The 72,089-nt window shown below is 40.5% G+C and overlaps 3 protein-coding genes across 4 annotated transcripts in view; all 3 read left to right on the top strand.

The window, feature by feature from the left end:
• Positions 1-15,000, top strand: part of LOC147318102 (uncharacterized) — a 16,853-nt gene extending 1,853 nt beyond the window's left edge. For both annotated transcript variants that reach the window (XM_086257751.1, XM_086257752.1), the window contains exons 2-8: positions 4,060-4,132; positions 6,404-6,460; positions 7,059-7,643; positions 7,726-7,782; positions 8,556-8,708; positions 10,730-11,899; positions 13,167-15,000. In XM_086257751.1, coding sequence (XP_086113877.1) covers positions 4,114-4,132; positions 6,404-6,460; positions 7,059-7,643; positions 7,726-7,782; positions 8,556-8,708; positions 10,730-11,899; positions 13,167-14,806 — 3,681 coding nt within the window. In that variant the 5' untranslated portion in view covers positions 4,060-4,113 and the 3' untranslated portion in view covers positions 14,807-15,000. The remainder of the gene's footprint in view (positions 1-4,059; positions 4,133-6,403; positions 6,461-7,058; positions 7,644-7,725; positions 7,783-8,555; positions 8,709-10,729; positions 11,900-13,166) is intronic.
• Positions 15,001-20,044: 5,044 nt separating this feature from the next.
• On the top strand, positions 20,045-20,917 carry LOC147318101 (uncharacterized). Its single transcript, XM_086257780.1, has one exon. It carries the CDS (start codon positions 20,082-20,084, stop codon positions 20,775-20,777), a length of 696 nt encoding a protein of 231 aa, XP_086113906.1. The 5' UTR covers positions 20,045-20,081; the 3' UTR covers positions 20,778-20,917.
• A 12,602-nt stretch (positions 20,918-33,519) lies between these two features.
• On the top strand, positions 33,520-71,871 carry LOC147318100 (uncharacterized). Its single transcript, XM_086257974.1, has 8 exons — positions 33,520-33,567; positions 49,149-49,196; positions 49,340-49,891; positions 57,349-57,405; positions 65,854-65,904; positions 66,062-66,700; positions 67,328-68,440; positions 68,546-71,871. Exons 1-8 carry the CDS (start codon positions 33,555-33,557, stop codon positions 70,195-70,197), a joined length of 4,125 nt encoding a protein of 1,374 aa, XP_086114100.1. The 5' UTR covers positions 33,520-33,554; the 3' UTR covers positions 70,198-71,871.
• The last annotated feature ends 218 nt before the right edge of the window (positions 71,872-72,089 follow it).

Raw genomic sequence — 72,089 nt, 5'->3', positions numbered from 1 at the left:
ACGCTGCTCAACATTGATTGTTTATATTAAGATAAATTAGGTTAGAAACTGTTTTTGAATAATATAGTTAAAGTGCATATAGAATCTATTTACAGCTCTTCACTTACAGCAGATCATCTCTATCTCATCCCGCTGCCAGAATCCTCCTTCTGTCACACCAACCCTTTGTCCTCCTTCACTCACTGCTCCTTTGTAGTCTTCCTCTTCTTTTCTTTCCTGGCAGCTCCATCTTCAGTGTGCTTTGTCCAGTATATCCACTATGCCCCCTTTGCATGTCAAAACTATCTCAACTTTGTCCAATAATATATATATATATATATATATATATATATATATATATATATATATATATATATATATATATATATATATATATCACACACACACCCAGCACGCCCCTGCGGGCGGTTTATCCTTCAAGCTCGGGTCCTCTACCAGAGGCCTGGGAGCTTGAGGGTCCTGCGCAGTATCTTAGCTGTTCCCAGGACTGCGCTCTTCTGGACAGAGATCTCCGATGTTATTCCCGGGATCTGCTGGAGCCACTCGCCTAGCTTGGGAGTCACCGCACCGAGTGCTCCGATTACCACGGGGACCACCGTTACCTTCACCCTCCACATCCTCTCGAGCTCTTCTCTGAGCCCTTGGTATTTCTCCAGCTTCTCGTGTTCCTTCTTCCTGATATTGCTGTCATTCGGAACCGCTACATCGATCACTACGGCCGTCTTCTTCTGTTTGTCTACCACCACTATGTCCGGTTGGTTAGCCACCACCATTTTGTCCGTCTGTATCTGGAAGTCCCACAGGATCTTAGCTCGGTCATTCTCCACCACCCTTGGGGGCATCTCCCATTTTGACCTCGGGACTTCCAGGTTATACTCGGCACAGATGTTCCTGTACACTATGCCGGCCACCTGGTTATGGCGTTCCATGTATGCCTTGCCTGCTAGCATCTTGCACCCTGCTGTTATGTGCTGGATTGTCTCTGGGGCATCTTTACACAGCCTGCACCTGGGGTCTTGCCTGGTGTGATAGACCCCAGCCTCTATGGCTCTTGTACTCAGAGCTTGTTCTTGTGCTGCCATGATTAGTGCTTTGCCATAATGGTCCATTTGATTCACCTTTTATTGTTTATTTTATTTTCACTTCCTGAATACGGGACAGACTCGACTGGGGGAAAGAAGGGGAGAAAGAAAGAGGGAAAGATGACATCCTTGTCAGATGCCCGAACCACCTCAGCTGGCTCCTTTCGATGTGGCGCAGCAGCTGCTCTACTCTGAGCCCCTCCCGGATGGCCGAACTTCTCACCCTATCTCTAAGGGAGAGGCCAGCCACCCTTCGGAGGAAGCTCATTTCCGCCGCTTGTATCCGCGATCTCGTTCTTTCGGTCACTACCCACAGCTCGTGGCCATAGGTGAGGGTAGGGACGTAGATCGACCGGTAAATTGAGAGCTTCGCTTTTACACTCAGCTCCCTCTTCACCACGACGGACCGGTGCAGCGTCCACATTACTGCAGCTGCAGCCCCAATCAGTCTGTCGATCTCCGGCTCCCTCCTCCCATCACTCGCGAACAAGACCCCGAGATACTTGAACTCCTCCACGTGGGGCAGGAACTCATCCCCGACCCAACAAACTTCTTATATTTTACTTTTTTTTTTTTTTACTCATGTTTTTAATCACAACCTGACTATTGTACTGCCCTTTAGGTTGGTATAAATCAGGTCCTCCTTTCACGTCTTCGTTGTTGTTGTTTTTATTATCATTAATTTTCTGGTTTTACCAACATTGCTGTGAACTGTGTTTAAGTCACTGGTACCAAAAAATTATAGTAAAGAGCCCCACCTAGTGGTGAATTCTGAAAACTGACTGCCTGTGCCACAGTGAGGCCAGGGTCATGAAAGTAAAATGTTCATGATTTTTGATCAATGGTCATGAGAATTTGCATAATTATGATGAAGGAACTGACCTCCCAGCCCATTGTTCCTTCAGTGGGCTGGTTTCAGTCATTATGCAAATGTACTGTTTATAAGATTGAAACCTGCAGTCAGCTGAGACTGAAGACGTCACCTGGATGAGTGTTTCTACCACAAAACGCTACGTCCAGATGAACAGAATCAACTTTTGGAGATGTTCATGACGTATACTAAATGCCATAAAAACATAAAGAAGACGACATTTTGAAAGCGTTGTAGAACAAACAATGAAAGACAGCAGCCTGTTTTATTTCTGTCTCTGGTTTTATGAGATCATAGAAGATATTTTTGTTTTTATGTTTCTGTTACGGCCTGAGCTGTATGGAGCGGACTGGACCCAAAACCTCATTTCTGCTGCTTGTGTCCGCGATCTTTCTTTGATTTTTACCCACAGCTCATGACCACAGGTGAGGGTAGGGACGTAAATCAGCCTGTAGTTAAACCGAGAGCTTTGCTCTCTTTTTACCACAATGGAGCAGTGCAGTATCTGCATCACTGCAGCTGTAGCACCAATCCGTGTATCGATCTCCCGCTCCCTCCTCCCATCACTTGTGAACTAGACCCTGAAACACTTAAACTCCTCCACCTCCTCCTCACCCGATGAAGCCAACAGAAACACATCATCTGACTAGAGACGAGGTTCTGAAACCACCAAATTGAGGCCTTCGAGGCTACGCTTAGAAATTCTGTTCATAGTCAAGTCAAGTCAAGTCAAGTTTATTTATAGAGCACATTTAAAAACAACCAAGGCTGACCAAAGTGCTGTACAGTGTTACGTTTCGGTGTGTCAGTGTTTTGTTTTTGCATGACTTATGTATTTCCTGCTTTACTTTGAAAGTCTGTGTTATCTTAGTGTGTTCAGTTTACATTTTCCCTGTCTCGTCAGTTCTAATTTGCCCCAGCTGTGTTTCCCTCCTGTGGTCCATTCCCTGATTGCTCCTTCTATGTATTTAAGCCTTGTGTTTCAGTATGTCATGGTCGCGATCTCCCCCGTGTTGTAAATAGTTTGGTGTTTTGTTGTAAATAAATAGTCTGTTGTAAATAGTTGTGAATGGGTTTGTTAATACTTTCGTCATGGGATATTTTCGTTTTGGGATTTTGGTGGAGAGCCTTCGTGGTTTTATTTTCCTTATCTTTGTTTTTCTACGTTGCACCCCGGTTGCTTAGGCCGGGGTGTAACAACAGTAAATACAGATAAAAATACAATAGAACACAATTTTGTAATAACACCTCGCTGATAAAAATAAAATAAAAATATATAAAACAAATAAATTAAACCTTTCTAAAAGCCAATGAAAAGAGGTGAGTTTTAAGAGCGGTTTTAAAAGTTTCTAGGCTTTTGGAGAGTCTGACGTGAGGAGGTAAACTGTTCCACAGTCTGGGTGCAGCCACAGCAAACGCCCTCTCTCCCTTTGTCTTTAATTTATACCTGGGAACACCATAGGAACTATACAGAGAATCTGTGACAAATTCCAGCCCTGGCAGAGTCCAACATCCATTGCGAACAAGTTTGAATTATTGCTGGCTTTGCGGACCAAGCGCTTGCAACTGTCCTATAAGGATTGAATGGGCCGTAGCAGTGGGCCAGACACCCCAAACTCCCGGAGCACACTGCACAGGACACTCTGTACTTGTTTTCAGAAAAAAAAATACTCGAGTAGAGTACAAATACCTGAAAATTCTACTGAAGTACAGCAACAAAGCATTTGGTGTTTCCCACGTTTGATTATAGCAGCTAAACTCTGGAACAGCCTTCCTCAGATTGGCTGAATCTTTGTTTGTTAAAATAACTATAGAAAAGTAATTTTTAAAAATTAGCTTTCTCGTAATCTCTCTCCTATTCTTTTTGGCTGTAAATTTTCATCTAATGAGTGCATGTTAGAATGAATGTAAGACTGTTTGTATGTGTCTGTGTGCTGGAAATATTTTAGTTGCAGTAATCCAAGCTGAAGCTTTGCAACTGTGTTTAAATAATCTGTCAATCGGTAACTCACTTTTGTGTTGTTTTGCTTTGGCCAAAAAAATGTAGTTTCTATAAACCTGACTGATGATGTCTTTGTCTCACCTAAATCTGCATTCTTCATCTAGGTGTTAGAAGCAGCTGTTCTTCAGTTGAATTACTCTGATGTGACAGTTGATATTATGGAAGCTGCAACACCTGGTGAGTTAAAGGAGGCCGTAATCATCTAGATCTTTTTTTTTTGCTCATTCTGGTGGTGAATAGATTAGAATAGCCTTTTATTGTCATTGCAAATTGTGCTCCACACAAACTGTGTATGGAGTTAAAAATTTAAATAGGACAGCAAGAGGAAATAACAGATGATATACAAACGACAGAAATATGTACAAAACAGGAGGAAGGCACATAGAGGACAGGTTGCTTGTAAAGTCCTTTGCAATGTAATGCACTGCATTCATTGTGTAAATAAAATCACACTTGCAATACTTACTGGCTTACTAGCCTGCAAAGGCAATCATAAACAAAGACTTTTTTAAAGTGTCATTTCTCTTTTTGTTCATTTCAGCTTTTTGAAGCGGAATCGTAATCTGCGTTCCCTGTTGTGTCAAACACATTTGTTTATGTTGGGTTTTTTGTTTTTTATTTTTCACATTGAGTATTTATTATTATTATTATTATTATTATTATTATTATTATTATTATTATTATCATCATAATTATTATTTTTATCATTATTATTTTTATTATCATTAATAATAATAATAATAATAATAATAATAATAATAATAATAATAATTATTATTATTATTATTATTATTATTATTATTATTATTAATGATAATAAAAATAATAATGATAAAAATAATAATTATGATGATAATAATAATAATAATAATGGATTGCATTTATAAAGCGCTTTACAACACCACTATTCATTCACTCTCACATTCACACACTGGTGGAGGCAGCTGCAGTTGTAGCCACAGCTGCCCTGGGGCAGACTGACAGAAGAGAGGCTGCCATATCGCGCCATCGGCCCCTCTGGCCAACACCGGTAGGCGGTAGGGGAAGTGTCTTGCCCAAGGACACAACGTCCAGGACAGAGAGAGCAGGGGGATCGAACCGGCGACCTTCTGGTTGCAGATGAGCTTCCCAATCCCCTGTGTAGCAATGTGAGAGTTGACCAGCAGAGATAAGAAAGGAGATGGAAACGCGATTTATAATAGAGGATGAGCACAATTGGTCTCCAACTGCTGCATCTGTAATAAAATAAAGTCAAAAAGAGAAAAGACAAACATAGATTGTTGCTGTGTGTCATGAAACATACTTGATATGGACTGAAAAGCCGCAACAAGACCCCTGAGAGCCAGTAGAAAACATAGGAAGGCCCAGGACGGAGGCGGTCGCGCTTTTCTTCCTCTCCCTTATCTTTCCTGCTCATCGAAGTATAAGAAGCAGCTACAGCTGTTCAAAATCCCACAAGGCTGGCCGACATGATAGACGATGGGCAGGGCTGTGAGCACTCAGACTGTGTTTTGAAAGCAATATGGATAAGATTTTGGAGAAGAGCAACGGGAATTGAGAGAATTGGAATAACAAAAATCTTCATGATTTGAATGTATTTATTTAAAAGGGACAGTGCAGTTTAACATAGTTCAAGTACAAAACATGAAACTGATGTAAGGCACATAAGTTTATAGCTATTGCTAATTTTGCAACAGGATTGTTGTCGAACTCTTTGTTCCTCCTTCAAGGCCATCCGCGTTGATCGAAGATTGTTGACTTTTGCTTAACCGGGTGACGGGACACTTTCTCTCGGTTGACACGAAACACACACACGCACACATACGCATGTACACTCACACAGACCTGCACTCACCCCCCCAAACGCCTTCGAAGGTTAGGTCTTCTGTGTTGTGAGATGTGATGATTCATGTGCTGAGGTGGTTTTTTTTCTGTTCTCAAACTGATCTCCCTGTTGGAGCTCAGTCTGGGGGGAGTTCTTTTTTTCTCCTTATATTTCCTCATGTTGTGCATTTTCCATGTTATACCTCTCTGACCTGTCTTCCCCATGTGATGTTTATGTAATGTATGTATGGTCGGAAGGGTCAGATGGCGCTGGCACGGCTGGCAGTCTTAACCCAATTTCCCTCGAGATGAATAAAGTATGATCAATCAACCAATCACACCTCAGCTGTTAGCCCCCCAAAGAGTACTAAAGACCTGCAGAAGGAGCTGAAATTATCAGAACTGGTTATAACAGGAAAATGTGTGTTTTAAAGGAACAAGAGAATAACTCTTTTGGTCTGTGTGACTGCTCTGTCACTCTTGCAGTCATCTGTTATTGCACATGATTTGGATGTTTGTGTTCACTTGCATGTCTACAGGTCTCCTGAAAAAGACATGTTAATCTCAATAAGGCTGGAAAAATAAAGGATAATGTGACTAAAATGGCATCTGTATTTTTTTCAGGCCCAGATGTGCAGCCGCTGACGCGCAGTTCGAGCTATGAATTCCTGCCACCACACAGTAAGAACTGAGTTTAGAATGTTGAACATACTGTAGTTATGCAGCAAGAGTACTTTGTTTTTTATTTTATTTTTATTTTTTCGGTTTACTCAGCCTCACCTGCCGGGGCCCACTTCTCAATATAAGTACATGTAGACATTGAGGTTCTCGGGAGGGGCCGTGCTGACACAGCTGCTGTCTGGCAGAGAGTCGTTGGTACTATGCCCCTCCCAAGTTTTAAATGCACTTTAGAACAGCACGCAGCAACACCACATATGAGCGAGCAGAGTTAGGTATGGGGTCTTCACACCGCTGGTCTCTGTTCATCATCTGGGACTGGGGGCCAGGAGGAGGAGCTGGCCATCTGTTTGTTGGGCTTCCCTGCTGCTGCAGGACCAGGGGCGGTCTGCTTGTTTCCACCCTAGAGTAAAGGGAACCATCTCCTGGGTCTGGGGGTGGATTGCCTTTTGTAGTAAGAAAAATACAAAGCTAAAAATCTCAGTCCAACACCCAGATTGTGCATTATCTAATGTTTAATAATCATATTTAATCTGTGGTCACTTCCCTCAATTACATGTACAGCATATAAATTGACATGTGTTTTATTTTGCCATTTCAGTGTCTGAGCTGAGGGTTATTCTGCTGGGGGGCAGATGGCCTGACAGAAAATCACTGGGAGACTTAATACTGGGCGAGGATGTGTTCAGTCAATCTAACTATTACCATCTCAGAGTGAGTGGAACAGTGGAAGGCAAGAAAATTGCTGTTATCAACACTCCAGATCTGGACTTTCCCAAAATGGACCAACTGACAGCATTTGTACAAGACTGTGCAAAAAACTCATATCCTGGACCTCATGTGTTCCTGTTAGTTCTACAACCTGAAGACTTCAATGAACAACAAAAACAGATACTCTGCAAAGTCCTTGAAAACTACAGCGAACGATCATTTGATCATTCATTGATAGTCATATTAACACCAAAAGAGAAAAGCTCAACCTGGGTGGACAGTTGCATGCAAACTGAACCAATAAAAAGCCTGATCAAGAAATGTAGGTATAGATACTTATGGCAGAGCAACCTTGAGAGTAGAGAGCTATTAACACGTCTGGGTCAAATTGTAAAGGAGCACAATGGAGAGCATGTTATCCATGAACCATTTGAAGAAACAACACAGACTTTGCCAGGAAAACTTAAAAAAACTTGTAAGTGGATAAAGAAAAAAAAACTTCACTCAAGATCACCTTTTATTGAACTGAAATAATGAGCTGTAAATTACTTTTGCAGGGACTCCTGGAGTGACTTCAACATTCCCTCTCTTAGGGAAAATCCCTTCTCTTCAGAGTAAGTAAATGCAACTGAGATGATATATACATATACAGCAGGTAAAATAAGCATTGAACATGTCACCACATTTCTTAGTAAATACATTTCTAAAGGTGCTATGTACATGAAATTGGTAGCAACCCATCCAATTCAAGAGCATTGTCATTCCCAACACATAACATACTGACGATTTTTCATGGCCTGAGACGCTCCGGACTGTCAAGACACGCTTAGAGCCGAGGCTCCAGCCATCCATTCCAGCCCCAACTATAACCTTAACCCTATCACATAGTGTTTTTCAGAGTGATTCATGATCAGAACGTGAAACACATTTACATGTATAGATTAATTCCAGCTGGCTCTCATGCCTCCAAACGCATAATATACAGATGATTGGTCACATAGCATTGGTATGTTACATGTTGAGATGAGAACGTGTTGCCAATTCACACATGCAAAGAAATCAAAACATAGATGTCTACAAATTAATGTATATGTAATATTATGAAATGACACGAAGGAAAGGTGCAAGACAGGGAGGTGCAAAAGGGCAGTGGAAGTCAAGACAACAGCTGAAATCTATCAGTAATTAGAAACCCTCCGGCTACTTGTGCAAATTAATATTATCTGACCAAATGATGACCGTAAAAAGGTGTGTCATCACCAAGGTGTCACACAAGAAACACCTCATAATGGGTAAAACCAATGAGCTCTGTCAAGACCTTCAAAACTTTATTCTTGCAAAACATACTGATGGCACTGTTTAAAGAAGATTTTCTAAACTTCTGAAGGTTCCAGCCAGCACTATTTCGGCCATTATCTGCAAGTGGAAAGAACATCATCATCAACATCCGCACAAGATTTCAGACAGAGGGAAAAGAATTATATGAGGAGTTGTCCAGGAGCCAGCGACCCCTTGCTACAGAAAGACCTGGAATCAACAGGTACAATTTTTTTTTAAAAGAAAACAAGCTGTCATCACCAACAACACACACTCGGTCACAGTTTCCTTCCACATAAAGCTTTGCAAAAACTGCATAAAAAGCGCTTGCAGGAACAAAAACATAATATTCCAGAAACACGCTTTGCCGATCCGATCAGCTGTTCATAACACTTCCTACGTTGGAATAGACGACAGCGCGAACTTTTGCATGTCCGCCATTACCTGCCCGAAACCGGAAGTGACGTCATTTTCGCGGAAATGTAGTCTTTTTTACCATCAGGGCCTCAGGGCCTGTACTGGTCTTTTTAAAAGTTATCTTTGACTTTATGACTTTGTGTGTCGTTTCTGGGATGCTGAGGACTCATATTGCACTGCTGGAAATAGTTTATTTTGATGCTTATGCTGCTTTTTTGCAAATTTGCAGTATAATATTTATTTTTGTTTTTCCTGCAGTGTATAAAAATTGGTGTATTTCAAAAATAAAACTATGAAGACACTCAAAATAAATTTCCTGTGGTAGGAAACTATTTTGTGCAACTTTTTTGTATTTACAGTTTTGAGGGATAAGCCTCTTAAATTTCTCTAACTAGAAATATATGTTAAAAAAGCAAAAACGATTTTCAATTTTTTTGTAGTTTATTACGCTTTTTTGCTATTTATGTAATTACTATGCACTTAATGAATACATATTATTAAAATCTGGGCTATAATTGTTGTATTGATGTATAGCAACTTGAAATGCTCCCAAAAATGGCACTACAGCGTGTAAAAATATAATATAAGCGCTGGCGGACTTGGTTCTATGGTAGGTCTTAAAGGGTTAATATACTGCAACAACATGGGAATAGAGCAGCTGCCAGAGAATTCAGCATTAATGAATCAATGGTACAGAAGTGGAGGAAGCAAGAAGAATGAGTTGAGTAAAGTTTGACTTATTTGACTCTTTTGTTTCGCTTAATGCACCTTATGGTCCGAAAAATACGTTTTGTTTTTTTTCCAAGAATGGTGCGTGTTGCTCATTATTTCTAAAATTAAAATGGGTATGTGGTATTGTATAACAGGTTAATTGGGCAGTAGTACATGACCTTCAGAACCTTTTTTTGAATCCTCTAGTTTTAAAGATTTTTTTCAGCAGAAAAGTAATCCAGTGACAGTTGTCAGTATTTCCACAGTTACACAGCAAACAATAACTCCTGATAAATAATTTGGCAAACTTTATTTTCCAAATTGTAAACAAATACGCTGTGGCAGCAACATGAGGGCTACTTTAATCTGTAACTCTGTTTAAGGCAGGAATCTGAATTGTCCATATAACTGACCAATTTCATTAGGTCTTCTATTCTTTTGGACCCTGCCCTCCAAACTCTCTCTCTCTCTCTCTCTCTCTCTCTCTCTCTCTCTCTCTCTCTCTCTCTCTCTCTCTCTCTCTCTCTCTCTCTCTCTCTCATAAGCTGCTAACAGGCTGCATTTATTAAAAGTATAGTTATTATTTAAGGAGGCTGAAGAGGAGCAAAACATGTGACACAATGACCAGAAAAGTGGCAGAGGGGCAGATGACAAAGATGAAGAGCTAAGCTAATAGCTACGCAAAACTGTGGAACGATCTGCCTTTAGAGATTAGACAGGCTTCTTCTCTGCCTGATTTTAGATTACACAATAATTACACAAGCTACACAGGTTAAACTATACAAAAAATCAGTGTGGTTAGCAATAGGAACAGAAGGTTATACATACTGCAATGACCAAATAAGAAGCCACAAACAGATAAGACTAAAATTCGCTTTGTTTGTCATCAGTTTCTCATTATTATAACGACAGTATCATCAGGCTGCAATGTACCAAAACTGAACAAATTGAAAGGGTAGACAATATTTTCTGGTGTGTGTGTGTGTGTGTGTGTGTGTGTGTGTGTGTGTGTGTGTGTGTGTGTGTGTGTGTGTGTGTGTGTGTGTGAACGTACAAATACGTCACACCTGATTTAACCATGTGCTTGTAACATTGCATTTCTCTCTGTTGTATCAGTCTCTGCATTCAGGATTGTACTGCTGGGCAAAAGTGAAGATAAGAAGACAAAACTCGGTAACTTGATCATTGAGCACCAAGGATTTCACTGCCAGAAACAATCACCCATCACGCACTGCGTGGCCTCCTGTGGAGAGTGGAGAGGAAAACTACTGACAGTAGTCAAAACTCCAGACTTGTTCAGTCTGTCTGAGGAGGACATGAGAAGAGAAGTAAAGAAGAGTGTGAGTCTCTGTCATCTTGGACCAAACGTTCTGCTGCTGTTGGTGAAACCTTCTGATTTCACTGAGGAGAACAGAAAAACTCTGAAGTCCATCCTGAGTCTGTTTGGTCACAATGCCTTTAAACACTCGATGGTCGTCATCACACATGAGAATGAAATGAGTTCCACTGTGAAAGAAGTCCTTATAGAATGTGGAGGAAGGCGCTACAACATGTCTGAAGATAACTATGGATCGTTAATGCAGAAGATTCAGGAAATGACAAATCAATACAATCACCTGATCAAACCATCTTTAAACCTGGTTCTGTGTGGGAGGAGAGGAGCAGGGAAGACGTCAGCAGCCAAGGCCATTTTAGGTCAGACTGAGCTTCATTCAGCCTCCAACTCATCAGAGTGTGTTAAACATCAGGGAGAGGTGTGTGGACGTTGGGTTTCCCTGGTGGAGCTGCCTGCCTTGTATGGAAAACCTCAGGAGGCAGTGATGGAGGAATCACTCAGGTGTATCTCCCTCTGTGATCCTGAGGGTGTCCATGCCTTCATCCTGGTCCTACCTGTGGCTCCCCTCACTGATGAAGACAAGGGAGAGTTAGAGACCATCCAGGATGCATTCAGCTCTCGAGTCAATGACTTCACCATGATTCTGTTCACCGTGGACTCAGATCCTACAGATCCAGCTTTTGTTAACTTTATAAAGCGAAACAAGAACATCCAGGAGCTCTATGAGAGATTTGGAGGAAGATCAGTTGTTCTCAACATGAAGGACAAACAGCAGATCCCACAGCTGTTAGATACTGTGGAAAAAAATAGAACAGACAAGGAAAGAAACTGCTGCTACACAAAAGACACATTGATATACGGCAAAATGGATGAGATATCATGTCAGCAGAAAAAATTAACTACTCTACAGGAACAGCTTCATGTGATGGAGACAAAGCTCACAGTAACTGGTAAGCACATCTGTGATTTCATTTAAGTTTGACTACTATACAGGTGAAACTCAAAAAATTAGAATATCGTGGAAAAGTTCATTTATTTCAGTAATTTAACTTAAAAGGTGAAACAAATATATGATATATTTAAAGCCTTTGTCTTATAATTTTGATGATTATTGCTTACAGCTTATTCAAAAGCTCAGAAAATTAGAATATTGTTAAAGGTACAATATTTTAGGTTTAAAGTGTCACACTATAATCAGCAAATTGATCCAAAACACCTGCAAAGGGTTCCTGAGCCTTTAAGTGGTCTCTCAGTCTGGTTCAGTAGGAATCCCGATCATGGGGAAGACTGCCGACCTGACAGTTGTGCAGAAAACCATCAGAGACACCCTCCATGAGGGAAAGCCTCGGAAGTTAATTGCAAAAGAGCTTGGATGTTCCCAAAGTGCTGTATCAAAGCACATTAATAGAAAGTTATGTGGAAGGGAAAAGTGTGGAAGAAAAAGATGCACAAGTACCGGTAGCAGGGATGACTGCAGCCTGGAGAGGATTATTGGGAAAAGGCCATTCAAAAGTGTGGGGACCTTCACAAGGAGTGGACTGAGGCTGGAGTTAGTGCATCAAGAGCCACCACACACAGGTGCACATGGGCGTCAAATTGTCGTATTCCTCTTATCAAGCAACCCCTGACCAACAAACAAAGTGAGAAGCTTCTTACCTGGCCTGAAGGAAAAAAAGAACTGATCTGTTGCTCAGTGGTCCAAAGTCCTCTGTAAGAGTCCTCTCATGAGACAGAACCATGCAGAAGAGCTGAAGGTTGCTACTGAAGTATCCTGATCTTCCACAACACCTCAGCAGTGCCACAGGCTGATCCATGCCACGCCGCATTGAGGCAGTAATTCATGCAAAAGGGGCCCAAACCAAGTACTGAGCACATATGCATGATTATACTTTTCAGAGGTCTGACATGTCTCTATTTAAAATCCTTGTTTGATTGATTTCATGTAATATTCTAATTTTCTGAGATTTTGAATTTGGGCTTTTCCATAAGCTGAAAGCCACGATCAACAAAATTATAGCAAATAAAGGCTTGAAATATCTCGTTTTGCACATAATGAGTCAATATCATATATTTGTTTCACCATTTAAGTTGAAATAAATGAACTTTTGCACAATATTCTAATTTTTTGAGTTTCACCTGTATAGTGTTCTCTCACAGTGCGTAATTATTATCAAGTAAATTTGGCATTATTTAATTCTCTACATGCTTCTTTTACAGGTGATCCTGAGGAGCAGAATATACAGTCTCTCAGGATTGTGCTGATTGGGAAGACTGGCAGTGGAAAGAGCTCTTCAGGAAACACAATACTAGGAAGAAAAGAATTTAAAGCTGCATCAAGTCACACATCAGTCACACAGTGTTGTCAAAAAGCACATGGTGAGGTGGACGGTCGTCCTGTTGCTGTGGTCGACACTCCTGGACTGTTTGACACAACTCTGTCAAATGAGAACGTTCAAGAGGAGTTGGTAAAATGCATCAGTCTTCTGGCTCCAGGTCCACATGTCTTCCTGTTGGTGTTACAGATTGGTCGACTCACAGAAGAGGAGAAAGAGACTTTAAGGCTCATCAAGGAAGTCTTTGGCAAGAATTCAGAAATGTTCACCATTGTTCTTTTTACAAGAGGAGATGCACTGCAAAATGATGAAACGTCCATTGAAGAGTACATTGAAAAGGGATCTAATGCTTCCTTTAGAAAACTTATTTCTGACTGTGGAGGAAGATACCATGTGTTTAATAACTATGATAAGCAAAATCAAAAACAAGTCAGTGACCTGATGACAAAGATTGACGCCATGGTGAAGGACAACAGAGACAGCTACTTCACCAATGAGATGCTGCAAGAGGCTGAAGCTGCAATACAGAAAGAAATGAAGAGAATCCTGAAAGAAAAGGAAGAAGAGATGAAGAAACAGAAGGAGGAGCTTGAAAATACGTATGAGGAGAAAATTCAGTCTATGAAAAAAAGAATGGAAGAACAGAGAGCAGAAATTGAACAAGAGAGAGAACTCAGGGTCAGACAGCTTAATGAAAAGGAGGAAAACATACGAAAGGAGCGAGAGCAGAGGAAGAGAGAACAAGAAATTAGAAATGATGAAGAAAAGAAAAGAAAAATGCAGGAAGAACGTCAACAACAGGAGTGGGAAAAAGAACGAGAAGCTCTGGAGAAAAAGATCAAGTCAGAATCAGAGGAAAAGGAAACAATTGACAGAAAACTGGAACAGAGTAGAAAAGAGATGGAAGAAAAACGAGAGGCCTGGGAGAAGGAAAAAAACAAATGGTGGGAAAAGCGACACCAAGAAGACGACAAGAGACGTCAGGAGGAGCGAGAAAAACTAAAAAAGCTCCAGGAAGAGTATGAAGAGGAAAAAAGAAAATATGACCATCAACGAAAGGAAGAAGACCGAAAGAGAAGTGCACAAGAAGAGAAGGAACGAAAAGAACTGGAGGATAACTATAAGCAAAAAATGGAAGACATGAAAAAGAGTTATGAGGAGGAGGCAAGAAAACAAGCTGAAGAGTTCAATGAGTTCAAAGAAAAATACACCAAAGACCTTCAAGCTCTGAAGTTAAAACATGAGACAGAACTGAAGGATTTAATGCAGCAGAAAGAGAAAGAACACAGCGAACAGTACAGGGTCTTAGAAGAACTGTCAAAACGCAAAGAAACCACACTCAGAGATGATTTGGAGAAAAAAGATGAAGAACTAAAAGGAGAAAAGGATGACAAAAAGAAAATTGTAGATGATAAAAAGGCAAGAGAAGAAGAAATAAAAAAACTGAAGGAACAACAACAAAAAGAAATAGATGATTTTTATAACCTACATGTCATGAAGATCAAGAAGTGCACAATCTGTTGATCGTCCATCCTAATGTTAACAACAAATATTTTATTTATTCAGCACCCACCAGTATCTATAGCTCTCTGTAACTCAGTAACAGTAAGTCATGTAGTTGTATTTACATCCTTTTTTCTCCAGTGTATTTGGAAATTTTTGTTTATTGGAGTAACTAAAAAAAAAAAACTTTAATTAAAAGAAAGCTTTGTATATAACATTTGTCTTTCATTGTATACCACTTTAATGTTACAGTTTTAAGTGTCTTTTAAAAACGTTACTTTTTTTTAGTTATTGGAGAAACTATATGAACTAACATTAACAGTCACATGACCTTTTTCTTGTTTTGAATTGTTTTAGGGAAATTTAAACAAAGTTTGTGAGGCAAGCTGCCTCGACCGGATGGGACAAAAGACATTTTGTGGAAGAGAACCAGAGATTAATGATATTTTGTAGTTGTAGTAATAATGATGATAATAATAATGATAGTAATAATAATAATAGGTTAATAAGAACTGATAATTAAATGCATAGTGAGAGAAAAAGATGACAGAAGAAGAAATACTCATTGCATCATGGGAATCCCGCAGCAGCCTACACCTATTGCAGCATAACTAAGGGAGGATTCAGGGCCACCTGGTACAGCCCTAACTATATGCTTTAGCAAAAAGGAAAGTTTGAAGCCTAATCTAGGAATCCTCTAGGATCAACAAGTAAGCCTGCAGTCTGAGTGAAGCGCTCTCAGACCTGTCATGTCAAAAACTAGAGTGGAAGAATGAATTTTACTCTGTCAGTTATGAGAATGTAAAAAGTGCGTCTTCTTTGACATTCTCATCCTCTTTAGCTGATAATGATTTCAGCATGTTATCCACAAGCTCAACATAATTTTCTGCTGTGTGATTTCCAAGAAAGTTCTGGAAAACCTACACAATGCTTCCAAAAAATGCTGCTTATTCAGTTTGCTTCAATTTCTTTTTGAACTTACCAAGTGTCAGTTAATGGATTTCAACAAAAACAAACTAACACCTTTTGTTATATTTTGGTTTCACTTTTCTAGACATCAGACTTATTTCTTAAGTGCTGAAATTCATAACTGTTTTTGTCCAGTCATTCTAGTTGTTCAATATTTGGAACATCTTGACTAAAAGCAGGACTTGCTTTTAGTCAAACAAAGAAAAAAAAGAAATTTTCAGATTTGAAATCAGCGAGTTAATTTTGTTAATCAGTGAAACTGTGACGCTTCCAGACTATTTTAGACCAAATGTCTAAAATAGTGTTCGCCCGAAGGAAATCCCTAATTTCCTTCAGGATTAATAAAGTATTCTGATTCTGATTCTGAAATGACTCCTGACAGTTTTAGTTTTTATTCCTTCAGTTGCAGACTTGTTGTTATTTGAAGAATTTGAGAATAATGATTAAATATGGTAAATGGTCTGTATTTGTATAGCGCTTTACTTAGTCCCTATGGACCCCAAAGCGTTTTACACTACATTCAGTCATTCACACAGTAGCGGTTTTTGATACAGGCGACATGGGCGGTTGTCTGGGGCGGCATCACGGGCATCGGCAACCCCACCCCAAAAAACCCCCCAAAAAAACCAATTGCTCGTACTCATGCTGCCCCGACATCAGCCAGCGCATATTGGGAATGGCAGAGGCACCGATCGGTTTTCTATCGCCCATTTGCTGGGAGTAAGGGCGCCCTCCGTTTGCGAGCTGCGCCTGCTGCTTGCTGGCTGGAGCAGCATCTAATAACCAACTCACAAAATAAAACAAAATAAAAACAAACACGAAAACACCAGACATCATGATACAGACTTTGCATTTGCACTGATGGGTTCTTTTTTTCTATTCTAATTCTATAAAGTGAGCGCGAGAGCCCTCGGTGTGCGTGCGCGCTGCTGAAGTCAAAGTAAACTTTATTGTCATCTCGCTACAGACAGTCCAGCATATAGAGACGAGACGACGAGGCTCCAGTTACAGCAGTGCAAGTAAACAAACAATAAAAATAAGAAGAGTAAGAAAGTAAATCTACACTTTAGGACTCGGGGTAAAGGATCAATAACAATTTAAAATTTATAATTTACAGTGTGATGATTTAAAGTCTCACACAACCCGTCGAAAGGGGAGGGGCCGGCTGCTTCCAAATAGAGCACATTTCATTCATAATGATGTAAATCCAAGCCCATCATGTATTCATGATTTGAATCCTGGGTTGTGCGAAATCCCAGAAATAAACCTTAGACAAAGTGAATCTGTGAACTAAGGTGTAGGTGTGTTAGGTTATGTTGTGGTGATCCTCGGGTTGGGGGATGATTGTTCATACTGGAGTGCAAAATTAAAACCAGTGGAAGATGGACAAGAAAAGTTCAAAGCCATCAGGTGCTCAGTTTAGAAAAAAGAGAAAAGAAGAGAAACGAGCAAAAAATGCAGGTAAGCAGATGTGTGATTGGATGATGGCAGGTCATCCTGAACCAATCAGAATCAGAATACTTTATTAATCCCTAAGGAAATAATGTGTTACAGTTGCTCCAAAAAGAAATGGTAAAAATAGCAACAGTAACAGACTAAACTCCAAACAATACATTATGTTACAGATTCTAATATTAATTGTCAGTTGTTGATTTGTCCTGTTCTCATTGTATGACGAATTATGATGGCTGTCTGGTAGCTGTTTGCATACTATGCACACTCTCTCTCTCTTCATATGTGTGTGTGTGTGTGTGTGTTTCTCTGCTGAAATTCAGTGTGGTTCCGACAACAGTTTTATGTTGTACATTTATGTTAATGTAAAATCCTTAATATGTTTTATGTGTGTGGGTGGGTGGGCGCCAGAGGGAGTGTTCGCCCAGGGCGCCAAACAGGCTAGGACCGCCACTGCCTCCACGCACACATTCACACACCCATTCACACACTGGTGATGGCAGCTACATTGTAGCCACAGCCACCCTGGGGAGCACTGACAGAGGCGAGGCTGCCGGACACTGGCGCCACCGGGCCCTCTGACCACCACAACGGGTAACGGGTGAAGTGTCCTTCCCAAGGACACAACGACCGAGACTGCCGGAGCCAGGGCTCGAACCAGCAACCTTCTGATTACAAGACGAACTCGCTACTCTTGATTGCCCAGCATTTAAATAAACAAAATGGTCTAAATACAAACTTCATATAAGGTTAGCTTTTAGGATCACATCTTAATGCCAATAGGACAATGAAGTGTTTTACAATTATCTTCTATAATTGTTGCTGGCAACAGGAAAAAAAACAACTCAAAATAAACAAACAAATAACACTCATTAATATACTTGAATAAAGACCACTGATCAGTGGTCATGACAATTTGCTTATAAATGAGCAAGGAACTGACCTCTTCTATACAGACAGAATAATCGCACAGGAAAGTTATTAGTTATTATTGATATGAAAACAACACTTTTAAAATAAAAAAAAGTATTGGCCAAGACAACATTGGTTTGGAAAAAGTTTGAAAGAGAAGAGCAATAGCAGTAACACACTGCCCAAGGTGTACTTGCAGCAAATGGAAATGTATACTTTCAGACACAGATACTCATCCCAATTTCCCTTTTACACATTTGCTGCATCAATATTAGTCAAATTTTCTTGAAATCGTAAAATCCCAACTTTAAACATTTGATAACAAAATATAGGTCTGTGATATTTGCAGATCATTGCATTGAGTTTTTATTCACATTCTACTCATTGTTTTAAGTTTTTTGAAATTGGGATTGTCTCATATAGTTAGTGTAAGTTAAGCAACCTTTGCCTTCTAATAACTGCTGCACATCACAAACCACTTTCCAACCCTCCCCCATTAATCTCATATATGTTGTCATTAATGTTTCTTCCTTGTGTGGCAGCACGAGGTGGGAATGGAATAAATATTCTTCACAGTTTAAAATGCCACCCTGGGAATTTCACCCAGAGAATACTGGATTGAGAGGATACTAATCATCAAGAAGGTACTTAGGTTCGTTATACTCAGTACAGATATGTGGTTCAACAATTCTAAAAAGTATTCAGAGCCTAGTGATGTGCGAATCATGAACGAATCTTTCAATACTCGAGAATCACTTTACTGACTCGTGAATCATGCATCACAAGCCCAACTGACTCACTGACTCATCCCTGTTGCTGTTAGCAAACTAATTTCATTAGTAGAAATATATCCAGCTTATAATTAAAATTGTGGGGGAAAAAACAACAGCCAGTTTCTTAACAGAAACATTTCTGCTCTGAACTGGAAGAGAAAACCCTGAGTAGAAGCTCACATCAAGACAACAGTTCCTCAGTTCACAGTAGCATCGCTCTGCTAACATGCTAACACCACATTTGAGTTACTCACCCCCTCCCTTCCCGTGCTGAGTCGTAGCATAAACGAATCACTCACTAGCTGTGTCCGAATTCAGGGGAAGGATGCTTCAATGCCATATTTGGAGGCAATTACGTCACGGCGACGCAACGAAGGCTGTCCGAATTCAAAGAGTGCTCAAAATGTGGCGACATATGCGTCCTACTTTGCCCCGAATTTTAAGGATGGGTCCGATGTATCCTTCGTGTCCTACTATATCCCAGGATTCATTGCGGGTCATAGAGGAGATTTGTTTCTGATAACGATGGTGGTCGAAGCAGGAGAGGAAAACACTTTCAAATGTAAGTATATGAAAATCTGGTTGTACAAAAGTTAAATTGTTATAGCGGTCGTGTTGTTAAGCTTTGGGCATCTGCATAGACATGTTTCTTTTATATTTAAATAACCGTAAACCAGCTTGTATCGCGGGTCCCGTAGTTTTTATGTATTGCCGCTTACATACAGCTAATTTTGATTTTTTTCGAATTAAAACGAGGAGGAAACGATCACCTCTTCACTGGGGTGAAGAATTGGGCCGCTACCGCGTGGAGGTACAAGAATAAATGAGTTTACACATCATATTCATATGAGTGTGGTTCTAAAACAAAACAAAACAAACAAACAAACAAACAAAATCAACAAGCTTAGTTACCAAATTTTCTTCACATTACTATTATGTCTTTGGTATTTACATTTATCAAAGTTAATACTAATATTTAATACTAATAGTTTCTTAAGATGAATATCTGAAATAAGTTAAACAGAAGGAGAGGGAGGGGGGAGGATGAGAGAACAATCCTCTCACCCTCCCTCTCCTGTTTCTACTTCAATCATGAAACTGATCAATGATCAGCTGATCATTGGACCGCAAAGGATTCTGGGAAGTAGCTAGCCGGTCGTCACGGCAAAGCTACGAGAGCGTCTCTCAGCATGGGCCCGAAAAAAGTTCTGTCAGCCAAGGAAGGAGACGATATTAAGAAGTCGCTGGAGTTTATGACAGAGGAGATTTCTACTGTCAAACTGCAGCAGAAAGCCATCCTGGACCTGGTCGAGGAAGTTAAGGCTCTCCGCATCCAGAACGCCGAGAAGGATCGGCGGCTGGCGTACCTGGAGAACAGAGTGGCGGATTTGGAGCAGTACACCCGGATGAACGATGTTATCATCACGGGGCTTCGCATCAAACCCCGGTCATACGCCCGGGCGGTCGCCACTGACAATGTAGGAGGGCCAGGAGAGGAAGATGTCAACTCCACGGAGCATCAAGTGGTTACCTTTCTACGGTCCAAAGGTGTGGAAGTGGATTATAACAACATTGAGGCTTGCCACCCTCTACCCCGAAAAAATGACAGTAACAAACCAGCCATCATTGTGAGATTTGCAAACAGAAAACAGAAAACAGCACTGTTAAAACAAGGAAGGAAACTGAAAGGATCCGATGTCTTCATGAACGAACATCTGATAAAAAGAAATGCGGACATTGCCAGGAAAGCACGTTACTTGAAGAAACAGGGAAAAATTCAAAATACATGGACCACCAACTGCAAAGTATTCATTAAACTCAATGGAACACCGGAACAAGCCAAAGTGTTGGTCATCAGAAATATGGAAGAGCTGGACAAATACTGAGGTCAACTTACTCTGGAGGTATGAATACACATGTGACGTGACACACAACACAACACATGGCACAGTCCAAAAGAACTTCATCTGCATCCGGCAACAATATCAACATGACTCATTGGAATTCTCTTTATGATAATCTGGAACTGAGAACATTTCGATACACAGACCATAATGTTCTAGACTTAGAAAAGGATATAGACCCGGAAAATAATTTCTTCTACAACATCAGCTGTAACTGCTGCTACTTCACTGATGAACAGTTTAAGCACACCATCAACACGGAAAATAAATTATCAATAATCCATTTTAATAGCAGAAGTCTGTATGCCAACTTCAACAATATAAAGGAATATCTAAATGAGTTGACAAATCCATTTGGAATTATTGCCATTTCTGAAACATGGATCAATGCGGAGAAAGGAACGGACTTTGGACTGGAGGGATATGAAGTGAATTTTGTAAATAGAAGGAACAAGAGTGGAGGGGGAGTAGCTGTGTATGTGGATAAAAACCTAAACTACAAGGTGGTAGAAAGTATGACAACTGTAATTGATAATTTACTAGAATGTATAACAATTGAAATTTATAAGGAAAAAGAAAAAAATTTAATAATTAGCTGTATATATAGAACACCTGGCTCTAGTATTCAAGTATTTAATGACTTCATAGAGGAAATATTCTCTAAAACAAATCAAAAAGTTATGTTTATCTGTGGTGAGTTTAATATTGACCTGTTGGAAACGCGGACTGAGAACGGCCCTTCCTGGGATCTTCCTTTCTAATGTACGCTCACTCTGGAATAAGATAGACGAACTGGCCCTGATGAGAAGCATGAACAGAGACTTTGCCTCCTCCTGTGTCTTATGTTTTACGGAGTCGTGGCTCAGTGAGGACATCCCGGACTGCGCGCTCAAGCTGGAGGGCTTTCATCTGCTGCGCGCGGACCGGCAGGCCGCTCTCTCCGGTAAAACCAAAGGTGGAGGTGTCTGCTTCTACATCAATAGTGGCTGGTGCACAGATGTAACAGTGATTGCTCAGCACTGCTCTCCCTCTCTGGAATATCTTTTTATTCACTGCAAACCGTTTTATTCTCCGCGGGAGTTCGCTTCATTCATCCTGGCCGCTGTTTACATCCCGCCAGACGCGGATGCGCGAGCAGCTCAGTGCGCACTCGCAGAGCAGATTCTCCACACGGAGCGGACATACCCGGACTCTCTCATCATTGCTCTTGGGGACTTTAACAAAGCCAATCTGAGCCATGAGCTTCCGAAATACAAGCAGTATATTAAATGCCCGACCAGAGAGGAGAGGACATTGGACCACTGCTACAGCACGATCAGCGGGGCCTATCGCGCGGTGCCGCGCGCTCACTCGGACTTTCTGATCACATCATGATCCACCTAATCCCTGCGTACAGACAGAGGCTGAAGCTCTCCAAACCTGTCGTGAGGACCAAAAAACTGTGGAGCAACGAGGCTGTGGAGGAGCTTCGCACGTGTTTGGAGACCACAGACTGGGACACATTGAAGGCTGCTTCTAACAGCTTGGACGAGTTTACGGACACTGTCACCTCCTATATCCACTTCTGTGAGGACAGCATTGTGCCATCACGCACCAGGGTGAGTTATAACAATGACAAACCCTGGTTTACTCCTAAACTCAAAAAGCTGTGGCTGGAAAAGAGAAAGGCGTTCAGAAGCGGTGACAGGGACTGCTACAGAGAGGCCAAGTACAGGTTCACTAAAGAAGTGGACATTGCCAAACATCAGCACTCTGAGAAGATGCAGCAGCAGATCTCAGAGAATGACTCGGCCTCTGTGTGGAAAGGTTTTAGGAATATTACAAACTACAAGCCTAAAACCCCCCACTCCACTGATGACTTGCTCTTGGCCAACACCCTCAACGACTTCTACTGTCGTTTTGACGAGCCATCGGGCAGCCTTCACACCTCCAACGACCCCAACAATAGAGGCACTTTGGACACTCATTCCCCCACCTCTCCCCCCTCCATAGAGCCATCACCACCTTCAAACTGTTCACCTACAACACCCCCCTCCTCACCCCACACAAAAGAGGATTTCACACCACCTCCTCCGACCACAACTCTTCATATTCATGAAGCAGATGTGAGGAAGCAGTTTAAGAATCTGAATGCTCGGAAAGCTCCCGGCCCAGACGGTGTGTCTCCTGCCACCCTCAGACACTGTGCAAACGAGCTGGCCCCAGTGTTTTCTGGCATCTTCAACTCCTCACTGCAGGCATGTCATGTGCCTGCCTGCTTCAAGTCCTCTACCATAATCCCTGTCCCCAAGAAACCTAGGATCACTGGACTAAATGACTACAGACCCGTGGCTCTGACATCTGTGGTCATGAAGTCATTTGAGCGCCTAGTTCTCTCCCATCTCAAGACCCTCACGGCCCCCCTCCTGGACCCCCTGCAGTTTGCATATAGAGCCAACAGGTCTGTAGACGACGCCATCAACATGGCCCTACACTTCATCCTGCAGCATCTGGACTCCCCAGGAACCTACGCCAGGATCCTGTTTGTGGACTTCAGCTCTGCCTTCAACACCATCCTTCCAGACCATCTCCGAGGCAAGCTTTCCCAGATGAATGTGCCTGATCCCATCTGCCGGTGGATCACTGACTTCCTGACGGACAGGAAGCAGCACGTGAGGCTGGGGAAGAATGTCTCGGACTCCCGGACCATCAGCACCGGCTCCCCTCAGGGCTGTGTTCTTTCTCCTCTGCTCTTCTCCCTGTACACCAACTGCTGCACCTCCACCCACCAGTCTGTCAAGCTAATCAAGTTCGCAGATGACACCACCGTCATTGGGCTCATCTCTGACGGGGACGAGTCTGCCTACAGGAGGGAGGTTGAACGTCTGGTGTCCTGGTGCAGCCACAACAACCTGGTGCTGAATGCCCAGAAGACAGTGGAGATTATTGTGGACTTCAGGAAGCACACAGCCCCACTCCCCCCCATCATCCTGACTGACACCCCCATCACCTCTGTGGACTCGTTCCGCTTCCTGGGTACCACCATCACCCAGGACCTGAAGTGGGAGCCCACCATCACCTCCGTCATCAAGAAAGCCCAGCAGAGGATGTACTTCCTGAGGCAGCTGAAGAAATTCAACCTGCCAACACGGACGATGATGCAATTCTACACTGCAATCATCGAGTCCATCCTCACCTCCTCCATCACCGTGTGGTACGCTGGAGCCACTATCAGGGACAAACAGAGACTGCAGCGTGTTGTGCGCTCTGCTGAGAAGGTGATTGGCTGCAGACTCCCATCTCTGCAGGACCTGTACACCTCCAGGACACTGCGGCGTGCAGCTCGGATCTCAGCTGACCCTTCTCACCCTGGACACAGTCTGTTTGACCTGCTCCCCTCAGGCAGGAGGCTCCGGTCCATTCGCACCAGAACCTCTCGCCACAAGAACAGTTTCTTCCCCTCTGCTGTTGGACACATGAACAATAACCACATGACTGTCCCCGCCACTCACACATGACCCTACGCTGTGTCACTGCATCATTTCATGTCTGGCACTGATCACCACCTGCACTCATGTATATATCCTTCTACGTAGCACTCTTAATTCTTATTCTCATGTATATCTCATGCACATATCTTTCTTTCTACATAGCACTTTAATTCTTATTGTTTGCACTGAAGCACCGCAGCAAATTCCTAATGTTGTAAACCTCAACATCTGGCAATAAACCCATTCTGATTCTGATTCTGATTCTGATTGAATCCAAAAAAGCATAAAATGACCGACGAATTCCTAAACACTATGTACAGTTTGAGTTTACATCCTAAAATAACCAGGCCTAGCAGAATTACACCACATTGTGCCACCTTACTTGACAATATTTTCACTAACAATATGGAAAACAACATTGTGAGCGGAATATTAATTAATGACATCAGTGATCACCTACCAGTTTTTGCAGTTTATGACACTAATTATAAGAAAAATCAGCATGAAGAACAACTGAGATACAGACGTGTAAGGACAGAAGAAACTATGACTGCATTTAAGAACGATCTATTAAATCAGGACTGGGACAATGTGTACAAAGAAGCTGATATTGATATTGCATATGGCATATTTTTAAGAATATTCATGGAGTTGTACGATAAAAACTGTCCAACAATAAAATACAACAGAAAGCACAAATATTCAGATAGACCATGGCTCACTAAGGGTTTACAAAATGCATGTAAAAAGAAAAATACACTCTATAGGGAATACCTAAAACAAAGAACAAAAGAAGCTGAAAATAAATATAAAAAATACAAAAATAAGTTGACCAATATTATACGTGTATGTAGAAAGGAGTATTATAGTAAAATATTGAACAACAATAAACATAATATGAAAGGAATATGGGATGTTTTAAACGGTATCATTAAAAATAATTCTGGACAACAAAGTTATCCACAATACTTTATCGATAATGGCAATATTATGGAAAACACTGCTGATAAGGTCAACAGCTTTAATCATTATTTTGTAAATATTGGACCAAAACTGGCAGAACAAATTCCTGAGTCACTGCCATCAGTAGACTGTAGTGAAAACCTGATTGATAGGAACCCTAACTCAATGTTCCTCACATCAGTGGAGGAAAAAGAAATAATTGACATTGTACACATGTGTAAATATAAAACATCCACTGATTGTAATGATATTGACATGAAAATCGTCAAGAAGGTCATTGAAGGAATTGTAGGACCTCTAACATATATTTGCAACTTATCATTTCAGACGGGAAAAGTGCCAAACAAAATGAAAATAGCTAAAGTTGTGCCGCTGTATAAAACCGGGGATAGACGCCACTTCACAAATTACAGGCCTGTTTCTTTACTACCACAATTCTCCAAAATCCTAGAAAACCTGTTTAATAAACGATTAGACAAATTCTTAGATAAATATAAATTACTCTCTGACAGTCAATATGGATTCAGATCAAAAAGATCAACATCTCTGGCATTAATCGAATCAATTGAGGAGATTACGAATGCTATAGATCAGAAACAGTATGCAGCTGGAGTATTTCTGGATCTCAAGAAAGCATTCGACACAATCAATCATGACATATTAATTAATAAACTGGAACGGTATGGGATCAGGGGGGTTGTACTGCAATGGGTGAAAAATTATTTAAGTGACCGGAAACAATTTGTGAAGCTGGGTGTCCATTCCTCATCATGCTTGGACATTGCTTGTGGTGTTCCACAAGGCTCTGTACTGGGTCCAAAATTATTTATTATTTATATAAATGATATTTGTAAGGCATCTGATATATTAAAATTAGTATTATTTGCAGATGACACAAATATTTTTTGTTCTGGGGGGAATCTAAAGGAGCTGCTGGATACAATTACTTCAGAAATGTGCAAAATTAAAAAATGGTTTAACAGGAACAAACTATCGCTAAATCTAAGTAAAACTAAAATTATCTTATTTGGGAATTCCCTTAGAAATGCACAAGTGCAGATTCATGTAGATGGTGTGGAAATTGAAAGAGTACTTGAACATAAGTTTCTTGGTGTGATTATAGATGATAAATTAAACTGGAAGTCTCATAAATCATATACATAACAAAATTTCAAGAAGTGTCTCAATCTTGAGTAAAGTAAAACACATTCTGGACCACAAATCACTCCACATTCTCTATTGTTCCCTGATTGCACCGTATTTGAATTACTGTGCAGAGGTTTGGGGCAATACTTACAAATGTTCGCTATCATCAATCTTTATATTGCAAAAAAGGGCCATAAGGATAATCCATAAAACTGGTTACAGAGATCATACAAATCCACTATTCTTAAAATCAAAAATTCTAAAATTCACAGATCTGGTTCATTTTCTCACAGCACAAATTATATATAAAGCAATAAATAACCTGCTTCCTGACAATATTCTAAAAATGTTTTCTAAAAGGGAACGGGGTTACAATTTGAGGGGGGAATTAAATTTAAAACATCCTCGTATCCGTACAACATTAAAAAGTTTTTGCATCTCTGTGTGTGGAGTGAAGCTGTGGAACAGACTAAGTAAAGATATGAAGCAATGTCCAAGCATGGCGCAGTTTAAAAAGCGGTTTAAGGATATGGTTTTTACAGGGTACAGGGAAAAGGTAGAGATTTGATAGGGTGTTCTTGTCTAATATTTTCATGTGTGTGCGCATGCACGGGTTTGTTGGTATGGGTATATATGTATGTGTATGTATATGTATGTATGTATGTATGTATGTATGTATATATATGTGTATATGTGTATATATATATATATATATATATATATATATATATATGTGTGTATGTGTGTGTATGTATGTGTGTATATATATGTATATATATATATATATATACATATATATACACACATACACATATATATATATATATATTTAATATATATATATATATATATATATACACATATATATATATATACACATATACACATATATACACATACATACACACATATATATATATATATGTGTGTATGTGTGTGTATGTATGTGTGTATATATATGTATATATATATATATATATATATATATATATATATATACATATATATACACACATACACATATATATATATATATATTTAATATATATATATATTTAATATATATATTAAATATATATAAAATTGTAGGTTGTGTATCCTTCAGGTGTTAATAGGGTTATTGAAAATGTGTATATGTGCGTATGTGTGTATATACGTAGGTATGGATAGATAGAAACATATATGTGTATATAGTAAAAAAAAATAATAATAATAATACTAATTACACATAACATATAATGTAATTACAAGGAGGTATTTCTGTAGTCTATTGATACTAGATAGTGGAAAAGGGGTGGGATTAAATAAGCTTATGCTTCTTCCTGCTCCTTTTTGAACATGGACGTTATTTGGAGTTGTGGTTGCTCGTTTTCCTTTTGTTTGCTTTGTTCATTTGTCTCTTTTAATTCTATTTTTTTTTATACTTTTTCAACATGTTCAAAATAAAGATTCAATCAATCAATCAATCGTCTCTCTTGTTTATCGCTCACTTTGCGCCAGAAAGAGGAAACCAGCGGATGTCGCGCTAAACAACAGCAGCACGTTTAAGCTTGATCAGCTGTTGTTAGAATTTATTTAATATTAATTTCTAGTATCAACTGATGTTTGCTGGAGCCACAGCTGTAAAGCTGCTGGTCATGATATGGTTTGGTTATCTGGTGAGAGGGAAACATGAAGATGAAACCAGGAGATGTCCTTACTGGATCATCAGAGCTGAACAGGTGATGGAGAAACAGGTTTACCTTTTAGGTGACATGGATGAGTTGAAGTTATGAACTGTTTCTGAGAGACAAATAACACCAGGATCCTTTTTTATGTAGCTGACAGCTGGTAACTGTGCAGGGGCGGGTCTAGCAAAGTTTTACCAGGGGTCCATGTAGGGCATTAAAAGGGAAAGGGGGGCACAAGGAAATACTTTCTTATTCTCATTTAAAATGTCTCGCTTTTAACAAATAATTATCTGAGTCTTACAACAAACGATTGATAGATTGATGCATATATACCATCAGAACAGTGTACATCACTGTCATAACAGTGTTTGTTTTCGTTCAAAGGCTTTATGGTTTTTCCTATAATACCTGGGGGGCCGGTCTCTAGTCAAAATGCCCGGGCCAATTTTTTGTCCCAGTCCAGCCCTGACTCAGAAAGAAACTGGAAAAAAAGTAAGATTGAACTACTTTAATTAAAATCAGATGAATACAAAAACAAATGCTCGATGCTCTGATAATGCTCTTCTGTTCCACTCATTATGATTCAGCTCTTTGCTTTCCTGTAAACTTCAGAGGTTTATTTTTATAAGATATACTGAGAAGAGTGTGGGATTTAATTAACTTACATATTACATGACTTTATGTGTAAATGTAATCCTACACAAGGCGAAACTGTAAACCTCTGAGAAAATGATCCACCTGGTAGTTAGTTACATTTATCAGCCACGGCTTTTAATGCAAATAATATAAATGTTTAACAGGATTCTTTGTATAATACAGACTGACAGACACGGAGTTTCACAGAAACCCTGTGAGCATCCTCCTTGTTTGGTTAATGTTTGATTCAGTTTAATAAGTTCTTACTAACAAATCCACCATCACGGGGAAATCTGATCATATTATTGGTTACAGGAAACAGTGACGGCTGTTTCCAGCAGACTGCAGACCGACTGCAGCACTTCTTCCTCCTGTTATCACCTCTGATCGTCTCTGCTGTAGCTCTCACTGTGTCGCCTTCACTCTGACTCGACTCTCCTTCTTCAACCTGGAAAGAAAATTATGCAGCAACAATCTCAGGTGAGTAAACCAACGCTCAGCACCACTGTGTTCCAAACTCATGATTCAATATTCCTGCTCTGGTCTTTCTTTATTCTTGGCTGGAATAAACAGCAAAAGTGGTGATGAATTAACCAATGATTAGATTTATTTGTTTTTGCAAATAAAGCAGTCAACTTTAGGAGAATCTTCATCAATATTTAATATTTAATGATCTCACCATGTAGGTTTTGTTTCCATAATTTATTTTCCTAACTTATCATCCATGTTGGCGTTGCTCCTTCGTGCACACAGTGTCTGCTGCCCTCTTTCCCAGGAAACCTTCAAAAAGGAGGTTTTTTGTTCGTTATTTGATGTTTCTTCTATTATTTGGTGTAAATAATACAGTGTTAACTTTATAATGTTCAGTTTTTGTAGCTTTGGAAATATGTAACATTGCTGTATATATAATGTTTATTACTGACATAATTAGAGTTTTTTATTTTGCTGTTATTTGGGTTTTTATGCACAGAGAGGTCAGAATATTAGAAACAGAAACAGGATTAATTTTGAGTACATGCATACACCAACAGCTGGTTAAGATCCGGACTAAATGAATAACATAATCAAACAATTAATACATTAAAAAACATTAAAACCACCAAGCAGGCACATCATTTGATTATTTAGAGGAGATCATTTAAAGCAGAAGATGCGCGTGAAGCTGTCCCTTCTGTGCTTAAATTCAGGTTAAAGAAACACCGGACATGGTAAAGTCTGTGTCCACGTTTAGAGATAAATTTGGGAGTTATAACTGAGGACGTCTGTTCAGCATTAACTACTGAAAACACGAAATATCATTTCATTATTATTTCTAAGACAATAGAAAAAACGGCACTGATAACGTTGCGCTGAGTAAACCCACTTCCTGCCTCCCTCAGCATGAGTTATTACTGAGGGCTGTAACTGTAACCAGCATGCAGGTCATGCTTTCCATGTCAGCTGAAGAACAACGACTCACAATGTTTGCTGTAAGGTCACCTTTGCACAGGTGAGTCAGGAAGTGGAACAAACACCTGTGAAGAGCTTAAACTTGGAGTCCTAAAAATGTGTGTGTGTGTGTGGGGGGGGGGGGGGGGGGGGTGTTCTAACTTTAAGGCAAGGCAAATTTATTTGTATAGCACAATTCAACAACAAGGTGATTCAAAGTGCTTTACAGAGACATTAGAAACAAGAACAAATAAAAAGCAGAATTTAAAATTGATTAAAACAAGCAAACAAACTAACTAAAGACACACATTCATTCACACCTGTTCGCGCGATCTGAACCCTTATCGTAAGGGGAGCTACCAGTCCTTCTGTGGACGAGCTACTTTCTATTTTAAATTCCCTGAATTTAAAATACTCTCTAGACCCAGCTGGGGAGCTACCCAGAGCTCTAAACCCACTTAACAAACAAACAAACAAACAAAACAGTATATAAAATCAAAACAGATTAAGTACTAACCACACATTAATATCCTCGCGTGTGCTGAATGCTCAGGTGTGATCGTGTCCTTGAACCACACACCGACACGTCATGTTTCAGGAGACACGCGAGAGCCTCACACAGAAGAAACACACAACAGTGACGACACACCGACCTCTGGTGAGTGCTGCCGCCCAGGACGGGAACAGACTCTTGGTTTGGACGTGCTCATGTTTAAGCACTTCCTGTTTGGAAACCTTTCCTTGTGGTTAATGCCTCAGCGAATCAGAACTCCAGAGTCCAAGATGAAAGTGAGCATATGAGGGAAAAACACTCCAGTGATGAAGAATCCAGGCAGGAAACAGGGCCAAGCATTAACTGCTGCACCCTCTGCCCACTACACCTGCACCACAGTGTGATGCTGAATGTGATGCAGGACAAAACAGAAGCTCATAGGATGTTAATGCCACATTTATTTTTATGTTATATCATTTTTATCTTTTATCATCTTTTTACTTTCTTGTTTCAGTAGAAGTTGTACTTGATGCTGAGCTAAGTTTATATCTGTTTTCTCCACATTTTTATAAAATCACTGTAAAGAATATCTGTTTATGGTGAGAGTGTTTAAAACAAATTTGTACTTTTTTTTCATTTTTTAAATTAACGATGAAACATCAGGAATGAACACATGTTTGGGACAAAGTGTACAGTCAGCAGAAATCACAGAACCATCGAGAAGATCAGACAAATATGTTTTAAGTCTTTTTTTCCTGCACATCAACATTTAGTGACTGTGTTTTTCATGCATTGACATACTCAGTGAAATCTGTCCCTACAGGGCAGGATGACTCATCTGCAGACCTAATATTACGGCACCTTGTGTGTTTGCTACAGGAGAAATAACCTGTGTGAAACACTCCTGTGATGAGGAAAGACGAACATCAGATCAATAATTCAGATAAACTTTCATTTATTTACTTGTGATTCTTTTTTAAAAACACACACACACATTACCATCTTATACAACATTTTAAACTCTGTCATCTCAAAAATGCTGCAATTTTCACAAATTTAAATAAAAAACATTAAAAATTATACTCAGTGAAGTGAAAATCTTCTGTCACAGAGCTTTCTGGGTATTGTAAAATTTATTGGTTCGACTTGTTTGCACTTTTAAAAATTAAAAATTATTTTTAGAACAACAGTGGCAGTATTGCTCCGTATTTCTGTAGTACTGCTTGTTGACCACCAGATGGCGGTGGTTTAAAGGGCTTCTGTTTCTGCCACACCTGTTTCACCTGTGAAAACTGCGTGACCACGGAAATATCTCCAGATGTAAATGAGCTGCATTTAAGACAGAAAGCTCCTTAAAAATAAAAAGTTTTCTCTTTTTCAGCCACGAACTTCTGACTTTTCAAGGTCAAACAAAAATAGATTCACAGATACTTCTATGCAAAACGAAGCAGAACATCAAATTTGTGACTGTTTTTTATAATTAATTAATTAAAATATAATTCATTGTGGCGGAGGTGTGGTCCGGGGCGCGGCTGCAGGGGAGGAGTGGGGCAGTGAGCTCAACGGGGCGGTGCTGGTAAGAACAGCTGATCGTGATTTTGGGACTGATGGTGGTTTTTCCTTCACTTTATATAGTGAGGCGGAGAGGAGCGAAGGAGGAGGAGCTGGGGAAACCGACCGCTGTCAAACGGTGTTCAGCTGTCATTGTATGCATTTCACAATAAACGTGCATCTGAGGCTAAAGACGTGTGTGTGTGTGTGTATCTGTGCCTGACGTGTGTCACATTCATGTAATTAAATGTAATAAATTACATCTTTAAAACTTAGCTGCCCAGCTCTTTATTTCTTTACTTTTACCTGCAGTGACTCTGTTACTCTGTAATGTTTGTCTAAATTAAATTAATAACCGTCAGCTGGTTTTATTAATTTGATCTGTATTTTCTAAACAGCCAGAAATTCCTCTGTTATGTCTCCCGCTGAGGGACAGTGCAGCTGAAACATCTGGTGAGTCCATCAGGCTTCATGTCACAGATGTTAAATACAAATTACTGCAGTTATATTTCTGTCTGTTTCACAGACACATGTGATGCTGAATCTCCAAACAGCAGCAGCTATGACCAAAGGCTTCCTGACAGTGAGTTCGACTGAACTGAGAGAAAGTTCATGTGAGAAAAAGTGTGGAGTCGTCTTTCTGCGACACGAGTCAGACTCCACACCTCGAGTTTAAACCTGCAGGATGATGATGATAAAGGAAAAATGATACTGGAGGCAAACAGAGAGAAGTGTTAGCCTCAGCACTCAGAGGCTCACGTACGCATTTCCAACAAGACAATCTGATATAGTTTAAACTTTAAAGCAACGCAGCAACAGGGAGACTGAGACAAACACACAATGATTCTGTGCTGAAGCAGCTAAGACGACTTCATCATCACAGAATAAATAAATCAGGTTTTTTTTTATTTTTCAAATTGAAGTTGAAATGAAACTGAAAAGTATTCAAGAACAAAAATGAATGATTCATCATTTTATTCTTTTCCTTCATGTGTTTCAGCTGTCATGTTCAGGCTGGTTGAAGCTTGTCAGCTTTATGTTTCTTATCTGAAATCTCAACATATTGTTTTCCTGCTGAGTGCAACGATGAGTATCAAACATGTTGGTTTATGCTTATTTTTGTGTTTTATGTGGGAGAAATTCTATGTAAGAAGTTTCTGTGGGACATCAGTAATATTATCCAGGATCTTTACATTAAAACATGTCAGTAAACCATGTCTGTCCTTCTGTGGCTCATATCTCAGTGTTACATTAAACACTCAGAGTTATCATCTCTACTCTCTGTGAAATGCACTCAGAATAAGGTGCAGCGTCAAATCACACAATTCATGAACAAATGAAGTAAATGAATTTCTGTCTGTTTGCAGATGACGAGCGTCACTGCAGCCACAGATATGAAGTGATGCCGCATCACAGTGAGTAAAACTGAATTTTTCTTTTTCTTTCATTGTTGCAGTTTATTCATAGCTGCACAGTGAATCTGCTGAACTACAAACACAAATCCAAACACTGTACTTACACGAACTCAGCTCTAAAGTTCTGCATAGTGAAAAAATCACTTTAGTTTTGGGTCAAATTAAAGTAAATTTTATGTGCTGTATGTTCTGTAATAAATACTTATAAACAACGTTCCCTCTAAGCTGCACGCGTGCGCAATTGCACGCAAAAAACAAACAAACCTGAACTGAAATTAAAATAAACAACGTTAACAATTCTGTTCTGCAGTGTGAGTCAGTGACTGGCTGCTCCCGTATGGGATAACAACGATGCCACCTTATCCCATAGTCCAGCCAATGATGCGATTCACACTTGTATATACGCAGCTAATCAACGTCGTTGACAGGCTATGACAGCGTCCTTATGCACCGGTGTTTTAGCAAAGTGGCTGATGTGGAGTGAAGCCACGTTAATGACAACGTGTCCAACCATTGGAGACGTGAGCAGGACAGACAATAGCTTCTTCTTCTTCTTCTTCTTGGTTGGCAACCAGTGTTAAGGCGCATTACCGCCCCCTGGCTCACAGCTCAGTGGACATTTAGATGAGAAAATATATATTTGACACATTTAAGGAAAATACTAATAAAATAAAATAAAAATAAATAAAATAAATGTTCCCTTTAGAATTTTTTTTGCTCTTTTTTGCTCTGTAAAATAGTTGTTTTTCTTTTTCAATCACTCATCCTAGCAGTAGGATTTACATGGAAAGAGAAACAATTTAAGTTTGAGTGAAAATGTACATTTTTTGCACTCTCTGGTCAACTGACTCAGTGACTCAAATGACTCAAGACACCCGATTCACTTTGGTGAGTGACTCATTAAAACTCGAATCGGTAAAAAGAATCGAATTTACCATCACTACAAAGCACTCTCCGCCTGTGAGCAAAAACAACACCCCCCCCCCCCCCTCCCTCCCCGTGCCTCTTGCCTTTGCTATTGGTGGAAACATGTACAATGTGGACCAATCAAAAAATGATATGGCAACATGGCATTTAGCTGTTTAGGACGGGGGAAGTTTTAGGAGTGACGGCGTGTTTGAGATGTGAGAGATTTGAGACGTTTAGCACAAATCTTGTGTAGTTAGTGTGTAGTCAGTGTGTAGTCAGTGTGTAGTTAGTGTGTAGTCAGTGTGTAGTCAGTGTGTAGTTAGTGTGTAGTCAGTGTGTAGTCAGTGTGTAGTTAGTGTGTAGTCAGTGTGTAGTTAGTGTGTAGTTAGTGTGTAGTTAGTGTGTAGTCAGTGTGTAGTCAGTGTGTAGTTAGTGTGTAGTCAGTGTGTAGTCAGTGTGTAGTTAGTGTGTAGTCAGTGTGTAGTCAGTGTGTAGTTAGTGTGTAGTTAGTGTGTAGTCAGTGTGTAGTCAGTGTGTAGTGAGTGTGTAGTTAGTGTGTAGTCAGTGTGTAGTTAGTGTGTAGTTAGTGTGTAGTGAGAGTGTAGTTAGTGTGTAGTCAGTGTGTAGTCAGTGTGTAGTTAGTGTGTAGTGAGTGTGTAGTCAGTGTGTAGTTAGTGTGTAGTCAGTGTGTAGTCAGTGTGTAGTTAGTGTGTAGTCAGTGTGTAGTCAGTGTGTAGTTAGTGTGTAGTTAGTGTGTAGTCAGTGTGTAGTTAGTGTGTAGTCAGTGTGTAATCAGTGTGTAGTCAGTGTGTAGTTAGTGTGTAGTTAGTGTGTAGTCAGTGTGTAGTCAGTGTGTAGTTAGTGTGTAGTCAGTGTGTAGTCAGTGTGTAGTTAGTGTGTAGTCAGTGTGTAGTTAGTGTGTAGTCAGTGTGTAGTCAGTGTGTAGTTAGTGTGTAGTCAGTGTGTAGTCAGTGTGTAGTCAGTGTGTAGTTAGTGTGTAGTCAGTGTGTAGTCAGTGTGTAGTTAGTGTGTAGTCAGTGTGTAGTCAGTGTGTAGTGAGTGTGTAGTTAGTGTGTAGTCAGTGTGTAGTTAGTGTGTAGTTAGTGTGTAGTGAGTGTGTAGTGAGTGTGTAGTTAGTGTGTAGTCAGTGTGTAGTGAGTGTGCAGTCAGTGTGTAGTCGGTGTGTAGTCAGTGTGTAGTTAGTGTGTAGTCAGTGTGTAGTTAGTGTGTAGTTAGTGTGTAGTGAGAGTGTAGTCAGTGTGTAGTCAGTGTGTAGTCAGTGTGTAGTTAGTGTGTAGTCAGTGTGTAGTTAGTGTGTAGTTAGTGTGTAGTGAGAGTGTAGTCAGTGTGTAGTCAGTGTGTAGTTAGTGTGTAGTTAGTGTGTAGTGAGAGTGTAGTCAGTGTGTAGTCAGTGTGTAGTTAGTGTGTAGTGAGAGTGTAGTCAGTGTGTAGTCAGTGTGTAGTTAGTGTGTAGTCAGTGTGTAGTCAGTGTGTAGTTAGTGTGTAGTTAGTGTGTAGTGAGTGTGTAGTTAGTGTGTAGTTAGTGTGTAGTGAGAGTGTAGTGAGTGTGTAGTTAGTGTGTAGTTAGTGTGTAGTGAGAGTGTAGTGAGTGTGTAGTTAGTGTGTAGTTAGTGTGTAGTGAGAGTGTAGTGAGTGTGTAGTTAGTGTGTAGTTAGTGTGTAGTCAGTGTGTAGTGAGAGTGTAGTGAGTGTGTAGTTAGTGTGTAGTTAGTGTGTAGTGAGAGTGTAGTGAGTGTGTAGTTAGTGTGTAGTTAGTGTGTAGTTAGTGTGTAGTGAGAGTGTAGTGAGTGTGTAGTTAGTGTGTAGTTAGTGTGTAGTGAGAGTGTAGTGAGTGTGTAGTTAGTGTGTAGTTAGTGTGTAGTGAGAGTGTAGTGAGTGTGTAGTTAGTGTGTAGTTAGTGTGTAGTGAGAGTGTAGTGAGTGTGTAGTTAGTGTGTAGTTAGTGTGTAGTGAGAGTGTAGTGAGTGTGTAGTTAGTGTGTAGTTAGTGTGTAGTGAGAGTGTAGTGAGTGTGTAGTTAGTGTGTAGTTAGTGTGTAGTGAGAGTGTAGTCAGTGTGTAGTCAGTGTGTAGTTAGTGTGTAGTGAGTGTGTAGTTAGTGTGTAGTCAGTGTGTAGTTAGTGTGTAGTGAGAGTGTAGTCAGTGTGTAGTCAGTGTGTAGTTAGTGTGTAGTCAGTGTGTAGTCAGTGTGTAGTTAGTGTGTAGTCAGTGTGTAGTCAGTGTGTAGTCAGTGTGTAGTGAGTGTGTAGTTAGTGTGTAGTTAGTGTGTAGTTAGTGTGTAGTGAGAGTGTAGTCAGTGTGTAGTCAGTGTGTAGTCAGTGTGTAGTTAGTGTGTAGTCAGTGTGTAGTTAGTGTGTAGTTAGTGTGTAGTGAGAGTGTAGTCAGTGTGTAGTCAGTGTGTAGTCAGTGTGTAGTTAGTGTGTAGTGAGAGTGTAGTCAGTGTGTAGTCAGTGTGTAGTTAGTGTGTAGTGAGAGTGTAGTCAGTGTGTAGTCAGTGTGTAGTTAGTGTGTAGTCAGTGTGTAGTCAGTGTGTAGTTAGTGTGTAGTTAGTGTGTAGTGAGAGTGTAGTCAGTGTGTAGTTAGTGTGTAGTTAGTGTGTAGTGAGAGTGTAGTCAGTGTGTAGTCAGTGTGTAGTTAGTGTGTAGTTAGTGTGTGAGTGTGTAGTGAGTGTGTAGTCAGTGTGTAGTTAGTGTGTAGTCAGTGTGTAGTGAGTGTGTAGTCAGTGTGTAGTTAGTGTGTAGTCAGTGTGTAGTGAGTGTGTAGTTAGTGTGTAGTTAGTGTGTAGTCAGTGTGTAGTTAGTGTGTAGTCAGTGTGTAGTGAGTGTGTAGTTAGTGTGTAGTCAGTGTGTAGTCAGTGTGTAGTTAGTGTGTAGTCAGTGTGTAGTGAGTGTGTAGTTAGTGTGTAGTTAGTGTGTAGTGAGTGTGTAGTCAGTGTGTAGTTAGTGTGTAGTCAGTGTGTAGTTAGTGTGTAGTCAGTGTGTAGTGAGTGTGTAGTCAGTGTGTAGTCAGTGTGTAGTTAGTGTGTAGTCAGTGTGTAGTCAGTGTGTAGTTAGTGTGTAGTTAGTGTGTAGTGAGAGTGTAGTCAGTGTGTAGTTAGTGTGTAGTTAGTGTGTAGTGAGAGTGTAGTCAGTGTGTAGTCAGTGTGTAGTTAGTGTGTAGTTAGTGTGTAGTGAGTGTGTAGTGAGTGTGTAGTCAGTGTGTAGTTAGTGTGTAGTCAGTGTGTAGTGAGTGTGTAGTCAGTGTGTAGTTAGTGTGTAGTCAGTGTGTAGTGAGTGTGTAGTTAGTGTGTAGTTAGTGTGTAGTTAGTGTGTAGTCAGTGTGTAGTTAGTGTGTAGTCAGTGTGTAGTGAGTGTGTAGTTAGTGTGTAGTGAGAGTGTAGTCAGTGTGTAGTTAGTGTGTAGTTAGTGTGTAGTGAGAGTGTAGTCAGTGTGTAGTTAGTGTGTAGTCAGTGTGTAGTTAGTGTGTAGTCAGTGTGTAGTGAGTGTGTAGTCAGTGTGTAGTCAGTGTGTAGTTAGTGTGTAGTCAGTGTGTAGTTAGTGTGTAGTTAGTGTGTAGTTAGTGTGTAGTTAGTGTGTAGTGAGTGTGTAGTCAGTGTGTAGTTAGTGTGTAGTCAGTGTGTAGTTAGTGTGTAGTCAGTGTGTAGTGAGTGTGTAGTCAGTGTGTAGTCAGTGTGTAGTTAGTGTGTAGTCAGTGTGTAGTCAGTGTGTAGTTAGTGTGTAGTTAGTGTGTAGTGAGAGTGTAGTCAGTGTGTAGTTAGTGTGTAGTGAGAGTGTAGTCAGTGTGTAGTCAGTGTGTAGTTAGTGTGTAGTTAGTGTGTAGTGAGTGTGTAGTGAGTGTGTAGTCAGTGTGTAGTTAGTGTGTAGTTAGTGTGTAGTGAGAGTGTAGTCAGTGTGTAGTTAGTGTGTAGTTAGTGTGTAGTGAGAGTGTAGTCAGTGTGTAGTTAGTGTGTAGTCAGTGTGTAGTTAGTGTGTAGTCAGTGTGTAGTGAGTGTGTAGTTAGTGTGTAGTCAGTGTGTAGTCAGTGTGTAGTTAGTGTGTAGTTAGTGTGTAGTGAGTGTGTAGTGAGTGTGTAGTCAGTGTGTAGTTAGTGTGTAGTTAGTGTGTAGTGAGAGTGTAGTCAGTGTGTAGTTAGTGTGTAGTTAGTGTGTAGTGAGTGTGTAGTCAGTGTGTAGTTAGTGTGTAGTCAGTGTGTAGTTAGTGTGTAGTCAGTGTGTAGTGAGTGTGTAGTCAGTGTGTAGTCAGTGTGTAGTTAGTGTGTAGTCAGTGTGTAGTCAGTGTGTAGTTAGTGTGTAGTTAGTGTGTAGTGAGAGTGTAGTCAGTGTGTAGTTAGTGTGTAGTTAGTGTGTAGTGAGAGTGTAGTCAGTGTGTAGTCAGTGTGTAGTTAGTGTGTAGTTAGTGTGTAGTGAGTGTGTAGTCAGTGTGTAGTCAGTGTGTAGTTAGTGTGTAGTCAGTGTGTAGTTAGTGTGTAGTTAGTGTGTAGTGAGAGTGTAGTCAGTGTGTAGTTAGTGTGTAGTTAGTGTGTAGTGAGAGTGTAGTCAGTGTGTAGTCAGTGTGTAGTTAGTGTGTAGTTAGTGTGTAGTGAGTGTGTAGTCAGTGTGTAGTTAGTGTGTAGTCAGTGTGTAGTTAGTGTGTAGTCAGTGTGTAGTGAGTGTGTAGTCAGTGTGTAGTCAGTGTGTAGTTAGTGTGTAGTCAGTGTGTAGTCAGTGTGTAGTTAGTGTGTAGTTAGTGTGTAGTGAGAGTGTAGTCAGTGTGTAGTTAGTGTGTAGTTAGTGTGTAGTGAGAGTGTAGTCAGTGTGTAGTCAGTGTGTAGTTAGTGTGTAGTTAGTGTGTAGTGAGTGTGTAGTGAGTGTGTAGTCAGTGTGTAGTTAGTGTGTAGTTAGTGTGTAGTGAGAGTGTAGTCAGTGTGTAGTTAGTGTGTAGTTAGTGTGTAGTGAGAGTGTAGTCAGTGTGTAGTTAGTGTGTAGTCAGTGTGTAGTTAGTGTGTAGTCAGTGTGTAGTGAGTGTGTAGTCAGTGTGTAGTCAGTGTGTAGTTAGTGTGTAGTCAGTGTGTAGTCAGTGTGTAGTTAGTGTGTAGTTAGTGTGTAGTGAGTGTGTAGTGAGTGTGTAGTCAGTGTGTAGTTAGTGTGTAGTTAGTGTGTAGTGAGAGTGTAGTCAGTGTGTAGTTAGTGTGTAGTTAGTGTGTAGTGAGTGTGTAGTCAGTGTGTAGTTAGTGTGTAGTCAGTGTGTAGTGAGTGTGTAGTCAGTGTGTAGTCAGTGTGTAGTTAGTGTGTAGTCAGTGTGTAGTCAGTGTGTAGTTAGTGTGTAGTTAGTGTGTAGTGAGAGTGTAGTCAGTGTGTAGTTAGTGTGTAGTTAGTGTGTAGTGAGAGTGTAGTCAGTGTGTAGTCAGTGTGTAGTTAGTGTGTAGTTAGTGTGTAGTGAGTGTGTAGTCAGTGTGTAGTCAGTGTGTAGTTAGTGTGTAGTTAGTGTGTAGTGAGAGTGTAGTCAGTGTGTAGTTAGTGTGTAGTTAGTGTGTAGTGAGAGTGTAGTCAGTGTGTAGTCAGTGTGTAGTTAGTGTGTAGTTAGTGTGTAGTGAGTGTGTAGTGAGAGTGTAGTCAGTGTGTAGTTAGTGTGTAGTCAGTGTGTAGTTAGTGTGTAGTCAGTGTGTAGTGAGTGTGTAGTCAGTGTGTAGTCAGTGTGTAGTTAGTGTGTAGTCAGTGTGTAGTCAGTGTGTAGTTAGTGTGTAGTTAGTGTGTAGTGAGTGTGTAGTGAGTGTGTAGTCAGTGTGTAGTTAGTGTGTAGTTAGTGTGTAGTGAGAGTGTAGTCAGTGTGTAGTTAGTGTGTAGTTAGTGTGTAGTGAGTGTGTAGTCAGTGTGTAGTTAGTGTGTAGTCAGTGTGTAGTTAGTGTGTAGTCAGTGTGTAGTGAGTGTGTAGTCAGTGTGTAGTCAGTGTGTAGTTAGTGTGTAGTCAGTGTGTAGTCAGTGTGTAGTTAGTGTGTAGTTAGTGTGTAGTGAGAGTGTAGTCAGTGTGTAGTTAGTGTGTAGTTAGTGTGTAGTGAGAGTGTAGTCAGTGTGTAGTCAGTGTGTAGTTAGTGTGTAGTGAGTGTGTAGTCAGTGTGTAGTCAGTGTGTAGTTAGTGTGTAGTTAGTGTGTAGTGAGAGTGTAGTCAGTGTGTAGTTAGTGTGTAGTTAGTGTGTAGTGAGAGTGTAGTCAGTGTGTAGTCAGTGTGTAGTTAGTGTGTAGTTAGTGTGTAGTGAGTGTGTAGTGAGTGTGTAGTCAGTGTGTAGTTAGTGTGTAGTCAGTGTGTAGTGAGTGTGTAGTCAGTGTGTAGTTAGTGTGTAGTCAGTGTGTAGTGAGTGTGTAGTTAGTGTGTAGTTAGTGTGTAGTTAGTGTGTAGTCAGTGTGTAGTTAGTGTGTAGTCAGTGTGTAGTGAGTGTGTAGTTAGTGTGTAGTCAGTGTGTAGTCAGTGTGTAGTTAGTGTGTAGTCAGTGTGTAGTGAGTGTGTAGTTAGTGTGTAGTTAGTGTGTAGTCAGTGTGTAGTTAGTGTGTAGTCAGTGTGTAGTTAGTGTGTAGTCAGTGTGTAGTCAGTGTGTAGTTAGTGTGTAGTCAGTGTGTAGTTAGTGTGTAGTTAGTGTGTAGTGAGAGTGTAGTCAGTGTGTAGTCAGTGTGTAGTTAGTGTGTAGTGAGAGTGTAGTCAGTGTGTAGTCAGTGTGTAGTTAGTGTGTAGTCAGTGTGTAGTCAGTGTGTAGTTAGTGTGTAGTTAGTGTGTAGTGAGAGTGTAGTCAGTGTGTAGTTAGTGTGTAGTTAGTGTGTAGTGAGAGTGTAGTCAGTGTGTAGTTAGTGTGTAGTCAGTGTGTAGTCAGTGTGTAGTTAGTGTGTAGTTAGTGTGTAGTGAGAGTGTAGTCAGTGTGTAGTTAGTGTGTAGTTAGTGTGTAGTGAGAGTGTAGTCAGTGTGTAGTCAGTGTGTAGTTAGTGTGTAGTTAGTGTGTAGTTAGTGTGTAGTGAGAGTGTAGTCAGTGTGTAGTCAGTGTGTAGTCAGTGTGTAGTTAGTGTGTAGTCAGTGTGTAGTGAGTGTGTAGTCAGTGTGTAGTTAGTGTGTAGTCAGTGTGTAGTGAGTGTGTAGTTAGTGTGTAGTTAGTGTGTAGTGAGAGTGTAGTCAGTGTGTAGTCAGTGTGTAGTCAGTGTGTAGTCAGTGTGTAGTTAGTGTGTAGTGAGAGTGTAGTCAGTGTGTAGTCAGTGTGTAGTTAGTGTGTAGTCAGCGTGTAGTCAGTGTGTAGTTAGTGTGTAGTTAGTGTGTAGTTAGTGTGTAGTGAGAGTGTAGTCAGTGTGTAGTTAGTGTGTAGTTAGTGTGTAGTGAGAGTGTAGTCAGTGTGTAGTCAGTGTGTAGTTAGTGTGTAGTGAGTGTGTAGTCAGTGTGTAGTTAGTGTGTAGTTAGTGTGTAGTGAGAGTGTAGTCAGTGTGTAGTCAGTGTGTAGTTAGTGTGTAGTCAGCGTGTAGTCAGTGTGTAGTTAGTGTGTAGTTAGTGTGTAGTTAGTGTGTAGTGAGAGTGTAGTCAGTGTGTAGTCAGTGTGTAGTCAGTGTGTAGTTAGTGTGTAGTGAGTGTGTAGTCAGTGTGTAGTTAGTGTGTAGTTAGTGTGTAGTGAGAGTGTAGTCAGTGTGTAGTCAGTGTGTAGTTAGTGTGTAGTCAGTGTGTAGTTAGTGTGTAGTTAGTGTGTAGTTAGTGTGTAGTCAGTGTGTAGTTAGTGTGTAGTTAGTGTGTAGTTAGTGTGTAGTCAGTGTGTAGTTAGTGTGTAGTTAGTGTGTAGTCAGTGTGTAGTCAGTGTGTAGTTAGTGTGTAGTCAGTAGTGTAGTCAGTGTGTAGTTAGTGTGTAGTCAGTAGTGTAGTGAATAGTTGTGTTGTGTGTCAGAACAATGAGGCGCCTGCTGAGTGTTACAGGTGTTACAGCAGTGACACATCTGCTGCTGTCAGGCCTGCAGGTATCAGGCTGTTGTTCTCCTTCATCTCATAGTGGACAGAAATTATTTTGTGGAGCGGCACAAATAATTTGTGTGGCATCAGATTTGATGCAGAACAGCTGATTGTTCTGTAAATAGTGTTAAGGTTCAAAAATTGAGGAAGGAGAGTACAAACCACCATTGGTCCAGAAGCTCTTGGTCAAACAATTGATTTTAATGAACACACGTGTGGGAAGAACACTCTGTACGCAGACAGCAAGTGGTCTTCGACTTAATCAGAGCATACACAGATTTTTATAGCATCAGGGTTTGATTTACTGACGCCCCTTCATGCGTCACAGACAGGATATAGACATACGTCAAATCAACACCACAATAACTTTTAACACAGTTTTTAAAAGAGCATTGTCTTCCATCTTCATAGCAGGTGCATCCTGTCACTGCCGGATGCTCGCTTGTCATCTTGACACCTCAGCAGCAGTTCTGCGACAAACTGCTTTTTGCAACATCAGCAAAACATAATTAAACTTTCCCCTCTAAATGATTCTCTCTAACTGAGTGTATGTGTGTCTGTGTCTGTGTGCTAACCACAATCGCACCCTGTTTCACCTCGCGACTAGCTCCTGACCTCTAACCAGACAGAGAGACAGAAACCACTCTCGTATAAGCTTTGGTTTTCTCGGTCCCTCTCTTGTGGTCGTCCATCAGGCCTCGGACCTCCCTGTGGTCGCCGAGATCTTCTGCAAAGGAAGCAAAACACCTTTTCCTGCACCTCCCTAACTTATCCTATTTGGGACTCTTTAATCAACAGCATGATCCTAATTATGCTCTTAGCTTATTGACTTGTATTTATATATTCTTCAACGCTACTCATCATTCTAAAACTCTTTAAGCCCTGCTTTCACGTCCGGTTGCTCGCTCTATTTTCCTATCTGATCATCAACATCCTGTACACAAACTGTCCACCTTTTTAACAAAAAATCATTAGAACCAGCCTATTCTACTAAAAGCTCCAAAAGAAAAACAACCACTTTAATCAATTAAGTTTAAGCATATAAGCAATTACTCCTGTATACATTTCATCATAGCTAAATGCTGCCTAAAAACAACTCCTGTGTGTTAACACTAACTTCATTTTAACCTCACAATAGCTTGAAATGTTTATTTAAAAAACGTCTTGGCTGCATTTTTAGGTAAAGACTGAGGCAAAACTCAGTTACTTTTTTGAAGAAGTAACTATATAATTAATTGCCCAACATTGGTCATTATATACAGTATTTTGCAGACAGAGAGTTACAGACTCTCTCCCAGACCACAGACTCAGACTCATAATCAGGGGCGTTTTTAGAATCAAGGCACCCCCAAAGATTTCTTCCTGTTTTGACAATATTTGCTGTTTGTATGACACACTATTTAAAATATAAAAAGCATACAGCACTTGGTTGAGACGTAATATTTTAACAACAAAAGTATAGATATCCCCCACCACAAAATGGTTTGTTCCAGCTCTCCCCTGCTCTGGCTCCATCGCCCTGTCTGCCAGAGCGATGGTGGCTGAGACGCAGCGGAGCTGAGGTGTGAGTGTCTGACTTAAAACAGGACATGTTAGCTGCATTTAACCTTCAGTTACTCTTTATATAGTTGGTAGGAGTCAGACCATGTTTCTATTTAGCTGAAAAACATCACACCAGGTAACCTGCAGTGTTGAAAACGTGTTTTCCGACAATGTTTGCTACCCTACAATCCGTCCTAGTCTGTAGTAAAACCAGCGACATTTGTATACAGCCTATTTAAAATCTAAAACTTAAAATTGTTTTAGCCTACTGTTGTTACCACTGTCCTGTGTGAAATGGAACGGGAGAAGCTGCTTATTTTGTCATAGGTGCATGTGCCGATGTTGTGCCCTTAAACGGGAAATAGTGAGGAGAGGTGAAATAAGAACATAAGAACGGCACAGACACGCAGCTCTCACTCGTCTGTATTGAGTGAAGGAGGAGGCGCGCGAACCCACCTACTGGAGCCCTGAGGCATTACCAATGGATCAACGCACAATCAACCCAGACAAAACTTTCACTACTTATCTCCCTCTATATTCCCCCTGCATGTTCTATTCACAAACACAGTCAAAACAACAAATAACACAATAATAAAGGAATCACACGAAAAGTAAGGAACAGAGATGTACAACTTCAAAACTAATTTGATGATCCACCACACCGATCTCCAAAAGTTGATTCTGTTCATCTGGACGTAGCGTTTTGTGGGAGAAACGTTTCATCATCATCAGGTGACTTCTTCAGTCTCAGCTGACTGCAGGTTTCCCCAAATCTTATAAACAGTACATTTACATAATGACTGAAACCAGCCCACTGAAGGAACAATGGGCTGGGAGGTCAGTTCCTTAATCATAATTATGCAAATTCTCATGACCATTGATCAACAACCACTGACCAATAGCCATGAGTCCCATTCACAGAGAGTTGGGGAATGGCTGCAATCACAGCATTGTAAGATGGTGACAGATGGACCCTCAGGCCCCTCCTCCATTCAGAGATGGTCTTTCCCTTTTCACGTAAATGGCCTCCTTGACTCCGCCCTCAAACCAGCGTTCCTCCCTGTCCAGGATGTTACATCCTCATCCTTGAAGGAGTGTCCACTGGCCTGTAGGTGTAGATAGACTGCAGAGTCCTGGCCTGACGAGGTGGCTCTGCTGTGTTGTAGCCAGAGGTTGTTTGGTTTCCCCGATGTATAAATCCTGCCAATCCTCCTGCACTTAACAGCGTACACTATGTTACTCTGTTTGTGTCGGGGGACCCGATACTTGGGGTGGAACAATTTTTGGCGCAGCGTGTTTTGGGGTTTAAAAGCCACAGAGACCCGCTGTTTAGAAAAAATGTGTCTCAACTGCTTCGATACTCCTGACACGTACAGGATCACTACAGGTTTTCACTTAGGCAGCGGTTGTCCTTCTCTCCTGGATCGGCTGGAGCTTTCTTTAGGAGCCTTTCCAGCTTTGACAAAAGTCCAGCTGTGATAACCACATTTACTCAGAGCCTTCTTGATGTTCGTCTGCCTCCTTGGCCGCTGTGTCAGTGGGGATGGTGTACGCTCTGTGTTAACACAGAGCGTACCATCGCGCTGTCTCTGTGGCCTTTAAACCCCAAAACATGCTGCGCCAAAAATTGGTCCACCCCAAGGATCGGGTCCTGTTTATAAGATTTGGGGAGACCTGCAGTCAGCTGAGACTGAAGAAGTCACCTGATGATGATGAAACGTTTCTCCCACAAAACGCTACGTCCAGATGAACAGAATCAACTTTTGGAGATTTATTTTCCTGGATGATTGAGAATGCATCAAGACCACCACATTGATATTAAACCCAAGGTACTAACTAGCTAAGTGACTGGATGCCCATTAACCTTATAACTCCTGTTGTGTGTGTGTGTGTGTGTGTGTGTGTGTGTGTGTGTGTGTGTGTGTGTGTGTGTTTATAATGGATATAAGGAAGGTTTTTTTCAAAAAAAAAGGAGCCACATGAGGTACAAGTGTAAGAACAAATGATCCGTCAATCAAGAATAATGTTGGATCAGTGTTTCAATGTTTATATCTTTTATTAGATGTTCGTGTGGTTTGGTTATTTGCCTTTTGGTTGAAAGTACACTGAGAGAGAGGAGTTTTATTCATATTAATGTAATTTTTCATCTAATTGAATACAATCTATTTGTGTATGATTGTCAGTCCAAATAGGGAGAGAGGAAAGAGGGAATGTGAGGAGAAAGTACAAGGTCAGGAAGAACCAGGTAAGGAAACAGACAGGGAGCAGTGACAGGCAGAAACTGTTAACCTGCTTGAGAGAGTTGAACACCAAAAGTGATTTGCCAACCTCAAGGTGAGGCGACGCAGGTTAAAATAAAACAAAAAATCTGCCATAGAGCCACAGTAGTAGCTGGAGTAAAGATCTTTTCATACATAGTATACATTGCACCCTAGGTAAAGTTATATTATACACACACATTAAAAGCGAATCTCTGTCCAAAAAATGCACTCAGTTTACTTTTTACTCACTGTGAGCATCATTCATTATTCTCCCCAGTAATTAAGGTTAGGATGTATATTTCTTTTATTCCAATCCATTCTTGGTTTGCAGCATTTAAATAACCTTGATCAGATTTGATGGTTTTGTTACAGACTTTTCAAAAAAGTGTTTTTTCTTTCACAAATGTGGGGATTAAATTGTGTTAAAATGCACAAAGCAGTGATGTCATGTTTTGTGACGAGGACCCAGGCACAGAGAGACTTGATGAATTTAAGAATCTTATGATTTAATAAAGAAATTTGCAGACTTGCACAGAGATGGTAAAATTATGATGACTGATGACGAAGACAGCAGACGATGAGGACAGGGAGGAACAGAGGTTTAAATGCACCAAGGAGACAGACAGAGACAACTCCGGACAACTGGAGACATTTAAGGATGCAGGGACTGACAGAGACGGGGAAGACGTCTCATCGTTACGAGTAAAGTTTATCTTGCCTGGATGGGCAGCTCTCTGGGTGCTCAGCACCCCCAAAGCTCTGATCCTAGAATCGCCCCTGCTCATAATGCAAGTCAGAGCTTTATAAAAACAGAACAAAACAAAGTTGTACCACTTTGTTTTGTTCTGTTTTTAAAAACACATGTTTTCAAAATTGGAGTTCAAGTTATTTTTCCTTCCAATAGTGTTAACATGCTACACAGGTCATGACACTATGTTTGCACTGAAGCACCGCAGCAATTTCCTAATGTTGTAAACCTGCTCAACATTTGGCAATAAACCCCATTCTGATTCTGATTCTGATTCTGAACAAGATTTCTTTTAAATTTCCATTGTAAGTGGACTAAAGCAGTTAATTAAAAGCAGTCTAACATAAATGCTGTAATTTGATTATTTTAATAAACATGTGACTTGGATGGATTCGATGCTGGCGTGACCACAGTTCACACGTCTGCTGTCGCTCAGTGATCCAGGGACGCTCAGGGAGTTTGTGTGTTCGCTCAGACACATGAAAGATTAGAGGGAACATTGATTATAAATCCTCATCTTTTTGAATTTGTTTTACATTTTTAATCACTAATTTAATTCTTTCTTTATGTAGAATGAATATTTAATGTGGAAATGTTGAGCTTTCATTAAATGGGCAGTTATTACAAGTACACTCAACAAAAATATAAACGCAACACCTTTGTTTTTGCTCCCATTCCCCATGGGATGGACGTAGAGACCTAAAATTCATTCCAGATACACAATATAACCATCCCTCCCAAACAGTGGTCACAAATCAGTCCAAATGTGTGGTAGTGGGCACATCTGCTATATTGAGATAATCCATCCCACCTCACAGGTGTGCCACATCAGGATGCTGATCTGACATCATGAGTAGTGCACAGGTGTACCTCAGACTGCCCACAACAAAAGGCCACCCTGGAATGTGCAGTTTTGTCTCACAGCAAAATGCCACAGATGCCACAAGCAATGAGGGAGCGTGCAATTGGCATGCTGACAGCAGGAATGTCAACCAGATCTGTCGCCCGTGCATTGAACGTTCATTTCTCAACCATAAGCCGTCTCCACAGGCGTTTCAGAGAATATGGCAGCACATCCAACCGGCCTCACAACCGCAGACCTCGTGTAACCACACCAGCCCAGGACCTCCACATCCAGCAGGTTCACCTCCAAGATCGTCTGAGACCAGCCACCCAGACAGCTGCTGGAACAATTGGTTTGCACAACCAAACAATTTCTGCACAAACTGTCAGAAACCGTCTCAGGGACGCTCAACTGCATGCCCGTCGTCCTCATCGGGGTCTTGACCTGACTCCAGCTCGTCGCCGTAACAGACTTGTGTGGGCAAATGCTCACATTCGATGGCGTCTGGCACGTTGGAGAGGTGTGCGCTTCACGGATGAATCATGGTTCACATTGTTCAGGGCAGATGGCAGCTGAGAATGTCCCAGTTCTTGCATGGCCAGCATACTCACCGGACATGTCACCCATTGAGCATGTTCGGGATGTGCTTGACCGGCGTATACGACAGCGTGTACCAGTTCCCACGAATATCCAACAACCTCGCACAGCCATTGAAGTGGAGTGGACCAACATTCCACAGGCCACAATTGACAATCTGATAGACTCCATGCGACGATGTGTTGCACTGCATGAGGCAAATGGTGGTCACACCAGATACTGACCGGTTCTGGGTCCCCAGACCCCCAATAGCGCAAAAAACTGCACATTCCAGGGTGGCCTTTTGTTGTGGGCAGTCTGAGGTACACCTGTGCACTACTCATGATGTCAGATCAGCATCCTGATGTGGCACACCTGTGAGGTGGGATGGATTATCTCAATATGGCAGATGTGCCCACTACCACACATTTGGACTGATTTGTGACCACTGTTTGGGAGGGATGGTTATATTGTGTATCTGGAATGAATTTTAGGTCTCTACGTCCATCCCATGGGGAATGGGAGCAGTAACAAAGGTGTTGTGTTTATATTTTTGTTGAGTGTATCTTTGTGCTCTAATGGGTGTGTGTGTGTGTGTGTGTGTGTGTGTGTGTGTGTGTGTGTGTGTGTGTGTGTGTGTGTGTGTGTGTGTGTGTGTGTCTACCCGGTGAATGTGAGCACATCCAGTACAAACATGTTTTCTGATGATGGCGCTCTGAGGTGATCTTTGTGTTTTCACAGATGATCTGCAGCTGCTGAACAGCAGCGACGATCTGCAGCCTCCAGACAGTGAGTCAGACTGAAGTCTGAGTTTCTATAAGAACAGTCAGTGCAGTCAGCTGAAACAGTCACAGACAAATAGACAATAAATCTTTACCTGAATCTTCTACACTTCGTTGTATTCATTGCTTTCTTTACGGGTTTCTTTGCAGTGTCTGAGATCAGGGTCGTTCTGCTGGGGAACATTCAGTCTGAGAGGACCGCTGTGGTGAACTTCATACTGGAGGTTCCTGTGTTTAGCCCCGAGGAAGAGCCAGACTATCAGCCGGTCAGAGGACTTCTGAGGGACAAAGAAATCATCCTAATCAACACTCCAGATCTGCTGCTTCCAAACATCTCTGAAGATGATCTGAGAGAACATGTAGAAAACTGTGTGAGGCTCACAGCTCCTGGACCTCATGTGTTCCTTCTGGTCCTGCAGCCTGAAACCTTCACAGAGGATCACAAGCAGAGACTCTGCAAAGTCCTGAAACTCTTCGAAAAACGAGTGTTTGATCATTCGCTGCTTCTGCTGTCAGCATCCAAAGAGAGGGGCTCGAGTTTCATGGAAAAGCTCGGGCTCCATCGTCCCTTAAAAGATTTGATCAAAATGTGCAGTTACAGATATTTGTGGAGGAAAAACCTCGAACCTCGAGAGCTCTTCACACGCCTGGTTCAGATTTTTAAGGAGAACAATGGAGAGTGTGTGAGATATAAAGCACATAGCTAGGAAACGTTTACTGAAGCGTCCGATCTCAAAATGCAGAGTATAACTGCACTGTTTAAGTCACAGAGGACTGCATGCCTTTTAAAACCAGACCAAAAGTTTGTTTGGTGAGTGTGAACCAACAGCAAGGGGTAAAAGCAGCTTTTTGTTTTTTAAAGGCACCAAAATAGTAGAAATAAAAGATGTATAAGAATTCTTGGTTATCTGGATGTTTGTGTTTGTTGTTCTTTAGTCTGTTTGTCCGGGTGTTGTTGGTTCGGTCTCTCTTCCCTGAAGCGTGCATTGTCTCTGTTTCTGTTTGAGGCGTCAGCACACACAGTGACTCACTGACAGGACGCTCGCTATTGTGCTTCACCTGGAGCTGAGAGCACAGTCGGGCCAGCTTCAGCTTCCTCAGGAAGAACAGTCGCTGCTGTGCTTCCTCACCAGCTGTGATATGTTCACTGACCATGTGAGATTGTTGGTAATGTGAACACCCAGATATTTGATGTTCTTCATAGTCTCCACCTCTTCACCATTTATGGGAAGTGAGGATTTTTATCATCACTGGTGATCAGTCCCACTGTAGTGGTGTCATCAGGACCAGGGTTCATGAGTTTTTGGTGCCGGTTCTGACGGGTGATGGTCTGTGAATAGTGGATAGTCCCAGGGTCCTAAGTTTGTGTCCCAGTTTATGAGTGATCATAGTGATAAAGATGCAGCTGAAATGAACAAAAAGCTCAGCCCCTCAGGTGAATACAGTCAAAGCTCATGACGTGACAGCAGCAAAGACAAATTGGAGCTGTATTTCTGTTAAAACCAATGAAGATATGTTTATGATTTTATGACTTGATTGTTTTGTTTACCATCATTCAACGTTGGTATTTTGTGAATCATGTCAAAATCAGTTCTTGTGCAGGCAGATACAAATTGACAACCAATAAATAATCATGACGACAAGTTGACACAATGATAAATATCTGATAACATATTAGGACATGTCAGTTACAAACGTCATCTCAAAATTCTCTTCTATCACAACGAAATATAGATGTTATCTAATGGTAATGTTTACATTTTAATCTAATTCTTTTTACGATCACAGCACTCCTCCCCCTGTCCTCCTACTCCCTGATTTTTAATTTTCATTTACTTTTTTTTTTTTACCTTTTTTTGTGTCTGACTGAGACATGGCAGCAAAATAAGGATTATGTCCACTTGAATGAAATCTGCCCGCTGGCTGCTCTGTCATTGGAACTCCGTGTCTTTCGGGTGGAGGACTTGCTGGGACAGCCTCACATGCAGACTGATGAACCCAGACTCCTTTTACTCATTTCAGTCACAGATGACTAAGGTCGGTTCTCTGAACACCTTTTACTGTATTTTAATCTATCGACCTCCTGGACCTGCTGGGGTCTTTTTAACTGAATTTAACAACCTTCTGACATCGATCATTAAACTGTAGAAGGTTGTAATATTGGGAGACTTAAACCTTCATATTGCTGCTGAGCTCAGTGTTATCACTGAGTCTTTTAACTTTAAGCAGCAGTTTCTGGCCCCACACATACAAAGGGCCACACACTGATCTTGTTTTCTCCCTGGATTTAAATATACATGATGTATGTGTGGAAGATGTCCATGTGAGTGACCATAGCTGCATATTTTTTAATTTGTCATTTTACGTGGATCCTTCACCTCCTAAACTGATGATTCAAAGGCGGATTATAACCCAGGATGCTGCTAGAAGGTTCTCTGCCATGTTCGACCGTTGCATGGCTCATAATGACGTGGATTCACTAATTTTGTCTTTTAACAATCAATGTAAATCTATTTTAGATACAGCGGCACCTCTGAAACTAAATGTTGTCCATTGTTCAAAGTTCTGTCCCTGGATAAATAAAGATATTCGAAATTTTAGGAGATATTGTCGCAAATTCGAACGTTTATGGAAGGCTTTCAAGCTTGAGGTTCACAGGGTACATCTCAAGGAATCAATTTCCTCACTTAACAACATGATAAAAAATGCCAGAAGCGAATATTTTGGCAATCAAAGTGTTGTTTGATACAATTAGAATGTTGTCTCTCCTGATATTCCTCATGTACCAATCTACACCAAATCTGATTGTAATGAATTTTTTAACTATTTTGTTAATAAAGTCGCTGCCATCACGTCAGATATTTCTCCATCATCCTCTCAGTATCACACCGACACATTGCTTACCTCTGATATCTGCTCCTCTTTTACTCCTGTTACCTTACAAGACATCAGTGGGTTTGTAGCATAAACCTATTCGCTGGAACGTTAAGGACAATTTGCTACACAGTAAGAAGCAAGACACAAGTCACCAAAGTTCTTCATGTTACTCATGCATGAGGGAGACCTGCCTGGAGCCAAGTGTCGTTCCACCACTTGACCTCCGTCAGACTCTCAGCCAGGTTCCCCATAGCACTCCTTTTATTGTGGTTACATGAATATGCATAGGTTCATTAACATATAACATCTTACATAGGTATACATGTGAACAAAGAATACTGTGTGTGTGTGTGTGTGTGTGTGTGTGTGTGTGTGTGTGTGTGTGTGTGTCAGAGTGTGACGACTTCCCTCAACCTGCTGGTCTGGAAAATCCAACAGTTCATCTATATGTAAAAAAGCACTCAGACTAAAACTGACATAGCTGCGTTAATCCTACCGTAAAACAATAAAACAAGGTACGACCTCTCCCATGCTCCCAGGATGTAGGTGTGCATTCCTGGAATGCTAAAGATCACACCTCCTATCACTACACAATTGATTATACATCTCTAAGCATATATGGTTAAATATTTCCTAATACAAATGACAATAATAAAATCTAAACCCATCACTCTGCTTGGTCATATGAAACTGACTTCAAGCCACCTTCATGTACTTCCTCCATCATTTTTCTTTAGTGTGTTTGACTCTATTGGCCCCTTTATTCTGAAAATAATTAATACTTCTCTTTATACTGGCTCAGTTCCCAGCTATTGTAAACAAGCTATTGTTGAACCAATATTAAAGAAACCAAATTTGGACCCATCTCTTCCAAACCGTTACAGGCCAGTATGGTAAATGGCCTGTATTTGTATAGCGCTTTACTTGGTCCCTATGGACGCCAACGCAATTTACACTGCATTCAGTCATCCACACATTTACACACTAGTGATGGCAGCTACATTGTAGCCACAGCCCTCTGACCACCACCAGATCATCTCTATCATCTCTATGCTGATGACACTCAGTTGTACTGTTCTTTCAAAACTTCTGAGTTTTATAAATTGTCGTGTTTAAATAATTGTCTGTCAGAAATCAAACAATGGTTAAATGACAACTTCCTTCAGTTAAATGCAGATAAATAGTGTGTGAATGTGTGTGTGAATGGGTGGATGACTGGATATGTAAAGCGCTTTGGGGTCCTTAGGGACTAGTAAAGCACTATATAAATACAGGCCATTTACCATTTACCATAAAACAGAAACCTTGATTGTTGCACCTGATCACATGCTCTCAGAAATTAGGCAGCATATCAGTTTTTTAGACCCTTCATTTCAGTCGAGTCTCAGAAACGTAGGTGTTATATTTGACAGTTCAATGTCTCTGGAGAAACAACTTGTCCGGAGCTGTTTTTATCATCTAAGAAACATTTCTAAACTCAGACTGCTGGTGTCAAAGGCAGAACTTGAGATGATTCATGCTTTTTCATGAAGCTCCCCAGTATATCTCTGACCTGTTGAAACCTCATGCCTCTTCCGAGCACTTAGGTCTTCAGGTCAGAGGTTACTGGTGGTCCCACATACTGGGTTTAAAACACGTGGGGATCGGGCTTTTCAGGCAGCAAGGCTGTGGAACTCCCTGCCGTTGTCTTTACGCTGTCTAAACTCCATGGACTCCTTTAAAAAGCAGCTGAAGACATTTTTATACAAACAAACTTTTAATTAATTGTTTTTTTCATTGTTTTATATTATTTTATTTATATGTCTGGTTTTATTGTGAAGCACTTTGTGATTTTTATCTGTGAAATGTGCTATATAAATATATTTTACTTACTTACTTTTTATTTTGTTGTAGTAATGTAAGGTGACCTTGAGGGTCTTTAAATGTGTCTATAAATAAAATGTGTTATAATAATAATAATAATAATAATAACAATATTATACACATGCATAAAGACAGTAATGATTTTAGATGGTAGTCTTCTTCTTTAATATTAATTAATATTAATTAATCAACACTTCACCGAGTTCTTTTGATTCCTCAGAGGCATCCGATGGAAGACAAAACACTGCTCAGTAGACCATTTCACACTTTATCTTCTTATAAAAGTCTTCTAGAAGGGAGATGCGTCCTGCATGACACGCTGCCGCGAATCTCGAAATGACAGTTTTATTACAGGCTGTCCCCACTCTACTCTAAACAACAGTATTACAAAAGCATACAGTAGTCACGTTGCATAGCGTACTCATAGGTTATTGTCTCTTAGCTGCAACACATCTTTTCTCAGCTCCGGCGAGGCTGCGACCTTGCCCGACTTCCTTCTAGTAAATTTCCACTGACAGATGGTTTCCTGTTATCAACTTCTACAGACAAGCGTGGGCGAGGGTCTCCTACATTTCTATCACTAAAGGACGCGTAGTAATGCTTTTAATATCAGGGGCCACGTCCATTCAATACTACACTATATAATTATATGGCGCTTTAATTAATATAAAGCATAGCGTTGAGGCACTTCAAATAATTTCTTAACACTGAATTTGTTTTGACTTTAACAAATATTTCATGGGAAATAAATCAACTAATTATTTGATATTTTCATTATTATTTGTCTGCTCATTACCTCAAACGTGACAGACAGACTGTAAGAAGATGGTTTTGATAAAGATTTCCTTTGTAGAGAGCAGCAGATAGAAGAGGCAGAGATTTGTCTCCAGTTTGCCCAGAATATGTTTTATTATTGAATGTGAACCTAACGTAAGTATTCTCTGTAAACACCACATGGAGACAGACTCACTCTGAGACTCAGTCTGCAGGAGGCTGCAGGTCAGACTGTTAAGTCTCCTCCACTAATCACACTTAAATTTAAATAGATCACAACTTCTGTGACAAAATATAAATGAAATAAAACTCACACAAGTTCCATTTTAAAAAACTACCTCGTTCACACTGTTACATCTTTAAGGGAGGAGGGGGGCGCAGCAGTCTCCACCTTTTGGGGTGGAACATTTTAAACGCTTTCGCTTTTATTCGGTTGGGCGTTTTGCAGCAAAACAAACTCGGGTGATGATGAAATATTTTCAGATCCTGTAATAATCTGCTGCTGAGCTGCTCATTAAACCACACGAAGCTTCGGTGTTGACATTACTGACTGATCAACCAGCGATCACTGATGAATTACTGATCGTCGTTAGGTGAGTCAAATTTATATCGACACACTGATGTCACGGTAATTTGGCTGACGGCGCTGGAAACAGCTTCCTGTTCGTTCAGACACACACGGTCAACTTTAAATAACTCGGGAAAAGTATTTTAACCGTTTGAAGCAGAATACAGGAAAAAGCCCGAAAACAACGGATTTGTACAGTTTAATGTAAAATTTGATCCTCTGATTGTCAGTTTGTTTTAAAATGAGACGTCTCCAGTTTCTTTTTACAACAATAATAAGTGTTTTTTATTTAGGAAGAAAAACGTACATAACAGAAAGTTACATTTACATGGTTTTTGTCTTATTATCAATAATGCCCCCAAAAGTCTTTCCACGTTATACTGTGGATGCGTTATAGTACATACATTCTTATATATTTTATTTCAATTAAATATTTATTCATGCAACTTGATGTTTAGGCCAAAATAAAAATGCCAGTAAAAATTCATTTAAATGAATACATTATTTTGAATGTTTGGTCCAAATGTTTAGTTACATTGATTAAGTTAAATTTTATTTTCTTTTTCTTTTATAATTGTCTCAAGATGCTTTCTCATACAGAGAAAAATCCCTCAAATCATATGACCCCCTATGAGCAGCACTTTGGTGACAGTGGGAAGGAAAAACTCCCTTTTAACAGGAAGAAACCTCCGGCAGAACCAGGCTCAGGGAGGGGCGGGGCCATCTGCTGTGATTGGTTGGGGTGAGAGAAGGAAGACAGGATAAAGACATGCTGTGGAAGAGAGACAGAGGTTAATAACAGATATGATTCAGTGCAGAGAGGTCTGTGAACACATAGTGAGTGAAGAAGAAACACCCAGTGCATCATGGGAATCCCCCGGCAGCCTACGTCTATTGCAGCATAACTAAGGGAGGATTCAGGGTCACCTGGTCCAGCCCTAACTATATGCTTTAGCAAAAAGGAAAGTTTGAAGCCTAATCTTGAAAGTAGAGATAGTGTCTGTCTCCTGAATCCAAACTGGAAGCTGGTTCCACAGAAGAGGGGCCTGAAAACTGAAGGCTCTGCCTCCCATTCTACTTTTAAATACTCTAGGAACAACAAGTAGGCCTGCAGAGCGAGAGCGGAGTGCTCTAATAGGGTGATATGGTACTACAAGGTCATTAAGATAAGATGGGGCCTGATTATTGATAATGCATTAAAACAATAAGATGGCCAATGAAAGAACTTGTTGTAACATCTCCAGAAAGGTAACATATTAAGATATTTCTGGCTGGTATTAAAGATAAATAGCACTATCTAATTCCATGCTTTTTTAACCTTTCAGCCACTACTTCTTATTGCCTTAAGTTTGAAACTCTTCTTGCCTTTTGTGCAAACAAATCATGTCTGTTTATTAAGCCTCCATCTTAATAGTTGAAGTGTGGTTTCTTTTAGGTAACTTGAACATGTTAAACAATTACTACTGCAGTCACAATAACATAACTACCACGTTTGTCCTAAACCAGGGTTCATCATTAGCTACTGTTGGGCCCCTCTGACATAAACCAAACGTTTACTGAGAAGAATCAGAATCACGATCCGAATATTTAACTAATCCCTAATTATGTAGTTACAGTTGCTCCAAGATAATAAGAACAGTAACAGACTGTCCATCCATCTTCTTCTGCTTATCTGGGGGCGGGTCGCAGGGGCAGGAGCCAAAGCAGGGAAGCCCAGACCTCCCTCTCCCAAGCTACCTCCTCCAGCTTCTATCTGTGTTAGTCAAAATTATTACAACTTTTTGACTAACAATTTTCGATCTGCATTTTTAGTAATTTTAATTTTGTAATAATTAAAGATCTGTCACACATGCCTACATAGTTGTCCCTTCACCAATTCTCTATTCAGCACTATGCACTAAAAGCACAATGAGCAGCATGGTCCTTAGAACTGTGAATTATTAATTATAATTATCAGTAAGACACTCATGATAATATTTTTCTCCTATAATTTTCAATTGTCTACTGTACCAGCTGGTTAGTACCTACCTGTATTATGAACTGGTGCCTTATTTTCTCTGATTTTATCTTCTTGCAGTTGTTTGTGTAGTAACTCATATTTCCCACAGTGTGACCTCGGCAACTACAGTAACTGGTGAGTTCAATCAGAATTTATAACTAATGCTAATAAATGACTGCATCTCCCTTTCTGTAGATAAAAGTGTGTGGTGTCATAATATCTCTGTTTTTGTGAAAGAAAATAATCTAAAGCATAATAATAAGCCACTTAATTTATGTTTGAGTCTTTTTATGGGATGAACAGCACAACGTGTTTATTAAGTAACATGATACCTAATAAAATTATTTGTTTCGACAATGTTTTTTACTACAATAATTTAAATACCTTAAGAAATGTGCTTTATTATTCTTTACTAACATCCAAAAAATCATTTGAGTCCATCATCTTGATGCATTCTCAGTCATCCAGGAAAGTAAATCTCCAAAAGTTGATTCTGTTCGTCTGGACGTAGCGTTTTGTGGGAGAAATGTTTCGTCACTCATCCAAGTGACTTCTTCAGTCTCAGCTGACTGCAGGTTTCAATCTTATAAACAGGACATTTGCATAATGACTGAAACCAGCCCACTGAAGGAACAATGGGCTGGGAGGTCAGTTCCTTAATCTCAATTATGCAAATTCTCATGACCATTGATCAACAACCACTGACCAAAACCCACTAGAGAGTGATATTATACCCCTTATGTCAAACTGAGTGATTTATGGCCCCCAATAAATGATTCATGAGCTCAGGAAGTAATAAAGTAATAAAGGAAGTAATAAAAATATGATATTCATAAAAATATGATATTCATCAAAAAATATGCTAGTTCATAGCACATTGCTTTTTTCCCCCCTAAAAACAACTAATTGATTATTAAGAAAGTTTCTTATATATCAAATAGCATTCTTTTATTTTTTTAAACCATTAAAAAGTTTTTACTTTTTATGCTCAAAAAACGCCATCTGGTGGCGGGTCAGTGTGTGTGCGCGCGCGCCCGTGTCTCCGGACCGTGCTCTCTCGGGCTCCGTGCTTATGTGTTTAAAAATCTGTTAAACCATATTAAAATTGTTTAGTTAAACTTGTGCTTTTGTAACGTTCAGTATGGCCGGAAATACAGGCTACATGCCTTGGGGCAAAACTTTATTTCGATTTATATGCATTTCTAGATTTAGAATAAAACTCATAGTCAGAAAAAAACTCTCGTGATCCCCTAACCCTAACCCTCCTTAACCATTGAAAACTCCTTAAAAAACCCTCGGCGTTTTCTCCAAAACCCTAGAATAACTTGTTAGGTACCCCTCTATTCCCAAAACCTTATATTCAAAAACAGGGGAAAAATCCTTAGTCTTTTTTCTTCAAAACCATCCCTCTTACTAGCTACCTCTAAAATTCTACGCAGAGTCTAAGTTCTACCTCGCTCTTAATCGCACCGACCCGCAACCGCTTCCAGAGCACAATTTGTCCTGCTTGTTCGCTCCCCGCTCAGCTCCTGAAAGCTGCTTACCTCGTTTGAAAATTTCCGCCAGAGACCAACTCCGCCTAATGTCGCCCCCCTGCCAATCACATAACAATGGCACGGCTCCCTTCGCACCCCGGTTAGCCAATCGGCTGTAGGTCCGATTTTTATGATCTCCCGCTGAGGTTAAGACTGCCGCCGTGCTCCCAGAAGACCCCTGCCTTCAGCCATATCAACAACTGGCGCCGCTCAGACTGCTTGCGAGTTCGCATAGGGAGCGGCCGATTTCAACAGCAACTTGCGTCTCTTTCCTTATCCGCATATCATTCGGTAAGTGTTAATCTTCCTCTCTAACTACATTTTTGCATTTTCCTTTTTACCATTCTGTCAATCCTTTCATTTAAAAAAAAATCATTCGCTTCCGCTTATCCTTTTTCAGGCTCGCGCGGTGCGCTGGAGCCTATCCCACGTACAGTACACTTTAAAATATACACTCAACAAAAATATAAACGCAACACCTTTGTTACTGCTCCCATTCCCCATGGGATGGACGTAGAGACCTAAAATTCATTCCAGATACACAATATAACCATCCCTCCCAAACAGTGGTCACAAATCAGTCCAAATGTGTGGTAGTGGGCACATCTGCTATATTGAGATAATCCATCCCACCTCACAGGTGTGCCACATCAGGATGCTGATCTGACATCATGAGTAGTGCACAGGTGTACCTCAGACTGCCCACAACAAAAGGCCACCCTGGAATGTGCAGTTTTTTGCGCTATTGGGGGTCTGGGGACCCAGAACCGGTCAGTATCTGGTGTGACCACCATTTGCCTCATGCAGTGCAACACATCGTCGCATGGAGTCTATCAGATTGTCAATTGTGGCCTGTGGAATGTTGGTCCACTCCACTTCAATGGCTGTGCGAGGTTGTTGGATATTCGTGGGAACTGGTACACGCTGTCGTATACGCCGGTCAAGCACATCCCGAACATGCTCAATGGGTGACATGTCCGGTGAGTATGCTGGCCATGCAAGAACTGGGACATTCTCAGCTGCCATCTGCCCTGAACAATGTGAACCATGATTCATCCGTGAAGCGCACACCTCTCCAACGTGCCAGACGCCATCGAATGTGAGCATTTGCCCACACAAGTCTGTTACGGCGACGAGCTGGAGTCAGGTCAAGACCCCGATGAGGACGACGGGCATGCAGTTGAGCGTCCCTGAGACGGTTTCTGACAGTTTGTGCAGAAATTGTTTGGTTGTGCAAACCAATTGTTCCAGCAGCTGTCTGGGTGGCTGGTCTCAGACGATCTTGGAGGTGAACCTGCTGGATGTGGAGGTCCTGGGCTGGTGTGGTTACACGAGGTCTGCGGTTGTGAGGCCGGTTGGATGTGCTGCCATATTCTCTGAAACGCCTGTGGAGACGGCTTATGGTTGAGAAATGAACGTTCAATGCACGGGCGACAGATCTGGTTGACATTCCTGCTGTCAGCATGCCAATTGCACGCTCCCTCATTGCTTGTGGCATCTGTGGCATTTTGCTGTGAGACAAAACTGCACATTCCAGGGTGGCCTTTTGTTGTGGGCAGTCTGAGGTACACCTGTGCACTACTCATGATGTCAGATCAGCATCCTGATGTGGCACACCTGTGAGGTGGGATGGATTATCTCAATATAGCAGATGTGCCCACTACCACACATTTGGACTGATTTGTGACCACTGTTTGGGAGGGATGGTTATATTGTGTATCTGGAATGAATTTTAGGTCTCTACGTCCATCCCATGGGGAATGGGAGCAGTAACAAAGGTGTTGCGTTTATATTTTTGTTGAGTGTATATAAGCTCGACTTTTAACACCCGTAAAAGTTTATACATTACATGTCTACATCACCTATCATGGCCTCATCAGGTATCTCATATCATCTTGTTATTGTTATGTTATGCTCCTTTGATATTTTGCTAGTTTGCGTGTTTTAAAACTCTTTTTGTTTTTCTTTATATTTTTAGACCCAGATGTGTTAACCTGATCCCTGCGAAACACCAGCTCTGCGTGGATTTTGACCGCGAGTGACCGGATGTTGTTTCCGACCTGAGGTTGCCTGAAATGCCGTGAGGCTCGTTTGAAAGATTGCGCCCGAGACCAACTCCGCCTCCAAGGCATGCCTACCTTTAGCTGCCACCAGTGAGATATCAGAGCCGGGCTCCACATATCCAATCAGGAGCACGAGCAAGACAGCTTTTGCAGACTCTCCAGAAATATACAAGTCCTTACCAACTGCTCTGCAACAAAGTGTTTCTGGTCCCCTCACTAACATCGCTTTTTGAGATATTTTTTATGAACCACCAAAAAAGCAATTTTACCCCACAGACTGGGTCTGAGGGCAGCAGCGGGGACAAATGATTGTAATGAAGCGACGGACATTTTATGGCTGGTCTTAGATAATCGTGAGTTATTATGTCTTATGGTGAAAAGTACATAGTTTTGCAAGAGGCATACAAGCACTGTGGAAAAAGTAATCATAAAACTGTTTTTGTGAACACCCTACGTTATGCTTTAAAAAATGTGATACATGTAATGTGATCATCAAAGAACATGATTTTTAAAAAAAAAAAAACTTTTATTCTTATGCTTTTAAAGTATGTCAGATTATCTTAAAACACTTATTTGTATGTTATAATGTTTTTCTTACACCATGTGTAATTTTTATAGACACCTTATTCATTGTATCAATGTGTAATTATGTATCTTTGATAAATAAATAAAATATTTAATCTTGTATTTGTGTACTTTCTGGTGATTCAATAAAAAATTAGTCACATATCGCTCTGATAAACACAGATGGCTGAAAGAAATGTTTGATGGAACAAAGGAAACAAGTGTCTTGCTGCTAAACTTTTAAGTGACCATGGTTTAAATGAGAAAGTCTGTATGTAAAACATGAAAAACTCCATATCAGTGATATCTACAAAGGTGTACTCATTTCTTTGTAATGGTACTTTACTGTTCCAATGAAACAAAAAGAAAATCTCATTTTTAAAGTACATTTTTCGGCCATCCTGACCTATTTTCAGGGGCAAGACTGTTGATGTTAGACTGTGTTTTAAATCAGGTTGTGATCTTAAACTAACTATCACAGCACTGATTTTACTGATTTCAGTTGTAATCTCAATTAGAATCCCAATTTGGCTTTTCTCCAGTCAGTGTTATGGTGAAATTTAACTTGTTCTTTTGTGTAATTGCACATGGCCCAGCAAAGGACCCCTTAGTAAGCTGTACAGCATAAGTTTTCAATACACTTTTGTCAGAAAACTTCACAGTATGAGAAGTTACAGCACAGTTTCTCCAAACGTGTGGTTCTTTTTCAGCCAGCGTGCTTTTAGAGCATCTACATTAGCTCATGTAGTAAAAGTACAATCAGTAAGTGTACTTTAACATTTGAGATTCCGAGTCACTCTTGCTTAGCTCATGTGAACGATATCATGAACCTTTTTTTGTATAATGCATCAAACGTGTTCAAATCAGTTTATTTTCAATTTATTTTAACTAATCTAGAGACAAGCAACTCCTTTTTAGCTTCTGTTATGCATTTACCTCTCACACCTTAATCTAGATGTTAGTGTTCTCAGAGTTAACATGTCTCATGTTACCATGTTGTATTTCTAATACCCAGCCTCAGTGTTCGCCCTGTTGACCCTCAAATCCAAACACCAATGATCTAGATATTCACAAAATTCATAAGGAGATTCTTAAGGTCTTAAGTTTTGTTGTTTTTATGTTTTACAAAAAAAAAAAAACTTCACATTTTTTATATTTTTAAACGAAAGTGACATGCAAGGATATTTTTCTTTAGTGATGTTGCTTCAGCAATCTCAAATACTAATTATTCTGGGAATTTTTATGGCCAAACTATGTGATTTTCCAAATGTGTGTGTGTGTGTGTGTGTGTGTGTGTGTGTGTGTGTGCGTGCGTGTGTGTGTGTGTGTGTGTGTGTGTGTGTGTGTGGGGAGTAAAATGACCTTCTTCTCATGATGTTGTCACCGTGAATCATTCAGGATTAACAACACAAATTGTATCGATAGCAGAAACAGTCTTATAACTTATAATTCTCACACGTTACCGCTAGTTTTACAAACGCAGTCTTCTTCAGCTCTGTTTATGTAGCTTTTATGAAACTGATTTTCCATAGTACAAGTAGAATTTAATTTTTCTTTGCTCTCCAGTATAAATGCAATAATTTGCAGGCTTTTTACTGAAACTCTCACAATGCAACACTCAATGCTCAGAGCTTCATATATCAACAGCTCTGAAAATATCTTCTTTTTTAAAGTAATGTAGGACAGGATCTCTCACTCTCCGTGTCTCAAAAAAAACCCCAACCAAACTGGCAATCACCACTAAACAAATGGAAGTAGTTTATGGCTTTTTTATCAGCTGCATTTCTTTCATTTATGTATTGATCACATTGTTTAGTGGTAATGCTTTTAGGTCACTGTTTTAGCATGTCTGCCTCACACTCCATTTAAACAGTTTGACAGATAGTGGGGTCTGGTAAGGAAGTTGGGGGGAAGCAGACAACTCCACAGGAAGAGTCTTTTTGTCTTTTCTCCACTGTAAAAGATAGCAAGGCAGTGTGAAACTTTCTTTGTGGGAAAGACAAAACTGAGAGCCATGCTAGGCTCAGTGAGAGACTCTGCTCACCCTCTGCCCCAGCGATGGCAGTCCCTCACCAAGCTCGATTTCTGTTCTTTGTCTTGATTAAAGAATGTTAGCTACCGCTCATCGCTTGTCTGCAGGCTTTATTAAATGGAAAACTTCCACAACAACCTCTAAACAGTGGTTTATGGCTTTTTGTCACCTGCAACACCATGTAACACTTGGATGTTAGATTCTTTTACCAGTCAGTGTTGTTAGCCCCAACCCCCAGGCTCCAGGTGTCTGAGCTCTAACCCTGGCTGCCAAATGTCCCCCTGAGGCCTTTGTGCCTTTTACCACCAGACTAAGTTTGTAGTCCTATCTACTAATATTATTTTATTTTTTTATTATAGCACAAGGTTCAGTTAGGTTACTACTTTGACTTCCTCAATTTGAGCACATTTCTGACCCGATACTTTATCAAACTTTTACTTGAGTGTTTTTGACACTAGCAGCTGTACTTCTACTTAAGTGAAAATTGCCTGCAATTTTGCCACCTCAGTTGCCACTTTTCTGGAGTTTGTACAGTTTTTATATTGAAACGTTCAACGTTTTACGTGTTATCCTTGATCACAGTTCTAAACAAGTTAACTTTCTTCACTTCAAAGTAACCCAAAAAAGAAACTATACGTCCAGTTCTCTTTACTCCAAACCTGGTTTAAGGCTATGCTGTTGTTGTGATATGGCCATACAAATAATATTAAGTTTAATTAATCTTAAAAAAAAAAAAAATGGCTGCTACATGGCTACCTGTTCAGAGAATTTGCAGACTTTTATGGAAACTGTCACAATGTAACACTCTCACTGTCAAAACAGGGTTGATCCATGTTTCTATGAACACTGATTAATATATCAACAGCTCTGAAAATCCTTTTTTTTTTTAAAGTAAAGCAGAAGAGGATCTATGGGCAGAAATCTGTGCCATCAGAAACTGAATTTGAATAAGTTAAATTTGAATTTGAATTGCTCAGATTGAATCTGAATTGTAACTTGAATAAATGCTTTTGAAAACTGAATTTGAATTAGTCTAAATTGAAATTGAATTTTATATTTTGAAAATGAATTGATTTGCTTTGAAACTGCATTTTATCCTTTAAAAATTCAGCTCTCGAATAATTTCAGTTTCACTTCTACAATTCAATTTCAGTTCCAAAATTCAGTTTTTTGGAACTTACATCCGGTTCCGGTTCAAGCGCAGATTAATAGAACTACGTTTTACTAGCGGACCGAAAGTGTTACCGACAGGAATCTACAGCGTCTTGAGCTGAATTAAGACTTCAGAAGTCATTCGTCATGTCGAATGACCAGCGGATAAACTCTCAGGTTGGTAATAAATGTATTTTATGATGAGAGACAAACCTTAGATACTGATCCGTATGCGTAGGTTTACGGTACACGTCAGCTTTTAGATGTCCCCCATTACTGATGGAAATCTACTGATTTCCATTTGTCTCTCATCATCCACTGGAGCACAAACTGGGAGTGAATGTGGTTACCCCAGCTGGACTTTTGTCAAAGCTGGAAAGGCTCCTAAAGAAAGTTCCAGCCGATCCAGGAGAGAAGGACAACCGCTGCCTAAGCAAAAACCTGTAGCAATCCCGTACGTGTCAGGGGTATCGGAGCAGTTGAGACGCATTTTTTCAAAACACTGTGTCTCTGTGGCTTTTAACCCCAAAACACGCTGCACCAAAAATTGTTCCACCCCAAGGATCGGGTCCTCCGACACAAACAGAGTAACATAGTGTACGCTGTTAAGTGCAGGAGGAGTGCCAGGTTTTATACATCGGGGAAACCAAACAACCTCTGGCGGAGAGGATGTCACAACACAGAAGAGCCACCTCATCAGGCCAGGACTCTGCAGTCTATGCACACCTACAGGCCAGTGGACACTCTTTCAATGATGAGGATGTAACATCCTGGACAGGGAGGAACGCTGGTTTGAGGGCGGAGTCAAGGAGGCCGTGAAAAGGGAAAGACCATCTCTGAATCGAGGAGGGGCCTAAGGGTCCATCTGTCACCATCTTACAATGCTGTGATTGCAGTCATTCCCCAGCTCTCTGTGAATGGTACTCATGGACATTGATCAGTGGGTTTTGGTCAGTGGTTGTTGATCAGTGGTCATGAGAATTTGCATAATTGAGATTAAGGAACTGACCTCCCAGCCCATTGTTCCTTCAGTGGGCTGGTTTCAGTCATTATGCAAATGTCCTGTTTATAAGATTGAAACCTGCAGTCAGCTGAGACTGAAGACGTCACTGGATGAGTGACGAAACGTTTCTCCCACAAAACGCTACATCCAGATGAACAGAATCAACTTTTGGAGATTTCAGTCCCTCCATTGTCTTTTCCCTTCTATCTATCTTTCTTTCTCTTTACATCACAGAGCATCAGCCTCCCCAGACAGGAAGCAGCCTTGAAGTACTGCCAAAAAAGAGTGAGTTACACTGAACTGTGTTAGTGAGAAGTTAAAATATATCTGAATTTAGAACTAAAACCTCTGGATTTAAACCTCACTGAAACAAAGGGAATCACTCTTCAGTATGGTGCATGTCTGTGTTTAGCTACCTTTTCTAAATCTGTGTTTCCTACAGTGTCTGAGCTGAGGGTTGTTCTGCTGGGGAGCAACTGGACTGAGAAAACTGAAGTGGGAAATCTGTTACTGGGAAATACTGTGTTCAGCAGTAAAACTAAATCGTGTGTGAGAATTAGTGGTACACTGGAGGGCAAAAAAATTGCTGTCATCAACACCCCCTACCTGCCTCCTCTCAACACCTCCCACCATGATCTGACAGAGTTTATAAAAGACTTTGCAAAACACTCTGCTCCTGGACCTCATGTGTTCCTGCTGCTTGTACAGCCTGAAAAATTTACTGAAAAACACAAACTGAGACTCTGCAGAGTCCTTCAAGGTTACAGTGATCGATCATTTGATCATTCACTGATACTGATCTCAGCACCCAGAGAGGAGAGCTCAGGTTCTGTTGAAGACTTCATGAAGAGTCCAGCATTAAATGAAATGATAAAAAAATGTAAATGCAGATACTTGAAGAGGAGCGACATTGGACTTCCAGAGCTGTTAACACATTTGGGTGAAATTACAAAGGACAACAATGGAGAGCATGTCAGCTATGAAGCTTTTGAGGACACAGAACAGAATTTATCAGAAGATCAACAACCCCCCCCAAAAAAGGAGACGAAGACTCCAATCACTGACGCTGTTAAAGCTGCAGGTAAGATGAGAAACTCTTCTGACAAGGATGAAATACACAGAATATACAACATCTATGATTCAATAATCAGCATTACAATTTCTTATTTTCACACGATTGCCCAATAAATTAAAACGAATCAATCCTCAAGTTTCTGGAAAAACACCTTTGTCCAACAGTAAGTAAAATTTTCTCAGGGCTCATCCTGTTATCATTCTTTTGTCCTTTTTTGGTCTGAACATCCAACAGTTTTAATTATGCTAGGATAGGCTCCAGTGCCCCTGCGAGGCTGAAAAGGATAAGAAGAAGAAAATGGATGAATAATATATATTAGTAGGCTTGTGCAGAACTTCGGTGAGCTGAGGTTGTTTAAACTTAATAATTTAACATTAAACTTTGACATTAAACAAACAGTTGTGCAAATAGCTTAAATGTTTAACACATTCACACACAATGACGAACTGTGTTGGTGTTTGGATTTTAATCTTTAAGTGTGACTCACATCACATCACATTTGACCAAGTCAATCGATGAGTAATACTAAAGGTTCTCTGAGCATACCAAGGACTGAAGAGATCTCCTCGTACAAGCCATGTGTTGTGATTTTAGATTAATTTGTGTTATTGTGTCCTGTCTGTTGTATCACAGTGTCTGTGTTCAGGATTGTGCTGCTGGGCAAAAGTGAAGATAAGAAGACAAAACTTGGTAACTTCATCATTGAGCACCAAGGATTTCACTGCCAAAGACAATCACCCATCAGGCACTGTGTGGCCTCCTGTGGAGAGTGGAGAGGAAAACTACTGACAGTGGTGAAAACTCCAGACATGTTCAGTCTGTCTGAGGAGGACATGAGAAGAGAAGTGAAGAGGAGTGTGAGTCTCTGTCATCCTGGACCAAATGTTCTGCTGCTGTTGGTGAAACCTTCTGAATTCACTGAGGAGAACAGAACAACTCTGAAGTTCATCCTGAGTCTGTTTGGTCACAATGCCTTTAAACACTCGATGGTCGTCATCACACATGAGAATGAAAGGTATTTCTCTGTGAATGAAGTCCTCAGAGAATGTGGAGGAAGGTACTACAACATGTTTGAAGATAACTATGAATCGTTAATGGAGAAGATTCAGGAAATGACAAATCAATACAATCACCTGATCAAACCCCCTTTAAACCTGGTTCTGTTTGGGAGGAGACGAGCAGAGAAGACTTTAGCAGCCAAGGCCATTTTAGGTCAGACTGAGCTTCATTCAGCCTCCAACTCATCAGAGTGTGTTAAACATCAGGGAGAGGTGTGTGGACGTTGGGTTTCCCTGGTGGAGCTGCCTGCCTTGTATGGAAAACCTCAGGAGGCAGTGATGGAGGAATCACTCAGGTGTATCTCCCTCTGTGATCCTGAGGGTGTCCATGCCTTCATCCTGGTCCTACCTGTGGCTCCCCTCACTGATGAAGACAAGGGAGAGTTAGAGACCATCCAGGACACATTCAGCTCTCGAGTCAATGACTTCACCATGATTCTGTTCACCGTGGACTCAGATCCCACAGCTACACCTGTTCTTAACTTCGTAAGCAAAGACCCAAATATCCAGGAGGTCTGTCAACGTTATGGACAAAGGCCTGTTATTGTTAACATCAAGGATAAAGAGCAGATCCACACGTTGTTGGACACTGTGGATCAGATGAGATGTACAAACAAACCATGCTGCTACACAGCTGTAACATTTGCTCGAGCCCAGATTGATCTGATAACTAAAAATATGGTCACTCGTAAGTAATTGAATGTTTTTTTTTAATCATTAATCATGTTCGACATTATATTCTTACATCTACTTTACAAACTGTTCACATTTAAAGAAAATCATGTGTTTACAGGTGATGAAGAGAAGCAGAACACGGAGCCTCTCAGGATTGTGCTGATAGGAAAGACCGGCAGTGGAAAGAGCTCATCAGGAAACACCATCCTAGGAAGGAGAGAGTTTAAAGAAATGCCAAATCAAACATCAGTCACCAAACAGTGTCAGAAAGCACAGAGTGAGGTGGACGGCCGTCCTGTTGTTGTGCTCGACACTCCTGGTCTGTTTGACACAACTCTGTCACACGAAGAAGTTCATGAGGAGATGGTGAAATGCATCAGTCTTCTGGCTCCAGGACCACATGTCTTCCTGCTGGTGTTAAATATTGGTCGTCTCACAGATGAGGAGAAGAAGACATTAAAACTTATAAAGGAAGGTTTTGGGCCGAATTCAGAAAAGTTCACCATCATTCTTTTTACTGAAGGAGATAAGCTTAAAAAATGCAAAATATCCACTGAAGATTATATTGAAAGCGGATGTGATGATTGGTTTAAGAAGCTGATTGCTGACTGTGGAGGAAGATACCATGTGTTTGAAAACTCTGAGACACAAAACCGCCAACAAGTCAGTGAGCTGATAACAAAGATTGACACCATGATGAAGGAAAATGGAGGAAACTGCTTCACCAATGAGATGCTGGAAGAAGCTGAAGCAGCAATAAAGAAGGAAATGAAGAGAATCCTGAAGGAGAAGGAAGAAGAGATGAAGAGAGAGAGAGAGGAGCTAGAAAGAAAACATGAGGAAGAAATGAAAGCAATGACAAAAAGAATGGAAGAAGAGAAGAAAAAACTTCAGCAGGAAAGAGACCAGAAACTCAAGGAGATGGAGGAAAATATAAAGAAGGAGCGTGAGGAGAGGAAGAAAGAACAGGAAGTGAGAGAAGAAGAGAACAGGAAGTGGAAAAATGAGGAACAATTATACAGACAGCATTTAAAAACACAACTTGAAATGTTGGACAAACAAATTCAGTCAGAAAAAGAGGAAAGGAAAAGTGTGAACAAAGAGCTGGAAGAGAACAGAGAAGAGATGAAGAGAAAACAGGAAGCCTGGGAGAAAGAACGAAGAGAATGGTGGGAGAAACGAAGACAAGAAGATGAACAGAGACGACAGGAGGAGGAAAGACGACTGAAAGAAGAGAAAGAAAAAATACAGCAGGAAATAGAAAAACATGAAAAGAAAAGAAAAGAAGAAGACAAAATGAGGAGAGAAGAGGAGAAGAAAGAACGAAATCAGCTGGAGGAAAACTATAAAATACATGTGGAAAATCTGAAGAAGATATATGAAGATGAGGCCAGAAAGAAAGCTGAAGAGTTCAATGATTTCAAAGAGAAACACAACAAAGAGTTCGCAGCTCAGAAGGAGGAGCACGAGAAGAAGATTAAAGACAAAGATGAGAAGTATGACCTGTTAAAGGCTCTGGCTGAGCACACTGAAAAACAAAAGAGAGAAAAGCATCAAGCAGAAATCAAAGATGTGATAAAATGTCTTTCCAAGAAGAAAGAGAACGTGAAAAAAATCAAAGAGTTGCTGATAAAACATGAGGATCAAATGAAGATTGTAAAACACCAGGATGAAAAAGAAAACCTGCAGAAAATCCATGAAACAGAAATAAGTGAACTAATACAAAAACTTCTGGTTGAAGCTGAAACATCTTCCTGCAGCATTTTATAAGGGGATTTTTTTGTGTTTTTGTGACAGAGCTCCATGAATAAAAGATTTTCTGTACATTTAGTTAAATGTTGAGATGAGAATACCAGTGTGTGTGCTGATGCTTATAGATCTGAATGTACTTAATCGAGCGCAACAGAATTCAGATTAAACTGCTTGTGATTTTCTAACTGATCAGATACAAATTCATAGATTTTATGGTCAATTTGTGACCATTTTACAGATCACAGACAGAATTCTTAATTGATCTTATAAATTCTTACTTTCAGGATTGCGTTCCATTTTGTTTCTTTTGTGAGTCATTGACATGTGTGGTATGAATTGCTGCCATGTAACTCTTCAGGTTATAGAAAATTTTGAAGCAGTTTAATTTTTTGGTATATTTTATGTTGATTATTTTCATGTAGTACCATATTAAACAATAGAAGAAGCTTCAGCTGGTTATTAGATTTTTGGACATTTGTTGTAATTTTATAAATATTCAATAGTAAATAAATATGAATATCCTTTATGCTGTTCTTCTTGATGATTAAAAAAACTGTGGAAATTTATTTTTCCATGTGTTCCTGTTGTTCTATCTAGGCAATTGAAAATGATCATCCTTTCTATCCCTTATCTTTATAAAAGAAGTATTTGTCAGCCAAGAGAGGACGAGCATGATGCTGGAGGAATAAAGTCTCAACAAATAAAATGAGCTTTAAAGGCTGATAAACACTGAGTGTAATGACATAGTTATCTACCAGTTTGAGGTTGTCACAGCAGAGCATTTGTCTCGACACATGCAATGAAATGAAATGACCAAAAGCAACCAAAGATGTCCACTGTTTCAAATATGATTTAATATTTCTTTCAGGTAAACAAACTCAGAGTTGACAAACTCCAAAATGATTCAATCAATAAGACAGCAGGTGAAAAATCTTCGGCTCTGTCTCTCTACTGCCAGATTCTGTCTGCTGATGTCACTGATTAAATAACAGCCTAAACATTGGCATCACAGCTCCTACTAGTGGTGGGAGGTTCATGATTTCAAAAGTGCTTGTTCATAGTGAATAAAACTCAAATGTGTGGAATGAGCCTTGAATTTATTGAGTGAACCTTGAATATATTGAATTAAACTCTGAATGTGAAAAGTACCACAAATACATTGAATGAATATCTGAATATACAGAAAAATCTCCTTGTATATTAACGCTTAAACACAATCAGAGTGAGAAAGCTGGTTTAAAAAATATGTTTGGAAGGGAATTCCGTTTGAAGCTTACTGAGCTGTTGGAGAGCTTTTCCACAGAAAATGAAACAACTGAGAGTTACATAGAAGACTCTGATGACTTTGTGGAGAAACTGCTACACGACTGTGGAAAGAGATATCAGGTCTTTAATGGCAACAATCAGACAGATCGAGGTCAGAGAGCTGCTGACAAAGGCTGATAGCATAGTGAAGGAGAATCGAGGCAGATGCTTCAACAGGGAGATGAGCCAAGAGGCCGAGGCAGCGATACAGAAGGTGTCAATGAGCGGCTGTGTGCGGGCTGTGGGTCAGGCCTGGCGTAGATGGCACTGTTTATGTTCCTATTTTCCTATTTTAGTAAGAAGACCGAAATGCCATGTTGCAATACTATACTGCTATGGTGGCCAACGTTTCAAATGCAGGTTTGACAAGTTTGTGAGTGTACACTTTATCCAATACTGTAGTCAAGAAGCACTAACTGGGCGATCGTGGCTCAAGAGTTGGGCGTTCGCCTTGTAATCGGAAGGTTGCCGGTTCGAGCCCCGGCTTGGACAGTCTCGGTCGTTGTGTCCTTGAGCAAGACACTTCACCTGTTGCCTACTGGTGGTGGTCAGAGGGCCCGGTGGCGCCAGTGTCCGGCAGCCTCGCCTCTGTCAGTGCGCCCCAG

This window comes from Aulonocara sp. 'chitande type north' Nkhata Bay, linkage group LG12 (genome assembly GCF_057382095.1).
Source record: "Aulonocara sp. 'chitande type north' Nkhata Bay isolate Kocher_YH1m ecotype deep benthic linkage group LG12, A_spYH_male_GT1.1, whole genome shotgun sequence".
Taxonomy (NCBI): Eukaryota; Metazoa; Chordata; class Actinopteri; order Cichliformes; family Cichlidae; genus Aulonocara; species Aulonocara sp. 'chitande type north' Nkhata Bay.
The sequence above is the reverse complement of the archived record's forward strand: the minus strand, read 5'-3'. Positions and strand labels throughout refer to the sequence as shown.

Excerpts from the sequence above, each read along its gene's own strand:
- LOC147318101 (XM_086257780.1), top strand. The coding sequence starts at position 20,082 with ATGGGCCCGAAAAAAGTTCTGTCAGCCAAGGAAGGAGACGATATTAAG.
- LOC147318100 (XM_086257974.1), top strand. Across the intron at positions 65,905-66,061 it reads TGAAGTACTGCCAAAAAAGA|TGTCTGAGCTGAGGGTTGTT; the intron begins GTGAGTTACACT and ends TGTTTCCTACAG. Across the intron at positions 68,441-68,545 it reads AACTAAAAATATGGTCACTC|GTGATGAAGAGAAGCAGAAC; the intron begins GTAAGTAATTGA and ends ATGTGTTTACAG.